General features: G+C 39.6%; 5 protein-coding genes across 12 annotated transcripts; 3 read left to right on the top strand and 2 right to left on the bottom strand.

Moving 5' to 3' along the window:
* Window positions 1-18,304: 18,304 nt before the first annotated feature.
* Window positions 18,305-25,662, top strand: LOC109983619 (actin-binding protein WASF3-like). Of its 4 annotated transcripts, none has more exons than XM_020633416.3 (9): window positions 18,305-18,488; window positions 20,294-20,455; window positions 21,944-22,078; window positions 22,195-22,348; window positions 22,442-22,559; window positions 22,660-22,844; window positions 23,541-23,741; window positions 23,848-24,146; window positions 24,256-25,662. In XM_020633416.3, the coding sequence occupies exons 2-9, from the start codon at window positions 20,323-20,325 to the stop codon at window positions 24,411-24,413; spliced, it is 1,383 nt and encodes a 460-aa protein (XP_020489072.1). In that variant the 5' UTR covers window positions 18,305-18,488; window positions 20,294-20,322; the 3' UTR covers window positions 24,414-25,662. The 4 variants fall into 4 exon arrangements, with proteins under 4 accessions (XP_020489072.1, XP_065819415.1, XP_065819416.1 ...); XM_065963343.1 differs by having other exon boundaries at window positions 20,291-20,455; XM_065963344.1 differs by having other exon boundaries at window positions 18,320-18,461; window positions 20,291-20,455.
* Window positions 25,663-25,867: 205 nt separating this feature from the next.
* LOC109983590 (V-type proton ATPase catalytic subunit A) lies at window positions 25,868-34,385 on the top strand. The gene is made up of 15 exons (XM_020633372.3): window positions 25,868-26,023; window positions 28,036-28,145; window positions 28,342-28,470; window positions 28,633-28,847; window positions 28,935-29,072; window positions 29,159-29,310; window positions 29,881-30,043; window positions 30,180-30,288; window positions 30,553-30,675; window positions 30,786-30,900; window positions 31,491-31,554; window positions 31,678-31,881; window positions 32,989-33,083; window positions 33,341-33,512; window positions 33,624-34,385. The coding sequence occupies exons 2-15, from the start codon at window positions 28,064-28,066 to the stop codon at window positions 33,714-33,716; spliced, it is 1,854 nt and encodes a 617-aa protein (XP_020489028.1). The 5' UTR covers window positions 25,868-26,023; window positions 28,036-28,063; the 3' UTR covers window positions 33,717-34,385.
* A 2,148-nt stretch (window positions 34,386-36,533) lies between these two features.
* zgc:153704 (Lipocalin-like) lies at window positions 36,534-49,946 on the top strand. Its single transcript, XM_065962751.1, has 10 exons — window positions 36,534-37,106; window positions 37,663-37,790; window positions 39,119-39,754; window positions 40,690-40,857; window positions 41,627-41,863; window positions 48,897-49,037; window positions 49,136-49,209; window positions 49,313-49,426; window positions 49,505-49,606; window positions 49,714-49,946. The coding sequence occupies exons 2-10, from the start codon at window positions 37,672-37,674 to the stop codon at window positions 49,731-49,733; spliced, it is 1,611 nt and encodes a 536-aa protein (XP_065818823.1). The 5' UTR covers window positions 36,534-37,106; window positions 37,663-37,671; the 3' UTR covers window positions 49,734-49,946.
* Window positions 49,947-50,811: 865 nt separating this feature from the next.
* Window positions 50,812-60,662, bottom strand: LOC109983560 (zinc finger Y-chromosomal protein 1). 5 transcript variants are annotated; one of them, XM_020633332.3, is made up of 7 exons: window positions 60,281-60,662; window positions 57,090-57,216; window positions 56,590-56,904; window positions 55,133-55,282; window positions 54,637-54,765; window positions 54,133-54,276; window positions 50,812-53,646 (listed from the first exon to the last, which is right to left on the bottom strand). In XM_020633332.3, the coding sequence occupies exons 2-7, from the start codon at window positions 57,154-57,156 to the stop codon at window positions 52,346-52,348; spliced, it is 2,106 nt and encodes a 701-aa protein (XP_020488988.1). In that variant the 5' UTR covers window positions 57,157-57,216; window positions 60,281-60,662; the 3' UTR covers window positions 50,812-52,345. The 5 variants fall into 5 exon arrangements, with proteins under 5 accessions (XP_020488988.1, XP_020488989.1, XP_065818821.1 ...); XM_020633333.3 differs by having other exon boundaries at window positions 57,090-57,186; XM_065962749.1 differs by lacking the exon at window positions 60,281-60,662 and adding an exon at window positions 60,224-60,250.
* Window positions 60,663-62,113: 1,451 nt separating this feature from the next.
* LOC109983566 (diamine acetyltransferase 1) lies at window positions 62,114-63,658 on the bottom strand. The gene is made up of 6 exons (XM_020633341.3): window positions 63,427-63,658; window positions 63,222-63,273; window positions 63,041-63,121; window positions 62,834-62,935; window positions 62,668-62,708; window positions 62,114-62,567 (listed from the first exon to the last, which is right to left on the bottom strand). The coding sequence occupies exons 1-6, from the start codon at window positions 63,490-63,492 to the stop codon at window positions 62,400-62,402; spliced, it is 510 nt and encodes a 169-aa protein (XP_020488997.1). The 5' UTR covers window positions 63,493-63,658; the 3' UTR covers window positions 62,114-62,399.
* Between the last annotated feature and the right edge of the window lie 1,590 nt (window positions 63,659-65,248).

The raw sequence follows: 65,248 nt of genomic DNA, 5'->3' as shown, positions 1-65,248 counted from the left end.
TAATTAAACCCTCTTTCAGATCATTTTCTTGCTCAAGTGGCCTCAGTGCAGCACCCATTAGGCAGAAAGCTCTGTTATCTGAATTTCCAAATGTAGCTCAACATTTATTAAAGTGAAATTCATCCAGTAATTGCCCGCCTCGGTATGCCCCATGTCTCCCTCTTACCTCCAGGGCCACCTGCTCAGAGACACCTCCAACTATTTACCGGCATGACGCAGGGTAATTAGACCCCGCTGACCCCGGCCACTAAGAGCCCGGTAATTGCGTTAATAAAAAAAATTAACAGCAGCAGCATGAGGATCATTATGTAAAAATACTCGGTAATGAAGCATTAGCGTTGATTTTATTTGGATTAAAAACAGCTATAGGTATTTAAAGGTGACAGTGTCTGCTAAAACAATATCTTTTCATTAAATCCCTGTGTAACTGAGGAGCAGGTGATGGGAGATTTCAGCACAAATATCTAAGACTGCCACAAAACTCGACCATGTCTGGCACTGTTACATGAGAAAGTGATGGAAAGGCCAAACCAATCAGGTCGTGCCTACTAACACAATGAAGTTAAATAAGACTGCACTTTGCTTTCTTCTTAAATATGTTTAAGTAAACCAGCTCCTTGACTTCCAGTTTTTTTCTATGGTGCCTTTAAGGGATGCACCGGTGTATCGGTTGAACTGCGATGTCGTCTCATACTTGCCCTGTTGACAGAAATCAAACCAACAGAAAGCACCGATGTCAGTAGCCGATGTGTATCTGTGGTGTTGCATCAATTTAATGTTTGCGAGCTAGCATACCTAACTGCTGATTCAGAAGATGTTTTTTATTTGGGAAGAGGAAGTCACCAGTTGGTCAAACTCTGATCGACATGAATGTCAGCTATAGATAGAAAGATCAGCGACATGCAGGTTGTAAGTCATGTTCCTGGACATTTCATGAGGAGTTACTACAAGCAGAAGTTTAAATACTTCTAATCACACGGCTCGTTTGAATAAATGACACGAGGAAAGACAGAGAAGTAATTAAAAACATCTGTATTGGCAATTAGCTAAATTGTTGTTTAAAACATAAATATCAGCCCTGATCTCCAGAGTCAGTGCATCTCTTGTACTTTTGAAGTCATCAGTGGACCAAGTGTTTTGTCCAATAACCAACTGCTCATCATCTCTCTGTTAAGGTTTCATAGACTCATTCTTTTATTGGTTTCTTAATAAATCAAACAAAATTATTAGATGGTAACCATCAGTGAATGACGAGATGTTGACGGGCTAACGTTGATCTTTGATAACTAAAACTCTGATATTGTTTTCGTAAACGAGATAAGACTAAAACGATGATGGTGACATTCAAACCCCTCCCCCCATGATTCTTTCCTCACTGTGAGTCTCGTCATAATATTAGTAACTTTGTAATGCTTTATAAAGATGTAGGCTATAAAAAAGCTGTTTGATAGGTCAAGCTGTCGCTCCTCTGTGCTATATCGTATCACAGAGCTGGTCGTAAAAGTACTCTTCCCACACTGTGAAAAAACCCACTACAAGTAAAAGTCCTTCATTCAACATATGGGTATTGTCATCAGTATGATGTAAGATACCAAACGTATGGATAGGGTAGTAATATGTTCTGTGTGAGTGTTTTATTATCTTATAGTGTATCTATTTTACAGCTGTAATAACATTATAATTACATTTTATTGTTTTAGTTGTTTGAGGTTTTTCCTGCGTTTCAGATAAGACAATCCTTTATTTATCCCACAATGGGGAAATTTACAGTTTGCGAGTTTCAATTTTTTTTTTTTTAATACAACCTGTTGTCTAGAAACTCATTTCTGATAATTGTGTGAGGCCAATTGAATTAATTCATAAAGAGAAAACCTTTTCACTAAAGGGATTGACTAAAATTGGACTCAAATGTTGAAGTTGTCATCGATTGAAACTAAAACTATAACAATGTGACTAACAAGCATTTTCATCAGAGGACTAAGACACGACCTAAAAAAGCTGCCAAAAGTAACTCTGTTAATCAGCAGTGTAAATAGGGCAGATTAAATATGTTGGGTGTTATTTATTAATACATTTCCTAGCTGCATGGGCTGCTACCTGATGTTTCTCTCCTGGTGATTTCACTGTAATCTGATGTACCATGATCTGTTAGATGGAAACGTTTATATGGCATGTTAACAGCGTTATGTTTTCACTGCTGCTTTAATAAAATAGTATGTTTATCACACTAAGTGAGAGGTTATTTGGATTGCTATATTATTCAATTTGATACACATTAAGATGCCGTCTTAATAAATGTTAAAGTCATTTTTTTCCCCCACTTCCAGGAAATAATCACTGCATTTCATTCCCTCTGAATACAGAGGCTTTTGCCGGAGAAACACAAGACTTCTGACACTTGTGAGAAACGATCTAGTCTGATCAGCAGCATTCTGTGACATTCTGTGTGCAATGACAAGTTCAGAGATAATCGTCTATATAGTGACACCCCATGGGCAAAAAGTGGAACTGCAGTTACCCAGTGACAATTATTATCACAGACGGAAAGCACAATCAGTGTCACAACATTTACACATGAACTCCTCACTGATGTGCTGTTTTGATCTGCAAGACCTTCTGCATGAATTATTACCCTCCTGACTGCCATTTAAATCGGAATGTGAATATCTTGGAGCGACAGAAAGCTGTGCAGTTTTCTAAAACCGACTGTACTGTGGCGTTTAATAGAGAATATATGGGGTCAACTTTCTCCGATTAATCCTTATAGGTTATAATGTGTCGTTTTATTGGCCCACACAGAAATCCCTCTCTGTGTGTGTCAGGTCACTAAGTTAAGTCTGCATGTCCTCCTGGTTAAATCCTGTTGTCTGCATGACCAGCTCAGGTCTCACAGAGGTTCAGCCCAGACATTTAATTCTTAATTCAATACCTATTTATAAATCAGACTTATAGATCAACACCTTCAGCTGTCTTTGTCATTTCATTTTCATAATATCAACACTTGTGCTTCATTAGCATTGAAGGTATTTGTGCACATAATTCATCACAATCCATTTAACATCAGTCCTGCAGACCTCCAAAGACCACCTGCAGTTTCTCACATCAAACTGAAAACCCCAACACTACATCATCCACGCTGCTCCGCTGGCTTCTTCTTTTTTTATTTCAGTGAGACCACAAAATCATAACCTATGAGCTGTTAAACACCAGAAAGCCATCATATATTCAACACTTTCTGTGAGCGTAAAGGTGCTGAATCCCTTGAATGCTCTAAAACACTGTTGTTGTACAATCAGGAACAATCATTCTCCTTTCTCTAATTCTAATTTATCAGAGAGGGAAACCCCTCAGACCACTTACAGGAGGAAACACAAACATCCATTCAAAAGTCGTCACATCGGTTGCCTGTTTTTATAACTTTTTTAACTTTTTTTTTTTTTTACAATATTCAAATTGCTTTCAAAGCACTTTGTAGTCTTTCTATCTGAACGGTTACATGTCATATTAATATATTAAATATGACCAGGAGAGCAGGATGAAAACTTTTCATCAGATCGCTTTTAGAGACTCCTGAGTCTGGCAATAAAGATGATGATGATATATCTGTTAACATGAATTTAGAGCAAACCTCATAAGCTAGTTTTTTTTGAGAATGTAAGGCTGTAAGTAAGATATACGACGTGTTTTTTTGCTCTTTTTTACCATTCTGCATGAAGGGAGCTTTACAGACAACTCTTGATTTTTTAGTGTTCTGTTTGTCACAAGAAAAATCAAAAAAGACACACAGACATCCCTCAGTGGGTGCTGGATCCAAAAAACATGAAAAGATGAGGAAAGCAAAACAAGATCCGCACACCAAGAAGCTCCCGTTTGAAGGATTTATTAAAGTGACGTTTCCAGCCAACATGCTCTTCCTCAGACTTCACCTGGACACAGCAGCTTTCACCATGTCATGTTAGTTTATTTAGTGTTTGGAGATAGATGGAAAACATGTGAGGTAACCAATCCTACAACATGTTATTGAAGATCTGATTCTAAAACCTCATCAGACCTTATATTGATCCATATAATCTTCTTTTGTTTTACCATTGAAACATTTTCTGAGCACATGGAAATCAGCCCTTTTTTTAAATCAAATTATGTGGACTTTTTTTTCTCGACATGGTTTTCTGCATTTCATGGGTCACTGTATCGTAAACTCTTTATTTAATCCCGCTTTCTGGCTGCAGCTGAAGTTGCAGACAAGATTAATGAGAAAGCAATGACAATTAGCTTCTCATATTGTCTGTTGTCAGTGTATCTCTTTTTATGTTTGTATTTGTTAAACAAAGGCGCTGCTCTCTGTTCACTTTCTTTGGTTAAATAGTTGAATAGAGTGCAGAGCCGCGGCCTGGCTCATTACCGACTGGCCCGTTAGTATTTACAGCATCACGTCAGGTTGACCTCACAGTATTCATAGCTTCACACCTCGCCACCAGCCATTCACTGTTAGAAAATAAACACAGGACCCCCCCCCCCCCCCCCCCCCCCCAAAAAAAAGACCCGTTCTCTCTGAAAAGATACCAAAGGTTTTATGGTTAAACACTACTTTTATGTTGCTTTTTCTGCAACAATGCAGGATGCTGCACAAGGAAGCAGAATCCAAACACTAATTAGGAAATGGGGAACATAAGCTTTCTCATGTTGAATGCTCTTTCGGGCATCTTTTTCTGTGCGATTGGTCAACCGTGCATAATCATCCACCTGCTACCTCTAAATGACGGACTTTTCCCTGCTCTCTCTTTCTTTCCAGGTTCGTTCGAAAAGAATTTTAGATGCGTTTCCAAAACGTGGACTTTGTGTCTAACTACGCAGAAAGCTGTGCCCAGCTGCTGGAGGGCAGAGTCGTGGGATTGTAGCCGTCAACAACAAAAAAAAAAAAAAAAAACGTGCTGGTGTAAAATCTTTCATGTTTGGGTTTAGCTTTGATGAGAAATTAAAAGTTAACAGATGGTGAGATCTAAACACATTGAGACAATTTCAAATTGATACAGTAAGTGGAAAAAATGCTGAACAACAGATTAGCATTTAAAGTAATCAATGTTTTCTACAAATTATGACATCAACAGATAACAGATGATCTGAAACTAGAGATAAACTCAATAACGCAACCTACAATGGATTATAATGTTTTATCTTTTTTATGGTTATAAGAACAAACAAAGGTCTGAGACAGACATCTCTAAAAGCTTCTGTTTGAAGAGCAGGTGATGGCGCTTCATTTAAAACAGTTGTTTAAACCACTCCACCTCTTGACACTTATGTTAAAGCCACAAAAGAAAGCAAAGATTAGACTTCCTTTTGTGCCAAGAGGCATTAAACAAATTAATCTTTTGTTGTTCATTTGACTGTGAAATCTCTGAAATCACTACTTTTAAAGACAGGGGCTTGTGATTCAACCTGCCTCGTGAAAAGTTTCCTGACATTTAAAAGCTCAGCAAAAGTGGCAAAATTCTACCCCAGAGTGTCGCCATCAACTTCATAAGATACAGTTCTAAAATGTTTGTATATCAAAACATCTAGCTTAGGCTAACAACAACAATAGCCTCGTCATTCAATCCTCTAAAAGGGCGTGTTTCTTTGAAGACCAGGCAGAGAGAAACAATTCTGTCAAGGCCCGCAGCCTCAGTGAAGGCCTACAAAGGCTGATTTCTGAAAGACGTGGAGTTGTGAGAAATAATAGAAAAGCAAATGTTGAGAAATGAGAGCTCAGAAGACGGGAACATTTGATAGAATCTGTGGGGATAGTATTAAATGCAGTTCCCAGGAGAGAAGCTGAAAACAAAGGGCAGCAGTGAGGGGTATCAGCTGAGGTCAAATTGTGTCAACCTGAGTTAGGTTCAGATGAGCGCACTGAAGTTGACCTGTGTACCAAGTGTAAGCCTGCACCGGCCTGTTTAAAAAGCCTGCTTTCATTCCAGCTCCTTGATGTCATTATATCTCCAGTGGGCCATGTGCCTATAGTTGACAGCCTCCTGGTAGGACAACTTTATTTTTTCACAGCCACCCATCAGTGAAAGCATTCGAGAAATTGGCCGCATTTGTGAAATGGCTTTTTGAAATCTGGTAACAAATTAGGCCATTCATAAATTGTGAACAATGACAAGAATTCAGTGTTTGGTCTATAACTTTCAATGGTCACATTCAGCCAAAGAGCAAAGGCACGAATGAGCGTCATCTGTGTATGGGAAGTGTTTGAAATATTTAAATGATAGATGCCAATTTGTAACAGTGATTAAGAATTGAACCTGTGTTAAGACATTGCAACTACGGATATAGCTGCTGAACATGGTTAAATAAAAGGGTCTTGATTTAGCGATTTATACATTTCAAATTCCTGTTTGCATTTCAACAGTTATCAGCATGTCCTTCTCACTGCAGCATGTTTTGTGTGTACTACTTCGGGTTGAATTTAGGCACATTATGGAAAGAAAATGCAGTGTGAAAAAATTGTTCAATATTGCAAAAACATTATGAAGTGTGACAAATAAACAAAAACAATGGGGGGGGGTGCCTTTAATTTGACAGGTCGGCTGAAGATGGACAGAGAATATTGAGAGAGAGAGAGAGAGATAGAGAGAAAGAGAGAGAGAGAGAGAGAGAGAGAGAGAGAGAAGAGAGAGAGAGAGAGAGAGAGAGAGTGGTGGACGACATGCACAAAATAGCGACAAAACCAGGAGTCAAATCTAGAACCAGTGCAACAAGGACTGTATCCTCTCTGCACGGAGCAGCCTGCTCTACCAACTGAGCTACACCAGCCCCACATAGACAACAGAGAGCATTTAGTCATAACTCTTTTATGATCATCTGCTGTTTTTCATCTGTGTAACATGTTTCTCCTGAATCAATAATAGAGCCAAAAAAGCTGTTTTTAAACACTAAATGTGTGTTTAAAAACACAAAGAAGAAGAAGGAACATGAGGAAGACAACGTTTTGGGAAGGCTTAACTTGTCCCACTGATGACACCCGCAGGGGAGAAGGTTTTCTGCAACAAGTGGCTCAGGACCTCCACTCAGAGCTTGGCTGACCTACACAACAACACACATAGTAATGTATTGTAGTGACTGAGATATCTCCACTGCTTCCTCCATCTCACCAAACACAAACTGTTACACCTCTATTAGAGAGGACAGCGGATAGAGTGGGGAAAAAGAACAGACTCGAACCTGGACCACCGCCTCACATGGGGATCAAACTTTAACGTTCAGCCACTGGCACCCCTTAAAATAACAAAATAAATATAATGAAGTTAAATTAAATATGTTTAATTAAGGGATGGTCTCTCTCAAGCGTTATTTTGAGTTTCTGGCACAGACAGCACTGTGAGCCAAAATCCTCAGGATCCTCAGGTAGACGTTTTTAGGTGGATTGTTAAACAAAATCCATTTCAATTAGGTGAGACCATAGACTGTTAAAGACCAGCAGGTGAATCTGTGTCATGCGGGATAGTATGATTCTGACGTCAGTGACCCAAATAAATATGGTGTATATATTTTGTATTTTAATGTTGTTTTTGTTTAATGTCATATTTCTGTATTTCTTCTCAATCTGTAATTGTTAATTGTTGTTTGAGTGATTTTTAAATGTTCTATTTTAATGTTTCTTTTTCCTGATGCTTCTGATGTTGTTAGTGAAGCACTTTGAATCGCCTTGTTGCTGAAATGTGCTGTATAAATAAACCAGTATGAGATTTGCAAACTTCTGTGGTGAAGCTGATTCATGCAGGAGAAATAAAGTAAAGAAGTAAAGATTTACATATTGACTGAAGCCTCCCTGTAAGGACCTTTTACAATAACCAACATGCAACACAATGACAAAGCAGCAACATAACAACTCAAGTGGACTTATATCTAACAATGAGTTCACAGAGAATCACGACGAGTTCTTCAGAGATTATTACAGAGGTGTACTCTAAAGACTATAAATAAGAATATTGAAGTCTTTTAACATTAAAGGTGATTTTATTGGCTGTTGATTTTATTGGTAAATGTTTCTCAACAAGAACTAGATTCACATTAAGCCATGAAGTGGTTGTGTTATAAAGAAACAGTCCCACTTGACAGTGATGCCACATTCATTTAATTAGATATCCACCTTGTGGTTAGAAAGAAGAACTGCACCTTTCATTGTTTACACCTGACATTTTATTTTTATTTCGATCACTTCTCCCCAAATTCAGACAAACTGAATTATAAAAATGTTTTTATATAGAATCTATGTTTCAGAGGCTTTTCGTTCATAATAGATTTGAGTTCATTAATCTAAATACCTGATTAAAAGAGGACGAGCAAGACTGTAATGAACATGAAGTCACTTGTTAACAGATCAGCATCACATCTTAGCTTTCACATCTTTTCTAATGTTGCTCTGTTTTGTTGATCTATCATTTATAGTGCTTTATCACTAAGTTATGAAATATCTCTCTCAATCATGTGAACAACTGAGGGCGTCACATGTTGATAAAGCACCCACGTAAAGATAGGGACTCCTGTTGAGTGGTTTAATGTTGCCTTCAGTCCCACAAGTGATCTGGTTAATATTTCCCTCATCAGAGAGGCAATGACTCGTATGGCCTTTATAACAAAAATACTCAAAACAGGATCATCAGGACAGAAAATGTCAACCGGTTTGAGTTAATTTGTTGATGCTTTTATTTTTAACAGTTTATAATTTAGACCTGACATTTATATCATTATAATTATTATTTTTGTCTTTGCTGCCGACAGCACTCCTGGATTTCTTCTGGAGAAAAGTACTTAATGTACAAGTCCTTTACTGGGGCTGCCCAGGTAATGGCAATGTCATTGTTGTTGAAATTAAACTGAGTCGCAAAAGTCTGAATCCATCACTATGGATCAAAAAACCTATTTCATGCTAAACAAACAATGCTTTCTCGTTCAGCATGTTTACATTTCACTGATTCCCCTCGGTGCGTTGGCCATCTTTTCACACAATTATGATGCAGTAAGGTAAAGCTCAAATTCAGAAGGGACATGTTGCAAACACAGGTATTGTGGAATACAAGAAGAAAACCAGATAGATTTGCCAGGCTGTCGTTGCGAATAAGAATGCGTTCTTAATGACCTGCCTGGTTAAATAAAGGTAAAAATAGATCTATCTAGATCAGGGATGATCAACCGGTGTCCCGTGGGCCGCATGCAGCCCCCCCTCCTCACTAAATATCCTGCAAGATTAAATATCATTAAGTTGTAAACAAGAAGAAAACTGTGGAAAATTTGACCACATTTGGGTTAGACTACTTAATCAATCACAGTGTTACCTGACATTCTCTTAAAGAGCCAGAGCCATTATTTTTGGCTGAGACTCGGGATGGCATATTGAACTTCTTTCCTCCGACAGTCCTCCTGGCCACTGAATGAAATATATTGATGCACTTAGTGATGTTATAACCATGGAAGAAATGATGATGCACAGCAAACACACTGGCAGGATCAGAATCTTCTGATTATTTCAGCTCTGTGTGCTAAACATCTAGTGAAGTTTGGCTGTTCATTTTTTGTATTTGTTCTTGCTGCAGGATCACATTGATATATCCTCTGCTGCTTGTGTAAGATGAACTGGACAGTCTGCATCAATATCTGTGGACATGTGCCACTACACACAATATTCACGATACAGTTACCTCTTAGTTTCATGTGTGTGAGTGGGTGTCTTTATAATTTTAGAGTCCTTCTGTGTCTGAGAACAAACAGAGGGTCAGAAGGTCAACAGTTTTTTATTTTTATTTTTTATATTCAGGTCTAATTACAGATTTTTTCCTCAACTGTTTATAGGTTCTTGCTTTAAATTACACATATATTTTTATCCCTGCACGGGTTATGTAGATTTCTTGTATAAATCTATTTTTAATTGCACAGTTTAAGTTTGATTCATCTAGGGGTATTCTTCAAATCTTTTTTTGGGTTAATGTATATGTATGGGGGGGGGGGGCGCGTCGGTTTTGTGGTTTAATTTGTAACAAATGTTTCATGTCATGTACGTCTTTGTAACCTGCTACTGGATGTTTTGAATTTCCCTCGGGATCAATAAAGTATCTATCTATCTGTCTATAAAGATTGAGGGTGCATGATTGGGAGCTGTGTGTTGGTTCCTGGTGCAGGGCTGAGATAAAGCAGGTGTGTGGGGTGGAAGCATTTAGCGTGTATTCCTCTTGCATCGCTAGATCAGTCCCATACCGACAAACAGTATATGTAAGGAGGGAAACAAAGGCCAGCCATCTCCCACCCCCTTTGTTCTACAAACAACTCAAATTAACTGTATCAGCAATTTCCTTATGAGGAGGATCGTTGTGCATCTCATCCCTGTGTGTGTTACAAGCAGAGACATGTACTTGGTGTAAGACAGGGCCCTATTTGTTTTAAGAATTCAAAGACAAACCTGTGTGTTTAGGGGGCCTTGAAACAAAACATCCCCATCCCTGTTCTAGATCAAGAGTTCTATTTTGCTGATTATAGTTCAAGATGACCAGTTGGAAGATAATCTTAAATAAAGTATCCAAAAATGTGGCCGCCCATTCCTTCCTCTTTATAAATCTATTAGGATTGAAGTGCCTGAAAGTTTCACGTGCCTCCTGAGATGTGCAGTGATGGTGGTAGACTTTGTTTTCTTTTAGGCTGAACTTTACACCCTCGCCTACTTTGCAGAGACATTGTCCTTTCTTCCTACCGCCCAACACACACGATGAGATTCCTTGGTGCACACAGTCACACAGGCTTTTAGACACTCATTAGCCTCCACTAATACAATAAGTGTCGCCTTCCATTACATGGTGCTGGGCTGGATATCAGGATTGGAAACCAACCAAATCTCCACACAAGAGGCATTACCCCCTCATGCACGGTATTGTTTTTCATCACAATGTCGGATTGTTTTTCTTTTCTTTTCATTTTATTTTTTTTGCTTTTTCATGCCTTAAAATAAAAAAATATGAACACTTCACAGAGAGTTTGGGCAAACTAAAAGTTATCAGTCATACCTTCTGAACTATCTCTGAAGGTGAAAGCAAAATGGCATATTCCTTCAACGTGTGGATCTTCATGTTAAATTTGGGCTTTTTTATCAGAGCAGCTGTTTAAAGGATCCACCACACCCCGCCCCCCTTCCAGTCTGTTGTCTCGCTTGTGAACAGCACATGCAGAGTTGTACAAAATCTTAATTAAGACTCCTAATTCTCCGTGCCATCGCCTGACTGAGGGCTGTGCGCTCACGTGAAGGGCTTGTGAAAACAGCATGAGGGTCTTTGGTGTTGGACAGGGACGGTCTCTTTCCCCGCTTTGACACATGAAACAAAACAGAACGATGTTAAACTAAGTCAAGTTAAAGTTTAATTGGACTTAAGTATTTGGCTTATGTGCAGTTATCATTGTTGTAATTGATTGGTTTGATCAGCAGCGAATAAGCTGTTTCTGAGCAGCACCTTTTTTCCTTTATAAAAACGTATATTTATTTTCAGGATTTTTGAAATTGCTTTGTTTCTTTTTGATTGGTGAGATTTAATTTCTATTAAAAAAAAAAGGTTGTTTTACTTCTAGAGTCCAGCTGAGTTTGTCAACATGTAAATTAATTTCCTCATCACAGAGAAGCTTCAGTGTGCTGTACGTAACCACACTGCACACATGTCAAAATGTGAACAAGTGTTTGCCACTGTAAAGGTGATTTCAGCTCTGTGTTTTGTACGTCTTTGGTGCTGAGTGCCGCTCCCTCTGAGCGGTGGCAGAGGGCATGTGGTCCTCTGTGTGCAGCAGATGCCCCGAAGACGACTTGCGACAGATGAGTCGAAAATGAGCGTGACATGTGTTAAACAGGCGAAGCCCCACCGCACTGACATTTGACAAGATGATGGGCGTAGGCGATCATTATTGTCTCCACTTAAGCAAGCAGTAAATATTCAGGGCTGACGTCTGTGAAAGCAAAAGCCGTAATACAAATCAGCCTGAACAGATTTTCTTTAATGGCAGACGTTTTTGAATAGATTGTGATCAGACTGAAACACAGCGAACTGGTAACACGAGATCCAGAGTTTAAATATGTTAATAGATGTCTGGATCCTTGTTATTGATTCTGAGACAATTCAAACAAAAATGACATTTCCTAAAAGGGTTTAAAAAGTAACATATTAGATTTAAGATTAAGTTTTGAGTCTGAATTTCTCTCTTAAGACACTGTACTTTCTTCAAACCCTAACAGACCTTCAACCTCGGTCCTTCCTGCTTGACAAAGGTGCCAATGGTGGCGAGTCAGGCATAAGGAGGAACATGCCAAGGAGGTGCCCCCCTCCTCCCCTTCCCTCCTCCAGAACCATTTGGACCACAGGGAATGGGTTAATCACATTAGAGGCCCAGAAGAGAGATGGGAAGTAGACAGTACCGTGACAGCCGGGGTAGCACTGGCACGACTAATCCCGTTAGGGCGAGGAAAAAGGGGGACGCCATCGCGCCTACAAGGCTGAGAAAGAAAAAAACATTTTCCCAGGAATGAGTTCACCTGTATGGTAACACAGAGAAGTTGGCCTGTTGATGCCTATTAGAAGAAACAATTGCACTTGGCACGTACAAATGTTTTTTTCATGCTGGGCACCACTTTGTTGTCAGTACTTTGAACAAAAAAAGAAAAAGAAACCAGCAGCAGACAGTGGCATTGCATGAGATCCTCTTTCATGCCATGGTGAAGCAGCCGCTTTCAACCCAGTGCTATCAGTCTCTCAAACAGTGAGAAGATGGGGAGGGGTGCTGTAAGAAGGATAGGGCTTACTTCATCTGCCATTGTAAGTGCACCCGAGTTCAACCTTAATGTAAACCTTTGCAGACAGGATATGAATAGGATGCTCTCTATAAAAATATATCCTGCTGGGTAATCCGGCAGATGGCCACAGCGGTGGACACTACAAGCGCCGCTGGCCACTGCAGGGGTAACAGGGGACGTCCGATCAGCAGCCACTCTTCTGCCTGAGAGATGTGGAATCAAGATTCTTAGCTCCCCTTAGCAACGCTGGGAAACAGAGCCGTCACTTTAAATCCATCAAGTTTCCACTTAATCTCGCCCACCACTTTTTTCTCTCCATTTTCTCCTTTTTTGTATCTTCCTCTTTTGTTGAGGGGATTAAGCCAAGTGGTAAAACAGTGATTTAATGATCTTTCCATGGCTATGTGCACCACTTAAACCATGAGACAAACAAGCTGAGGCATTCTAAGAGTCACCCCCTCTAAAGGCGGCTGCTCAGGAACTGTGAGGCTTTTGATACGGCATTAAGCTCTGGCTGATTATTTTTCCCACTGTCGTGTGGTGTGCTGCGCTCTGCTATGGGAAAATCTAAGGTTTTGTGTTTTGTAAAGGCCCATTGTAGAAAAGATGAGAAAAAAAAAGTAGGATAACTACTTGATGATAGCTCTGTAATGATTAGATATGGAGAATTATAGTGATTTGTTAATGCAGAAGAAAGACAGTACTGTCTGGTTATTTCTTTTTATTTATGAGGTAAGCTTCGATGACAAACAAGCACCCACATGATTCTTGAGATGCAGTTGATATAGCTCCTAAAAAAAGCTAGTTAGTGGATGAAAATGTCTGATTCCCAAACAACAAAAAAGTAACATTAAACAAAAATGTTATGAAGTTATTTTTAGTCTGATCTCTTACCTGATATTGCTGCTTGTTTGAGGAGAAGACAGGTACTCAACGTTCAACCCGAGCGTGCTCCACAACATCCTCCTCATTGGTTACGTAGCCGATCAGCATCTGGATCTGTCAAAGGAAGTTATGTTAAAACATGTTTATCTTTGTGTTTGCCTCATACTAATTTATCCTAAACATTTCTCTATGAACAAGTCGATGCATAACAAAGGAAGTTTGAGCCAGCTCCAGGCTCTGGTTCAGTACACCTAAAATGACATAAAGTTTTTACAGCTATAAGGACAGATATTTAACCCACAGACTGACAAATTATAAACTTGTCCTACCAACAATGACAGAAGATCTCTACTAACGAGTAGATCCATACTAAAAAGAAATAAACTTAAGCAACGTCACACGAGAGCGAGTGATGTTCTACTGAATATCAGCTGTAGCAATATGTTGTGATGTGGCCGTTAACACAGGCCGATAACACAGCAGTGCTGATATTGAGTACAACATCTCGACCTCGAGGGTGATATTGCTTGTATACAACAGTATAGAACTACCACCAGCATGGGGGAGGGGGGGCAGTATCATAGTGGTTAGTGTGTGTGCCCCATGTACGGAGGCTGTAGTCCTCAAGGCGGGCGGCCCGGGTTTGAATCCGACCTGTGGCTTCTTTTCTGCATTACATTCCCCACTCTCTCTCTCTCCCCCATTTCTGACTCTAACCACTTCCTGTCTCTAAAATAAAGGACCAAAAAGCCCAAAGATAGAAAAAAATCATTCAAATGACACATATCAACTGTAAATATTAGAATAGGTATTGTGCACTGAACTGCAGGAAGGAAGGAAAAAAGGAAGGAAGGAAGGAATGAATGTAGAAGTGTCCAAATCAAAGATATAAAGCAGACTAAGGAGTCATGATTTTTGTCCTTTGTAGTTTCAATCAAGCTCCTACAAAGCCTAAGCCTACATCTCCATCTTATACCATCAACATCATCCAATTAAAGAACATTTTCAGCGTCATTGATCCTGTTTACACCTGGATCAACATGTGATTTCAGTGATCTGATCACAAGTGGACAGCAATCTGTTTCTGTTTTATGTTATTATGCCCCTCTGGATTTTCACCATCCAGTCAGTATATTATCAATGACATATAAATCTTGATGCTTTTATCATATAACATGGTACACAGCTGCTCAACATCACACAGAATATGACCTTCATCACAACCTTCCAACCCTGAGTGTGACGTACGGTTGAACATGATGATTGTGTGTGGACTTTGAACTTCCAACGTTATTGATGATAAAAACAATACACATGTAAGACTATTTTTCTGACACACTCAGATGGTGTGGGATAAGATTATTATTCTGAACGTTTAGCTTTAAATTAAAGTTAAACAGCAAAACCTGACAGAGAAAAACTGAGGATTTATACAGTGATGCTCTTGACGAAGCTCAGTGTGGATGTAGGTGTGTGTATGGCACTCGCTCTCAGTGGATAATAACTGGTAAGGCATTGGCAGTGATCAATATGGAGTAGGACTAGAAAGCCATAATAGGAGGGCAAATATCAGAGGAGAGGCAGTCTGGGTGTCTGTGTGTAATGGATGATGGAGGTGTTAGTGTTAAGTGGTTAAGCCAGTGGTCTGCTACATTGTTTGAAATCAGCAGGGTCAATAATGGTGATAGTGGGGAGGGTAAGTACAGTATGTGGGTTAATACTTCTGAGCTGGCCAAGAGATTACGGCACTGTCTAAAATATGAAGACCCCTTAGTGACATACTCTCCAAAGCTATAAAGCAAACTGACACCATCAAGACTACATGTACCAAAAGACAATCGGGAAAAGAGGAGACCTTTCAAATCAAACATCGACAGGCCTCAGTGAAATAATAGCGGGGCCTTATTTAGAGTTTCTTAAATGTGACAGGTTCTAGATTTATTTCATACCTAGTCTGTTTCCAGTGGTCTCTATGAGTACTTGATTTTCAGCATTTGCTTTTGAAAGCCCTTCTACAATAGATATGGACTGTTGTTAACTAAATTCAGGATGCTTTGATTTGTTAAAGCATTGTTATGTCTTCTTTCCTCTTTTGTTTTCCTGCACAGTGACGCCTGATATCTATAGAGCATTATTAACTAATGCCAAACCAATCTTTAAAAAGGCATTCAATACATTACTTTGTTTTTATTGTCTTCCTATGAATAACTTTTCTTACTGGAACTATTCCGTTTTAGCAATGTACTTTTTTGTGTAATTGAAGGACTATGACACCGGTATAACAAAGCTTTGGAGATATAATCACGTGTAACACTGCTCTGCCGTTTCTTTCACTGTGATCTACTTGCCTGAAACTGCCCAAATGTACGATCAAAAAAGATGCAACTCAACCTCTAGATCTGATAGAAAGGCAATACATTGATAAATTACAATACTGGATGATAAATGTATTTACCTTCTTGAGAGAACTACATGAAATGACGGATTTACCCATCTTAATTTTCTGTCCCGTTTGAAGCTGGAGTGAGGGCCTGGTTGGCTTAGGTCAGTGTTAGAAATGGAAACTACACATAATGTCAGCCTGAGTCCATTTAAAGGAGAAAAACACTTCCTATAGTTTCAGCAAGACAGCAATTGAGCATCTTACCCAAATGTTGACCTAGTCTTTTAAACAGAGTTATGTCTCCTTTCATTAGAAGTAGCCCCAGGTCTCTTCTTTTGGACTTCTGTTCCATGGCAAAGTTTGTGAACTATAAAGATCAAAACATTGACTGTTTCAACAAAATCACTTCTTAAACATGTTCTTGATTTTGTTGCACACCTCTTTCGTGTTGTTTTGTTTTATTAACTTTCTTTCTCTCTCCTCCATCCCCCTGTGCCTTTTTCTTTTGCCTCATAAATTCACTTCTGAAAAGTATATGTGGCTTTCCTGTAAGAAATCCTTTCTTAAGAAAAAAAGGATTCAACTTGCAATTCAAACTGGTCAACAATGCAGATTAGTACATGTAGAGATAGTTGGATTTGACGATGTCTCTGTGGCACACACGCCCTTTTCCTGTTATTTCTATGAGTTATTAAGATTTAAGCCCCCATATCTGGGTTACACTAGTCCCTCCCGCCATCCAGATGATGCCATCTGTGAGAAAAGAGCAGTGTGTGTGTGTGTGTGTGTGTGTGTGTGTGTGTGTGTGTGCGTGTGTGTGTGGAGCTTTCAAATCCAATGCAGAGTCTCATTTCACTATTAATCCAGGTCATCTCCACTAAGATGTTGATAGGCGGGATGGGACTACCGCTGTTTATGTAGAGTGGATGGTGTAAAACTGACATTAGACAAAACTGAGAAAGCTATAGAAGGTAAAATAAAACAACACAGAAATGTTACAGACACAAAACATTATGAATATTCAAAGATGTGCAATTAAGAAACAGATTAGCCAGCCAGGAACAAAGTGTACTTTTGGACAGCTAAAGACAATTTTGCCAAAGTTAATGCTTTAAACATTTAATTTTAATGCTGAAGGTTGAGCTAACTAATCAACTAGTCCTAGTACCTTTTTTTTTTTTTTTTTAAATTACTCAATATTCACTATTTATTGCCTCAAAATCTTAGGATTTTCTTTATTTCTATTCAGTGTTATACAAGGAATCTAATACTTCAGTTCAAGACATTTGATTATAAAAATAAGTTATTTTAAGTCATCTTGGAATAGAAACAAAATTAAGTCTACTTTTGCATGCAATGGAAGAAATGTGTCTGACTTTCATGTGCAAATATATGTCATAAAGGGAAATATATATATATATATATATATATATATATATATATGCCATACAGAAGATAATTTAAACAAAATAGCACATTTCAAAAACCTTAAAACATGCTCATCATTACAGTTGCTAACATTAATATAAGAATAATCAGTCTATTATCATACTTAGTTGTCACAGTTAATGCTGCATATGCTTTTACCATTATTACTGAACTTCCAGATATAAATCTATCACATTCATTGTTGTTGTTGCTCAGTTTGTCCTTCTTCCTGCATCTACCTCTGTCCCACTTTATAAGCTCAACACCGTTTTGGCAGATGGTTGTTCATCACGAGTCTGTCTGTTAAAATAAAATTTGTCCTTGCCACTGTAACTTTGTTAAATGTTAGTGCTCATGTTTGGTCTTTGTAGATTATATAACAATGAGAGTAAGGTATTTTACCTGCTTTTTGTAAAGTGTCTTGAGATAATTTGTTATGGATTGGCACTATACAAATAAAGATTGATTGACTGAAAAAAACACATCAGAATATAGTCTCTCTTTTTTTTTTACTGTAATCAGCGTTATTTAATGCAGTAATTAGTGAGCATACTGTTATTTATTAATTGCAGATACATTTGTATTTCTTTCTCAGTACTAACAGTAAGTACTATCTGTCACATTAATATAAAATTCATAGAAGGCAGCTGATGACTTACAGTGCATAAAAATAGGACTAATACATCCTGAAATTAAAATTCTGGATGTCAATCAGCTGGCATTACGACTGTGATTGGATGACAGGAGTAAATCTGCTGACTAAATCCCCTCATGGCTCAAGCTGTGATTTGGACCAGAGGGATTTGTTGTCAGAGTGAACTCTGTTCTGCAGAGATGTCTACTACTGTCTCCGTCCAACACAGGACAGCAGCAGGCCAGAGAACAATATTTTAATGTGGATGATACAGCTCGGACTAAAACCGTCACTGCTCCGGCCCAACGTGCTGACGTGACCAACACGACGTACGTTGACCCAACGGAAATGTTCTGGTAGGATTAGAAACATTTGTTTAATACACCACCAGAGCCACGTTGTGTCTTTATCTTTATGTATTGTGTACGTGCATTGTTAAAGGTTACCTGCTGCAGAGTTATAACAACAAACATCTCAGTTACTGACAGCCACCATTGGCAGAGGGCCGACAAATGACGCTACCTTGTTACCTTTGCGGAGTGTTGCTGTTACGTCTCGCAGGGAATTATGGGAATTTCCCGCCAACGACTCCCGCGTAATAAGGTTTTTTGTTATTGTTTTTGTTTTTTAAATGAGGAAACGCCTTATCCGGTTATTTACTGCAAATTAATGACTGACTCAAACGGCATTCATTGTATTTGTAGCTGAACTTATTCTGTCTGTAATTTTTTTTTATTTCAAAAGTTTTATCTTCTGAATGGGAACAATTCAAATCTCCCTGTAGCCTACATTTTGTTAACTATTTTGTGATATTTTTTTTATTTAACTAGGTAATTAACCCATTGAAAAACAAGATCTCTATCACAAGGGAAGCAGCACATGTCATAATAAACATTACCATTTTAATGTTACTACTGGATTTGTATTTTAGCCCAATACTATCATTATCAGTTTGCAGGTTAGACACAATATGATAAGGTGTTGTAAGGTTATGGATAGGATTAGGAGGATTTAGTATTAGCTGAACAACAAGACAGTCAACTTGCCTGTGAGGAAATAGGAACTAATAAACATCACTGATTTATAGCCTACCTGTTATTTATGGTATCTTAAGAAGTGCATGGACCATAAACACAAAGAGTTGGCTTTAATGAAGAAGAGGCATCTCATGGTAAGAAGATAAATAATATACTTAAATTATCATTCTTAAGATTGGGTATCTTAAATTTGTCTTTTTGTCAAGTGACCTCATTAACTTGTGGTCAACTGCTGAAGCAGCCGGCTTTCTCAGAAACTGAAGAATTAAACTCCTGAAATTTCATTAAAAACTTTGCGTCACATCTGTTAAAAATGCAAGAATGTTGACATCATCCCGGTGTTACGTTTCCTATCTCCCATAATCACTGTCAAGCAGCTCCGTGTTCTTTCCCAACTTTCCCCCAGCTTGTTTTTCCATGTTGCACAGACTATGGAAATGATGGTGGTTATTGCCCCCTTGTTAATAGTTTCCGGACTCACTCCAGCCTGTAATTATTGGCAATCACTCAATCACTTGTTTCAAGTCAATGTCATAATGACTTGCTAAGTCACTTAAAAATTGGCAAATTTGCTGTCTTCACACCTCTTTGATCACAATAACCTCACTGAATAAAGCAGCTGTGCCGCATGTTAAATCCATTTAAAAAATGCCCATTACCATAAGCATACAAAAGGTTTAACACTTTGACAGATGGTGGTAAATCGTGACAATAAACACAAAGTGTCCCACCATTCAACACAGAAAATGAAACAAAATCATGAATAGTTTAATTTTTGATTTTGATGCTTTCTCGTCTTTTGAACAATCTTTTTGGACATATGTAATAAAAGCAAAACATGAAAGGCATATTAATTTTTACATTTTGAATTCAGCTCCAATTATATTATATAAACCATTTTCCAACACTTTTCTATTATCAATATCTATTTATCACACACTTTACAATTCTAAACTTAAATAGTATATACCTGTATTCTTTACTGAACGCATAAATCATGACACTCTTCAATGTTTGATTACTATTGATGTTGTCTTTTACATGTTGATTTAAGAGCTCATATTTCTACTGTGCAGGTTGAAGTATTCACTGAGCTGACAGGGCTGTCTTCTCTTCCCCAGCAGGTGCTGAGTGTGAGATGTAAAACGAGGTCATGCCTTTGGTAAAGAGGAACATTGAGCCTCGCCACCTGTGCCACAGTGCAGTGCCTGATGGGATTGGCAACGAGCTTGAATGTGTGACCAATAACACGCTGTCCACCATCATCCGTCAGCTCAGTAGTCTGAGTAAGATCCCGGTGTTATTATCTTTATTCAACATTTGTTGAGACCGATAACATGGTGAACTTTGTTTTTATCATAAAATCTCTATAAAGTGTATCAGATCGTATATTTAACCCTTTGTTTGCAGAAATGAATCTGTCTGATCCCAATCTATCTGTAAAGTGTAGCCACAAAACTCATTAGTTTAAATTGTATTTGTTTTAGTAAAATCAACCTTAATTAGCTTTAAAGTTCAATAAAAGTCATGAGAAGTTGTATGTAGACAGTTTTGGAAACCATTAATGCAATTCTTGATTTTTCCAACTTACCTTTGGATTTTTTGAACATGTAATTTTGTTTGCAGAAGGTATGACCTTAGTACAACAGAAGATCAGCACAGCCTTGTGGACTCTTGCATGTTTTGATCATGACATGAAGCCTCACATCAACGACTGTTCATACTTACATTTTCTAATTCCCTTAACCACTGGTTTTCAGAAATAAGGAATCCTATATCCCAGTGAAACCTGTTTATTAGGCTCCAAACAAGACCAAATAAAACATGTTTTTTTACGTTAAAGCAAAGCAATTATCACCTTACTGTTTACGTTTTTACCAAATCTGCAAGGACTAACATCTACCCACTGGACCCACTACGAGCCAAAATGTACAGAAGATGATTGATTAGATGGTTTTGATGATTTTCAGCTCTGTCGTTGTGTTTCTGTTTCGGAGGCTTTTACAATTTGTGCATAAAAAATATGAGACAGCAAGGGATAATGTAGAGGGAAAGAATATGTTAGGAAGCAAATTTACTCCAGGACATCTGGTGAATGAGTACTCTGATTAGTGTGAGTGTGTGTGTAGGTGTGTGTGTGTGTGTGTGTGTGTGTGTGTGTGTGTGTGTGTGTGTGTATTTAGTGAAGATACACAAGCTTAGAGCTTACCGTAAAGCTTTGTTTCGCAGGCAGATAAGAAGCAGAGTCAGTGGGCGGAGACTCAAACAGTTAGTCTAATGATAGCTCCCACATTAAGGGGATCTGAGCTTTTTGGCGTGTGTCAGTCATGCTCTTATGTGCAGAGAAGAAACACTTAATGCAAGCTTTTGTTCCAGAGAAATATAATGGACTCAGAAAAACACACAAACTGTGTTTTATTTAAGAGCTGGAGAGTGTAAGAGCTTTACACAGAACATGCTGTATTTCAACAAAGTTCATAAAACTGAACATCACAATGTGAAGCTGCTTCTAATTAAAAAAAAAAAAAAAAACATGAAATTAATGATTTAAATACAAAACTGTTAGCTAAACTCTACTTTCACATTAAACACAAGACAGAAGTAAAAGAGATAAATATATGTCTTTGGTGTATTAAAAATCAAATTCTTTCTTTGTCCATTTAATTTTTTTTTTGTTGTGCACCATGATGCACTTCTTTCTTCAAGTCAGAGATTGATAAGAGTTCTTGATTTAAAAAAAAAATGCTCCTCCATTTTCTTTGCTCTGGTTGCAGGTACACATGCAGAAAATGTTTTCGGGGAGCTTTTTAACGAGGCTAACACCTTTTATGGGCGTGCCAACTCCCTGCAGGACCGTATCGACCGCTTGGCCGTCAAGGTCACCCAGCTGGACTCCAGCGTGGAGGAAGGTTAGTCCACTGGAAGCCATCTGCCTGTTGATTAAATATCTTATTTTCTACCCTGTCATTCATTCTCAGATGCTTTTTATTCACCTTAAAAAAGCCTCTGTCTTTCTGTTTTGTAGTCTCGCTTCAGGACATAAACATGAGGAAGGCATTCAAAAGCTCCACTGTTCACGACCAGCAGGTTTTGTCAAAGGGCAGCACGCCCAGCTCGGTGGCTGAGATGCACAACCGCAGCGACAGGCCTCCTCCCCTCGATGCCCTCACTGCCTACAGGTACTTTATGGCTTTAAAAAACGACTACTTCCCAACATGTTACAGCATATGTTACAGCATATATTGGATTGGGAAAATTGTTTTTCAACACAGGGAGGATTCTACAAATGCGATGAACTTCTACTCCGACCCATCGTACTTCTTTGAACTGTGGAAGGAGAAAATGCTCCAGGACACCGCGGAGAAGCGGAAAGAAAGGCGGAGGCAAAGGGTAAGAGGGAGAGAACACTCTACCCCACTGCTTTATGTTTTTTTTTCACATTTTTGTTTGGCAGATAGGTTTTCATTTCCTTCTTTGGCCTTCAATTCAGGAGCAGAAGCGATGTGTGGAGAGCAGCACCCTTCAGCGCGAGGTGAAGAAGGTGAGAAAGGCGAGAAACCGCAGACACGAGTGGAACATGATGGCCTTCGATAAAGAGCTTCGTCCAGATCACCGCCATCCACAAACCCTGCGCCGAGGGGCTTCGTCTGAGGGCTCGCTCTCACCTGATGGCAGGTTAGTAGTGCATCTTTTGAAAGAAAGAAAGAAAGAAGGGATACAACCAGGGTTCAAAATGTTAGTAGTAACACACACATCATGAAAGTGCAGGGCAGATAAAACAAAGCATCAGCATTTAAAATGTCTTAAATGTAGAATGGATCAATCCTGCTTTTATTATTCATGTAGTAAGTGTGCAGGCTTGTCTCCTTCATCATCTTCATTGAATTTGAACATTCAAAACTGCACGGCTTTGTGGAGACGTTTGCAGTGATAACTGTTGTACTCTTTTTGACACTCTGTTTGAAATCCTTTGGATGGCTGCTTAATAACTATTTCTTCAAATACTAATATATGGAAAATCTGTTAAAACTGCACATTTAAAAGATCTCCAGGGCAGTCTTTTTATATGAAATTCCTAAATGTCTCTATTGCTACATGTTCTGTCAGTCAATATTATTCTTGAAAAAACACCTAAAAGACAAAACAAAGTATGATGTATCTAGATTTCTGTACATTATGTTTAACATTAAAGACAAAGATCAGGTGGAGTTAATCCTAAAAGAGGATTTTGGTAGGGGGGTTCAATCTTGAGAGTCAAATTGAAATTTGTCTCCCGTATATAAAGCTTCTGTTAGGATTATTTTAACAAACAAATCCACCATCTGGATATCATCTGAATGAGAAGCGTTTTGCCATCCATTGTTTATCCAGGCCTGACCTCCCAGACTACCCCATCCCTCCTGTGCCTGCCCACGCTGCTTGTAATTATGCCAAGTCACATAATAAGCCATCCTCGTCACCACCTGTGGAGCATGAATACCACAGCATTGATGTCAACTACAAGAGAGTGACCTACGACACTGCAGAGCCCCTCACTCTGAACGGCTCATCACATCCACCTGCAGACTTCCAGTATGTTTGTTTCTTTTTTTTTTTTTTGCATCATCAGAGGAAGAATTAAATGATGTTTTTTTCTTCTACAAAATAATATTTTTTCTTTCTTTTTAATGTCATCCAGCTCGCATCCTCCACCTCCTACCTCAGGCCCACCCATCCCCTCAGCACAGACAGCCTTTGGTTTCCCTCCGGTTGCACTTTCACCAACACCACATAATGGAGTTTCACATATAGGCCCAGGCTACCCGCTCCCACCTGTACCTCCTCCAGGAATACACATGATGCCTCCTCCTCCGGGTCCTCCTCCTCTCCCTCCCCCAGCTGCACCCTCACACCTTGCAGGATGCAGCGAAGGAGGAAGAGGGGAGACAAAACCCGTGAGAGATGCGAGGAGCGACTTGTTGTCCGCCATTCGTATAGGTGAGTCGTGGTATTTGTACAGTTTATTTGGAAATGCTTTCTGAAGTATATTCTGTGACTGACAGTTGTACCATATTATTTCTCATTTCACTGTGTGTGTCGTTATCAGGCATCCAGCTGAAGAAAGTCCAAGAGCAGCAGGAGCAGCAGAACAAGCGCGAGCCGGTGGGGAACGACGTGGCCACCATCCTATCCCGTCGCATTGCGGTGGAGTACAGTGACTCAGAAGAGGACTCGGAGCTGGATGAAAACGACTGGTCAGACTGACCAGACAAAAAAGCACAGCATCTGATTCAAAATTGACTTCAGTGGATTTTCAGTGCATATAAAGCAAAATCACTCTCTTTGGCTCCACCTGGTGTGCTGTACATACAAATCCACTGTGGGCAGAGTATCCATAACCTCCTCCTTAATGATTCAAACTGCAATCGATGCAGTGTAAGCTTCAAGTTTTCTAACTTTCATAACCTGCCGCTCGATATGTTCCCATATAATGTCTCCTTATAACTGACACCATTGATCACACCTTACCCCCAAATGTCACCCCAGGCCTAAGACATTTTGAAATACCCCAGTAGAAAAGCTCAGGTATAAATAATAAAGTGATTGGCTAAACTCCATGTAGCTGCTTTAGTTTCAGACTCCTGGTGTTGTGTATCATGTGACACATGGCTTAGACTCTAATAGAGTCATCATTATAGTTTTTGGAAAGATCTGGGAGGTTTCCAATTTTATCAAATCATAATGCCTGCATACCTTTTGTTTATAAGACGATGCAGCAATATAAAAAAAAAGCTATGAAGTTATTCACTTTTTTCTTTTAATGAAATAAATTGCACATCCCTTATAATATGTTGCATTAAACATAGTCACCTTTGCATTATGTCTTTGATAAAGAACTCCTTGTGAAATTGTGTAACTGCTACCTCAATTTGTGTTCATTCTCAATCGGTTCGTGCAATAGGGTATCATGATCAGGATGAAAAAGTTTTGCTCTGCAATTAAATTATTTGTTGTGTTGTGTCTTTTAAAAAAGTGGACCTATCATTAAATCTTTTCATTATCAGACAGAAAATCGTGTCTTTTTTTTCTCTTCAATTTCTTCTTATTCCTCATCCTTATCTTCTTCCTTTTTTTGTTTCAGGTTGTGTATGTAACTGAACTCTAGTGCAGATTTGCAGAAGCTTTTCACTGTGAATCCAGACAATTGGATGTTGTTGTTTTTTTTGTACATGTCAGGCTCTGACAGCCTCTGACAGTTTTATTTTTGAAATATTGTAATAATCACACTGTATGCTGATCAGCCCACTTATTAAACTGATTGCACCAATGTGCAAAACTGAGAGATACAGGACGTCTTGTATACCAGCTGCTATAAGGTTTTACAATGCACAAAAATAACTTTGCACTTTTTTTATTTAATTTTTTATTTAATTTCAACTTATTAAGTATGGAAGCTATCTGATGAAATGTGTGGTGTTATGTCTGTCTTGAAGCTGTTGTGGCACTGTAATTTCCTGTAAATGATTATTAAAGGATCTATCTATCTATCTAAAAAAAAAAGCATTTAAAGTTGTAAACATGGAAATGAACTTCTCACGTACGTCCAGCAGAGGTCAGTAACGCGCCTGGCTGACGTTTGTAAACTGGCGGAAGTTTTCAGCGCTTTGGAAACTGTTTCGCACCGGACGCCATCTTGGCTCCACCGATAATCAAAGCGAGTTAGAACCGTAGACTACGGGGGGGGATCGTTTGAGCCACAATGGAGATGTTTACTTCCCGTGACAGTCCGGTGCCTGGCAGGTGATTAGCACAGCGAAGCTCCTCCTCAGCACGTCTACGTAAGAGAAACCTGCAGAACTGCTTCTCAAGAAAAGGTAATATGTGTTGAATTTATAACAGTTTGAGATTTTAATCCTGCTGAGTTAGCGTTAGCGTTAGCTTTACCTGCAGGTGTTGATGACGTAAGCAGCCAGTGTCCGCTAGCTCCTGACCTGCACTCGTACAAATCAGCTTTGCTACGTGTGTGTGTGTAGTGACACACACACACACACACACTGTGCTACCATCTGTCTAGCGAGTATATCCTCACCGATGAATTGCGGTCACACATTTGTGACCTTATCTTTTTACCCCAGTGAGGTTAAATCCATGTAATGGTGAAGCAGCCTCTGCGCAGAGTCGGCTTGTTTACCTGACTGACATTCATTTCACAGAGAGCATCGTGATGTTTCTCGGTTGTGTCGTATTTCAATTTATGCTGCAAAAAGCCCTAAAAAAGTGCGAACATTTTGCGTCACAGAATCAGCTGTAACTGTAAATCTTGGTTTACTGTCAGCCAACATGAAGTAGTACACTGTGTGTCTGTGTTGCGTCATGGCGTTGGTTTGTTTGCTGAGTGTACTCAGCATTACAATTCACTTAGCAGACTCTTTTATCCAGAGGGACGTACATCAGAGAGTAAGAACAACACAAGCAAGGATCTATGAAAAAAAAGGGAACAATGTCAGTAAGAGCAAACGATCAGCTGTGAGTCTGATTGGACACACAGGTGCTGACAGGAAGTGACCAGAGGCAAAGCACAACATTGAGGGCAAGAGCTCTAATCAGTATAGAAACCATCTTATAAGTCATCATTATCAAACAAAAACCTTAGTCACAACCATCATCATCATCAATGATATCGAAACCATCATCCTTAGGTTAGTAGGTGTTCATGAAAGAGCTGGGTCTTTAGCTTTTTCTTAAAGGTGCAGAGGGTCTCTGCAGATCGAATGGAGTTTGGAAGTTCATTCCACCACCGGGGGGCGACAGAGGAGAAGAGTCTAGTCAGAGACTTAGGACCCTGTTGTGAAGGTTGGATCAGACGCCTTTCATTGGCAGAGCGTAGTGGGTGGGAGGGAGTGTAGACCTGGGCCGTATCCGAATTGCCAAGTACATACTCAATCTGTCAGTAGACAGTACCTACTATCCGTGCTGTATACGGTTTAGTACCCACTATTCAGTAAGCGCGCACAGTAGGCAGATATTTGTTCCTACTTCTTCTGATTCATTCAGTATGGAAGTGACGTTATTTACGTTTCCTGAACCGGCCGCATTCACCCGTTTTTTGGGGGGGGGGTTTTGTTTAGCTTTATTCAAGAAGAGTAATGCTCATATACAGTCAGGTAAACAAAAAAACAATATCACAATATAAATCAAGTAAAAGGCAGATTAAATAACTAAATAACATACAGTACATAAAGGAAAGTACAAATGAAAGACAGTAATATACAGAATATAAAATAAACCAATAAAGACTCATTTAAATAGTGAAATCATTATTTAAATAGAGGGGGAAAGGTTTTATAATAATGCAGATATTTGTTATATTGTCTGTTGTTAATTTAAAGTAGTGATTTCAGTTAAGATGAAAAATTGATTCAATAAATCCACGCTCGTTTGTTTTGATTTGGAGGCGGACGTGAAGTGAGGATTTACGTTTAATTTCGCACAGCATTGTGGGTGGTAAAACACAATTCATTTCCTGAAAGCACGCATCCGATCCATACTGCATAAAACCCGGAAGTTAGTATCCATACTGAAATGTTCAGTATACTGAGGTGGACCCAAAAAAAGCATACTGAATGACCACGAAAGTTCATTATACTGAAACTCCATACTGAATAGTACGTACTGCATACTGAACTGTGGCTATTCGAAAAGGGCCCAGGATCAGAGAGTTAAAGTAAGGAGGAGCCGTTTTTTTGTCGCTGTTTTGTAAGCAAGCAGCAGAGTTTTAAATTTGATGCGAGCAGTAACTGGGAGCCAGTGTAAGGAGATGAACAGCGGAGTGACATGTGCATTAATGACCTGGAAGTAACTGTGTCTTTAATATTTTCCTTTTCAGATATTTTTGAAGCACACAAACTATCAAGATGGACACGTCAAAACTTCCGAAGATCCGGGATGAGGACCGAGAAGGAGAGTTTGGATATGTTCACGGGGTTTCTGGACCAGGTATGATTCATATCCCTTCTTCTGTCTTTATATTATTGAAATGTATTTGCAGCATTGCCCTAACGATGACCTCGTGGTTAAAGGGCAACGTTAAAACAAGCAAACAAACAAAGCATTAGTTAGATTATGTGAATGTGTTGAGATTTTCAGAACAATCCTTGACTAACAATTTTCTTCAATTTTGTCCCGTCGACAGTGGTGACAGCGACTGCAATGGCAGGAGCGGCCATGTACGAGCTGGTTCGCGTGGGTCACAGTGAACTGGTGGGAGAAATCATCCGTTTGGAGGGAGACATGGCAACTATCCAGGTCTACGAGGAGACATGTATCCTTTCAGTGGCAGTGTTGTAAAACATGTAGCAGAACATGTTAAGATCTTCCATAAACCTAAACTTACACAATGAATGTAACAAAAGACACATTTAAAGCTTAATTGAATTTCTTTGCAGCATTCTTTGTTTTCCCTTAACTAGTTATTTTTTTACAGCTGGTGTGTCCGTCGGTGACCCTGTTCTTAGGACTGGAAAACCGCTCTCTGTAGAGCTAGGACCGGGGATCATGGGCTCCATCTTTGATGGTATCCAGCGTCCTCTGAAGGACATCAATGACCTCACTCAAAGTATCTACATCCCCAGAGGAGTAAACATCGGTGCTCTTAACAGAGACAGCAAGTGGGAGTTTAACCCGGTCCAGAGTCTGCGGGTAAGAAATGTACAATCTCAGAGTGGTGTCGTCTTTTAGAATCTCTCCAGCGGGACTGTTCAGACTAATTTCACCTTATTTCTTCAGGTTGGGAGTCATGTGACAGGTGGAGACATCTATGGCATGGTGTTTGAAAACTCCCTAATCAAGCACAAGCTGATGCTTCCTCCTCGCAACAGAGGCACTGTCACCTACGTCGCCCCGCCGGGAAACTATGACATCTCTGTGAGTGTTGCTCGGGAAGCTGAACGCTCTTTTTCGTCTGATCAACTTTTCTCTGTGAAACTGATTTCTGATCTTCGTGCGTTCAGGATATTGTTTTGGAGCTGGAGTTTGAAGGTGTGAAGGAGAAGTTCACCATGGTGCAGGTGTGGCCGGTACGACAGATCCGCCCTGTCACAGAGAAGCTACCTGCTAATCACCCACTGCTGACTGGTCAGAGAGTTCTGGACGCTCTTTTCCCGTGAGTCGTCCTTTCAGCAGAACTTTTTGGCACTCATTTTCCTGCACACCTAAAAACACTAAACAGTTGTTTTCCAGCTGTGTTGGCAGGACATCTTTATTCAGTCATGTATCTCCTCAACAAACTAAGCCATTTCTCGCTGTTAGCTGTTAGCTGTAGGGTACATACTGTATGTTATGCAAGTCTTCTATATATGTTTGTTTTTGCACTAATTTAATTCTAACATAGCGTGTGCTGGTCTTGCTTGTGGTCGCCAGTCCTCGATACATCTGTGATATTACCCTACCTGTATTACTTTTTTATTTGCCTTTAACAGTGTCACAGTTACTTTGTTTGGTTCTTCAGGTAGATTTGGTTTTAAAATCTTTAACCTGCAGTACTTGAACAAGTCTAAATTCTCTCTCTCATCTTTGAAAGCTTAATATTTTGTCTTTTATTGTGCTTCTGAAGGCATTCTTACTCGGGCTTGTACCCCTTTTATTGAGCGAGTCTTGAGGTGGTGACGGTTCACTCTGTGCTGTGTGAAAATAATCTGCAAATGAAACTGGTACACTCTTTCTTTCTGTGTAGCTGTGTGCAGGGTGGCACCACCGCTATTCCAGGAGCCTTTGGTTGTGGAAAGACCGTGATCTCGCAGTCTTTGTCCAAGTACTCCAACAGTGATGTCATTGTTTATGTCGGCTGTGGAGAGCGTGGAAATGAGATGTCTGAGGTGCTGAGAGATTTCCCTGAGGTAAATGTCTCATTTATCATCTCTGAGATTGGCTGTGGACTTTCCTGAGTCACAGGCCCTTTTCTATCTTCAGATGTTTCAACATGGAGAGAAATATGAATGAAAGTGAATTAAATATTTGTCTCTTGACCGACAGCTTACCATGGAGGTTGATGGTAAGGTGGAGAGCATCATGAAGAGAACAGCTCTGGTTGCCAACACATCCAACATGCCTGTGGCTGCCAGAGAGGCCTCAATTTATACAGGTACTAACTACAAAACCATATAGACAACAGTCTACTGGTTTTTCTTGAAGATACAACTTTAAACTGAAAAATAAGTTAAATTCAGTGAACTTTCCTTTTCGTGTTGCTTTACAAATGTTAAAACCAATTTAGATGCCCTGAAATGCCATTCTGAATGGTATTGAAGTAGTAAACATGAAGCTTTGTTCTTCTGTATGAAATAACTTCAAAGTCCTTAAACTTCGCATAAATGCTTCATTAAATTGAACAAAATCACCTCTGCAGGGATCACACTGTCCGAGTACTTCAGAGATATGGGCTATAATGTGAGCATGATGGCCGACTCGACATCTCGATGGGCCGAGGCTCTGCGAGAAATCTCTGGAAGATTGGCTGAAATGCCTGCTGGTAAGATAAAGATGCCATTTATCTGAGATGTGTGTGTTCTTTATTATGAGCAACAATGTTGTAAAAGTGCGACATGAGCCAGTCAACGCTGTGTATGTCTTTGTGTGCAGACAGTGGATATCCTGCTTACCTGGGTGCTAGGCTCGCCTCTTTCTATGAGCGTGCTGGACGAGTGAAGTGTCTGGGAAATCCAGAGAGGGAGGGCAGTGTCAGCATCGTTGGAGCGTGAGTTATTCACAATGCCACCCCGGTCTTTAAACATTTAACTTTCATTTTGGTGCAGGTTTATTTTTGTCAGTAAGTGAACATTTAACACCAATGAATGTTTAACAGTAAACTACAGAATTAGGGAGGAGTTCTTCAGGCGATCATTTTTGACCTCTGGTCGACACGTTGTGATTGTGATGAATTTAAACTTTTTGTGGCATTTGAGCAAGTATGTCTTTCCTCAATCTGCTGTTTTTGCACGGCCCTGCACCTATGTGATATACTGTCGGATAACTACCTCCTTTTTAAAAAAAAAAAGTAAACTACACCCACATCAGAATTTCTCGTAGCTACACAGCATGTTGAACTGATGAAGCTGCATTTGGTGGAGAAAAATTCTTTCACTACCCGTTACAGGTTGTAACTTTTGGTTCTATGTGGTTGTTTGAGATTTAGGCAAAACCGGGAGTCTTGAAAAAGTCTTTAAAAGCTTATGATAAGCTTTTAAATTCCTCTGTAACAGCCTCTCCCCCCCCCCCAAAAAAAACCTAGGCATGAAAGTTTAGTTTTTAATAATCAGGCTCTCTGAATGCTGTAATCCCTCTTAGTGTGTCGCCCCCTGGTGGAGATTTCTCAGACCCTGTCACATCAGCCACTTTGGGAATTGTCCAGGTAAATACATGGCTGTGGCTCTCCAGCTCTTCATTCAAACATTTTTCATAATTTCCCCTTGTAGGTTAAGTTTCTGTTTTACACACCATACCTAGGTTGTGTCATATCCTTTCTTCTTTTTAGGTGTTCTGGGGATTGGACAAAAAGCTGGCTCAGAGGAAGCACTTCCCTTCTGTAAACTGGCTGATTAGTTACAGCAAGTACACACGAGCTTTGGATGAATATTATGACAAACATTTCCCAGAGTTTGTTCCTCTCCGTACAAAAGCCAAAGAGATCCTGCAGGAGGAGGAGGACCTGGCGGAAATCGTGCAGCTGGTTGGCAAGGTGAGGCCAGATAAGTCTAAATAAACTGATATGACAAAACCATGGCCCCAAAAATGACTTGAAGCTCAGCCGGCTGTTCAAAGGACTGCAGTTAATAACAAAGCGTCTTTATGAGCGATAAACACAAATGAGACCATCGGCATGAACACTGATTATTTCTATTTTATTTGTGATGTCTAAAACCTCTGCCGACAGGTAGTGATGTCTAATCACTTTATCGAAGCAGCCTTTTTCTTATATTTTCCAGACATTTGAGTGTTAAAAAACCAGCACGATATTTGTTTTTAAAAACAATACTTACAAATGTACTGGAACAAAGTCAGTGAATAGATCAGAGCTACTGCTTTGTCCACAGTGGGGTGCCAAAGTCTAAATAAACTTCCTCCAAAGAGCTCTAATACTTCAGATGATCAGTCTTTACAGGTTACATGTTCAAACAAAGTATCTCTCCTGTTAACATACAATAATGCTGCATCCTGTTTGCAACCTGCACCCATCCCATTGATAATGTTCCATCTGTCAGACCTCCATGAGGTGAAGTTAACTGTTAACAGGTGTATGAGGCTCAGTCGCTTTGAAGGATGTTTTTTTATTGATTTTTTTTAAGAAATGCTTTGGGCCATATTTTGCCTTTATTATATATGACAGCTGAAGAGAGACAGAAAATGTTGGGAGGAGAGAGAGAGCGGGGCAGCAAAGTGCCAAGGTCGGGTTCAAACCCCTGGTCACTGTAACGAGGACTATAGCCTCTGTACATGGGGCATGCAACAAAACCACTAGGCTACCAGCGCCCAAAATGTTTATGTTTTTATAAAATGCAAAAGGTCTAAGGTTAGAAAAAAAAGTGAATACCTAAGTTAGTATTACTTCTAGAAAAACTTTGGCAACATACAGCTAATGACTTGCTTCATACGTTTCATTCCATATTCTAACAGCAGGTTAATTAATGCATATGATGCATCTAATTTGACTTGAAAGAGGCTCCTCCTCTAAGAGGTATAGGACTGATTATTGACATTGTAAGCATCTTCACCCAGCATTATTTTTTCAGGTTAACAGGTCTGACAAAGTAAAGTGAACTGAACCTCTTTTTTATTTTGTTCACAGGCTTCTCTCGCTGAGACCGATAAGATCACTCTAGAAGTTGCGAAGCTCATTAAGGATGACTTCCTGCAGCAGAACGGCTACACCCCATACGACAGGTGAGGAAAGAACAACTTATTAAACATAAAACGCATATCTTCATCCATTTAGAAGGTCTTCCATCTTCTCTATTTCAATTAATTTTGGTAAAATTGTCAAATCTGCTGACACCAAGATTTCAAGGAGCTGTAGCCATAGCTACAGTGATGTCATTAATGACATCATGTGGGCAGTAAGTTAGGGATACAGTTTCTCCCTGTTTGATGATTACAGAACCTCTGAGCTTCACACATACTTCTTCTTTCCCTGCACACAGGTTCTGCCCTTTCTACAAAACTGTTGGCATCCTCTCAAACATGATCGCTTTTTATGACATGGCCCGACACGCGGTGGAGACCACAGCACAGAGTGACAACAAAATCACCTGGGCCATGATCAGGGAGCACATGGGAGAGACCTTGTACAAAATCAGCTCCATGAAGTTCAAGGTACACGACTGCTCCTCGTTTTTTGTGTCAAACACTTGAGTGCTTTTTTTATTTGGTCAGCAGTTTGAATGAATAATCGATTCTCTGTCTTCTGTCCGATGGCTTCCTCAGGACCCTGTGAAAGATGGAGAAGCTAAGATCAAAGCAGAGTTCGCCCAGCTGCACGAGGACATGCAGAACTCCTTCAGGACCCTGGAGGAATGAGCGTCCTTACCTCTCAGTCCCTCTTCCAACAATCCCAGTGCAGTGCAACATAGTGCAGATTAAATGGCCCGTGTTCTGAATGTCTGCCTCAGTCATGTGAACTCATTTTATTCTTGTGTTTACGTACCTCTAAACATTCCATTTCCTGCACAAAATAGAAATGATTTTTGACTCATCTAGGTCAAAAACAAAATACTGGAATCCCCGAAGACACCCTCATATTTATAGTGTTTTTCTTTTAATGTAGCAACACCTTCAATCAGCCCATTGTAAAGTACTTACTTGATCACTACATCATCATGTTGTGGTTAAATCCAGTGGGCCCCAATCATGTGCTGTACCTGCACTTAACAAGAAGCTGCAACAAAGAGTGGAGGAGCTGTTTTCTTTTGCCCCGATGTGACAGTGAACATACCAGATTATTTATCAAGTGGGAACATGTCCGTGTAAATTGACAGATGTACAGTTGCTGCATATCAGGGGGTTCAAGGAGTTCTTCCACCTCGTACCTCTTCAGTGTGATAGTCATGTTGTGAACTATATATACTTGATGTTATGTGTAAAAATGTGAATGAATGTTGGCTGTTAGGGTTGTGTTGTAACAGATGTTTCACTATTCTATCAATGTGTGTTACTGTCTCCTGAAATAAATGTAAAGAAATGACTAAAGGAGTGTTGTTTGAATGTCTGAGCCTCTGCCCAGCGATCAAATCAACGTCAAATCAAACTCATTTAGCAGATAGAGAGTGGAAGAACAAAGGGCCTAACCTGAAAAATATCATTTATATTGTCAGTAATGTGTCACACCATGATGTGTGTTTTTTTTCATTTTGAAGTTGCTTTGCTACTCATCTGTAGTCTTTGTCCTTCTTCCAAAAGCTTCAAACTCGACTTGATTGATTGAGCTTAAAAGGAAAAAAGGGAAGTAGGATTACTATTTTTTAAATCTTACACCCTTTACAAACAGTCTAGTTACAACAAGAGTCCTTATGTGAAAGACTCTAACCTCTAGGTGGTGCACACATTGCACATTAAACACTTCCTTGAAGCCATATTTGAGGCACAGATCAAATGAAATTGCCCTTGCCACACAAGTTTTGCCATGTTACTAGTTACTAGTACTACAAGTTATTGTTTAATATATTGAGACATTTTCAGCATGACACATTTGGTGTCTGTAATTTCCCTAAACTGTTAACCAAGCACATGAGAAGATATAAACAGCAGCCTGCTGATTTCTTCTTGATTTGAAGACGAAGTTCAAATTTTGTTTTGAACTTTGAAGTTTTAATTTTTTACATTATGTTTAAAACAAAAGACCCTTGTTTTTAAGAGTTTTGAAGCAGGTGGACCCACCACAAACTCCATGAAAAGTCATGACCCCAAACTTCTGATATTTTTCAACCAATCAGATTTATTTAATTACAGATTGTGCAGTTTGGACTTCAGATGATACAAAACACGTGACAGAATTTAAGAAATGGAACAAAAACATGTTTAAAAAGTTATCTATTGATTTCTTTTTATCAGACAAACATTTACAGAAAACGAAGGCGAGACCCTCCTTTGGGTCCCGACCCACCAGTTGAACACTATAACCATGTGGGTTATTTCAAATATGAAATAACCCACATGGTTATTGTTATTGTATTATTTTATTTCATCTATAAAAGAATAAACTGACAACTTCCTGTCTAATCTGCAAAGACAACTCTATTCTTTAAAATCCCCAACATTTCAGTCGTCTTTATTCTCTGTCTGATTCAAATCCATCATCTGTTGTAGTTTGCTGCTGTGTGATCTCCACCGTGCATTCTTGGTTCGGCCTGCCGTCTACGACTTCCAGCTTTAATTCCTTCAAAGTAGATTAGAGCCGTTATCTCGGGTTCCGGGCTCCATCAGGACTAATGGAAGCATAACCCACAGGCTCAGTGCTGCACCTATTTCTCTGCATTGATTCAGACTCACACTGGTGTGGACGTTAAGAGGTTTCAGTGGTCTCTGAATATACCAGCCTATAGCTTAAAATGCACCTGCCTCTGCTTTGTAATGGCTCAATCAACTCGATCACTGGTGTCCACCAATATAAGCACAGAAACATTTTCTTTGAAGGTGATCTTTTGTGTAGACACTACAGTTTACTTGTCGTATGGTCCACTTTAAAGACAATAGAAGTATGAAATATTAACAATTATCGACAATTTGGACTTCAGTATCAGCAGACAGAGAAGTCTTGCTAAGGCAGCATGACTCTGACTATTTCATAAACATCGGTGGTATTTGCCACCTGCTCATCTTCAAGACGCCAGTGCTCTTTCCCAGCAGTCTGTGCAAGAGCTGCATTTTACCAATGCATGGACCCAGACACAGTCAAAGGCTCTGCACTCCCTATCATTTTCCCTTCCTTAATTTTTGGAATCCCAATTTAAGTAAACTGGTAGTCACTTTTTTCGTACTGTAAATGGTTGCAAATAAAGTCTCTGTTGAAGATCCTCTTTTTTATGTTCTTGGTTCAGTGTTTTTTAGTTCTGCAGGCCTTCATTTTCAGTATTAAATCAGGGTTGTCACATGTCATACAAACACTGTTATGCAGAAAAAAAGCACTCATATTAACAGAAACTCAAACACACATACACACACACACACACGCTGTCTTCCAGAGTTTTCTGTGAGTGAGCAGCCAGGCCTGGTTTCTAGCTAAAGGAAATGTGATCCCAGAGGGTGGGGCTGCCCATGTGGATCATTCCTCACTCTCTCATCTATGAGTGCCTGTCATTCTTCTCATCTGGTCCAGCTCAGCGTGGATTGTCAGGGCTTTTCGAAACACCCTTAACATAGACTGTCAGCTGTGAGAGAAGAGGCATGAAAGGCTCGTGGCTCTCTGGCTCCCTGAAACACTCGAGGTAGCTCCTAAATTTACCAAGCATGACAGGAGTAAAACTCAAAGTGGAAACTGATAGAAGCCATAAAGCAGATGTAGAAGTAGGCTAGACTGGGAGAACAACTTGTGAACTATTTTATGACATGTGAGCAGGATAGTCTTGGGAACAGTGATCTGCGGATGTAACTCAATATTGAACCACTTGTCAGCAGGAATCCAAGTTGTTTTGGGGCTCTTCCATCGGGGGAATCCAAGAAATGAAAACCATCTCGCTGCACTGATACAGTGTCATCGCAGCACCAGAGGAGTAGAGGCATGCCAATTTCCTTTTTCATCACAAATGACTGATGAGAAAGAAGAGTGGCTTTTTTTCATTTTGGGTCAACGTCTTCATCATTTTCTCTTCCTCGTTTGCTGAAGTTCAGTTTTGAACTTACAACTGGAAGAGGAGAATAACTTCAGACCCCACAAGTGTTGATGGTTTAGGTTTTTTTTTGTGGATACAAAAGGTAAGTTAAAAGAGAAAAAGATTGTCTCTGTTATTGTGATGACTGTACCCATTTGGCTAAATAGTTTAACATTGCTTGTGAATAATGGTATTCTTCACAAGACAGTGTAGGCAGATAAGAAGTCTTACGAAACAAACAGATTTAACTCTAATCAAATGATATATTTTGTCTCCAGATGGATGTTGTTGCTGTTAATCGTTATAACAACACAAGTAAAATGGCAGACTAGAATATCAACTCACAGTGAAGATTACTGAGGAATATCTTCGAGTGTTGAGGACTTTGGTTTTGCTGGCCCACATAGTTTCATCCCTGTGGAAAAGGTGGCCTTGTTTCAACAAATTACTCAAATCTCTCTGGGATTGAGAAGTCCTATTTTGTGAAAATGATCAGCTCAGATGTGACAAGTTAGAGGTCCAGGTTGAGTCAGTCTGATGTCTTTCAACCTGTTTAACGCTTTGTTATCCTCTTGTTGTTTAATATTCTACTGAGATTTAAGATGATGGCTTTTTTTTGTGTTGAAATGGTAGCTTGTAATCTTCTCGGTCATCTTTAGTCGGCCATAATGAATTGGGAGAAGTTAAAGCCTCCAGAACCGGATGATCCCATGTGCTGCTGTGAGTGTGATATCGACCCGTGCGGATGTTGCTGTGACTGTGAAGATCTGGATGAAGCCTTTAACAGGTATGAATGGCTTGAAGGAAAACAGTCGGACCGGCTGGTAAGCAGTAAAGTGAATGTAGATGTTTTATTAAGCAATAGTTCAGATCATCTTAAAGACATATCTAGCTAACAGTGTTTTTTTTAAATATACGGTTAACAAGAAAGAGCCAGTGTGGATTGGGGGCTGGATTATAAACCGGGCAAAGGGACTAACCACTCTAACCAGAGCCAAAGACCCTTAGGTGACCTCATGGCCGCATGATTGATTACATGCAATGTGTTTGATATCAGTGAAGGCAACACAAGTGCACAAAATAAATTGAATGAACAGGTGACAGCAGTTAGCTTCTAACACTTTCTGGATAAGAGATACCACTTAAAATCAAAATATGTAATTCTTTAGTTTTTTTTTTTTAAAGTTGTGGTTCAGTAAAGTGCAAAGATCTCAGGAAGTCACTGCTCCAATCCAAGGAGCTAGGCTAACAAGTTTCCTGCTATAGAGGGTCTCATGGGCACTTTGGAAATCAATATCCCTCAAACTGAGCTCACATTGAAGTTTAACTATGCTTCTTGTACTTTTGCATATTTTTGCACAAAGAGGACGCCATGCCTAGCTACTACCTAGTTAGCTAACTAACTGCTTCTCATAGGTAAATATATTAACTGAAAACGTATTCTTTATCCTTTTTTGCTCAGTTACTGTAACAGGATACAGTAAAGAAACAAGAAAGTAAAGAAATGAGCCTCGGCAGGATTCAAAACCCCGGGCCAATGTGAAGAGGACTAGAGCCTCTGTACATGGGGCGTGCGTCATGCAGCTAGGCTTTCCACCTGATATCAATCTCTTTGACTAACTTTCAGAAAGAAAGCAAACATGACAAAGTCTTAAGTTCTGACATCAATCCTGTTGTCTTGTCCTACTCTTTCACACTTATATTATTTCAGTTTTTGTTAAGCGGAGGCATTTCTGTCATTTATAAAAAATACTTTATCAATACACTTCAGAACTATTACTTGTGACTGTGCGTAGTAATACACACACAACGCATTGAGAGTTCGAGGCCTACACACGTAAAAATGTTTTGCCTCGGAGCTCACAAAGAAAAAAAGGGAAGTCTAAAATCTTCCTCATGATGCTATTTCAGCATCAGTGTGAATCATGAACTTAGAAATAGTAAAGCAAAAATCTAGCCCTGTAAGCAGTGCCCCTGATTTAAGATTTTGCAAATTATGATTACAATTATGTTTGCAGAAAAAAAGAACAAAACAATTAAATTTGCTACTAAAAACAAGCTGCACTAATGAAAAGAGCAGCCTCATTCATGACTTGATGCTCCCTGTTCCCGCAGGTGGCTGAAGGATAGACCGTCTAAAAGTGGATGTCAGTCTCCTGTACTTACAGCCCTGATTGACAAGCTAGAGATCTCCATGGTGCCGGCCTTGGTGCTTCTCCCTTTACTTCTGCGTTTGGCAGCGCTGCACTATCTGCTGGGTATCATCACCCTGACTGCTCTACCCGGCCTGGTGCTGTGGTATTACTATGCCACACACCGCAAGAAGAGACGCACCCTCTTCTTCCTCACGCTTGCACTCTACTCTCTGTTCTACATGTACTACCTCTTCATCACAGAGATATTACCACGTGGGGACGTCAGCCAGCTGCAGCTGTGTACTGCGACTTTGGGGATGATTCTCACCATCGCCTTTCTTATTCACACCAAGAGAGGGCCAGGATATGTGACAGCTTCTCTGCACGAAGCACAAAGTCGAGGTCAGGACGCGAATAAGGACTCCACACACCTTAATGGATTCATCCAATCAGCATCCTCTTCCTCGGGGAACACAGCACAGCTGCAGACAACAAAAGGGGTCCCAACAGCAAAATGGAACAAGTGTCCTGTGTGTAAAATAATGCGACCCCCCCGGGCCGGTCACTGTCGAACATGTGGATCTTGTGTCCAGCGTCTGGACCACCACTGTATCTGGTGGGTTGGTCCTTACTAGTCATGTAGGCCTACCAGTATAAGCATTTGGTGTTGCTTGTAAATAAATTCTAACCGGTTAAACTTTTCTGTATTTTGCATTCACAACAAGATAATGAAATATAGGTGAAAGGCACTCAGGAAGGGGCTAAAGTCTTAATTTAACAAGGTTTAGATTAAGCACTTCCATTAGAATAGATACTCATCTGCCATTTCAGAAGCACTTTTGTGCAGTACACAGTTCTGATAACAAGTAATGTTGTTGGTGTTAACAAACCTCAAGTGGCCTATTCATGGCCCGACACCAAAAGAGTTGACAAACTCACCAAACAAACAGCGAATTGGGCATGAATCAGTGATAAATATGAAAATAATATTACCATTTTTTTGTGTGTTAGGTTTTATTTTTTAGGAAGTGAGTTTAAAAAAATCATCTGCTCTATTTTCTGGTAACTCTCCAAATACTAGTCTGATATGAATTTGGTGTCTGGTGCACAAAGCATTCAAATCTGACATTTCATTAAAAGTGTCACAAAGTTTTCTTAATTAATAATTAATAATTTCTTAATAATCTTTTTTAAATAAAAAATAAATTATCAGTAAAAATACATTTAAATCCTGATTTAAACTAGACTTGTAAACTGGCATATCAGGGTAACAATCAAGTCAAATCCACATCACTGAAGTGCACCAGAAGGATTTGTGCATTACTAAATTAAACAGCTGGTTGAATCTGTGCTGTGTATTTAAGCCGAATAGACAATATCACCTATCTTTATTATTATGAAATTACATGACCAGAAATGATACAAAAGTCTAACAAATTTGATGAAGATAGCATCATTTAATGTACAATATAAAGGTAAATGTGATGCTGCTTTAGTTTTGTATGACTGTTGTGTTGTGTGTGTGTATTTTGTTTGCATGTGTTGCCACAGGATAAACAGCTGTGTTGGAGAGGCAAACCATCGCAGCTTCCTGTTGACCCTCTGTGTGTTTGTGTTGACCTCTCTGTATGGGATCAGTTTGGTGCTGTGCAGCCTCTGTCCTCGGCAGTATCTTCTGACGGCTCTCCTCTACTGCCCCGGGGTCTACAGCCAGTCCAGGTACAACACTCCTTTATGCTCAATAAGTTTTATCAAACGACATTAGGCGACAAGTTAAGATTGATGAAATGTTTTAATGAACAGAAATCGTGCATAACACTCTCTTGGTTGAAATAAACATTATAAATTCACATTTTTTTATTTTCAATATGAGTGTAATTTGAAAGCAATCAAAAGCCAAGAACAATTCTAAGGACCCAAATCTTGCACAAACATCTGATGTTATAGATCATGTTTTCTCCCCAGTACATTTACACGATAAACCTGTAGAGACAATTTATTGTAGTTGTGTATATTTTTTGTTGTTAATTTGAAGTTCACACAACAAGCATCTTAGCTTGTGTTAAAGTACAATATATTCATTTATTTATAGAATGAGGACACTGCACATTAATTGACATATTAGCAAATCCCATCCATGTTAATATGATGGATTTAGCACAAAAGCTCCATTTAATCCATAGTCCTAAAGCCGGTACTTAAACCTTATAAAAAGAACAACTAATTAATTCAGCTTATTTAAGGGTCTTTTTCTAGGTTTGTATTTGAACATTTCATTTTCCCCTGAATATAATTTTTCTAAAATTTAAGATTGTCTAACACTTGTTATAGGATCAACTTGAAGAGGAAAATAACATGCTGTATAGTTATGTGTATAAAAGTTATAGTTTTTGGGAGACTTGAAGACCAAACGTAATGTCTTGTCAATCTTTTTTTTCTCATTTTTAACATTTGACTATATTGCTGTTACTCTTCTTTGTATTTGCAGCACGGCACTCTGCTTCACTTGTGCGTGGTACAGCAGCATTGTCACCACTGGATTGCTTCACTTGTTGGTGGCACAAGTGCTGAACATCAGTTTCAATGTGACAGAGCGAGAGGCCCTGCTGGCTCTGAGGAACAAAACGGGCCAGAGCCGCCTGTGGGGACTTGTCATCGACCCAGGAGTGTATTCACGTGGATTTTGTCAGAACTGGGTTGAGTTCCTCACCATGACAGACGCCTCACTCTCTCTCCGCTCCAGCCTCACTGACTTGGTCTAGTTTCACTTTGTACAAAAAAAAATACAACAGTCTGCTAATACAGCATGTGTGATGATGATTCCATATCATACATTTCTAAACAATTATCAGCTCTTGAACTTCCATTGTTAGCTTCATTCCAGCCCCTACATTTGAAACAGGGCCATTAGAAAGTCCTAATATCTGCTTCAGAAACAACACAATGAGCATTTTTTACATTTGAAATTCTGTCAATTTTCTCTCTGAAATAGCCGAATGATTTAATGCAACAGTAATTGTCATGTTACTGTACTTGTGTTCTCCCCCTGCAGAAAGCTAGCAACATTTTTGCTGACTGAATTTGAAATATCCTTGACTGTATGCCAATTAAAAAGACATAATAAACATTTGAATAAAATCAGGAAATGTTTATGTCAATGACAAAGCCTACAAACACTTTGAGCCGGACACTTTGCTCTTAAGAAATTCCATCTGTTCACTGTACTTGTTTACATCAGGGCAGTACAGCCAGGAGTGAAAGTCCATAGCCGGGGCTAACACCAGTTTATGGCTACAGCCCAGGCAAGTGGCATGTGGCTGCATTGCAGTCTGAGCCCATCATTTGACCAGCATCGAGAGGACCGGCATGTAATAAAATTAATATTTTGTTTAACCAACAAGTACCTCTGGTGCCGACTAGCAAGGGTGTCAACCTTTAACCGTTAAGCTGGCTAGTCTGCACATACCTAATGGCATATGGATTAATAGGAAAGTAGAACAGTCAGCACACTCAGTGTCTTTTAACGTCTTCAAAATCTAGGTCAGGATGCTGATGAAGGCTCTTCGCTGAAACACATCCGGTGCTGGCCTGTACGCTGCAAGACTATCCACTTTAAAGGACATTTAAGCTGCTGACTTTTCTACTTTCTCACAAGTCTTTTTGTGGTTGTGCACCTGAGGAGATTTTATTGTTTGAGTGTGCTCCCTTTTCCAGATTGATGTCAGAACTAGAGTCTGGATTGATGTAAAATCCTGATATTGGATTGACGCCAGACCCTGACGTTGGATTGATGTCAAAATCAGAGATAGGGATATGCTGCCAGACCATTTTTTTTTTCAGCTTTACAGCATGATTCATAGGCTTGTAAGTTTTGAAGTAGAGCACGACATCTGACCCTGTGAGTCAGCAATGTGAGAACAGTCATTAGTTCTTGAAGCAGCTTTAGTCATCTTTCCTCTTACAACTGATGCAATCTTGTTTCTCCTGCATTTATTTCATATTATCTCTCCAGTGCTCTGTGATATTGATTTTCTATCTAATGGTTTTTGCCTCATTGTGCCAGTGGGTTCATTTTACACCGTCCAGACCTGCACTTTTCTAAGAGGCAGGGACTGTTTACAGATATAATCGATTTATATTAAGCTTTAGGCTACACTCCTCTCCACTGGTAATGCAGAGCGTGTTATATCTGAGTTCATCTATTTACTGTTATGTAGCATATTAAACATAGAAAACTTAATTGAACAGTATGAACTTCCCTGTAAGGACTCGACTCCAGTGTTTACTCAATATATTTCCCATTATTTCCCCATTATCAATACTCGTATTGCACATCAATCTGTTTAAACCAATGCTTTTCCTCCATTTCATTCACTTAATCAATTAACTCGTTTCCTCTTACTTTCATGGCAGTGGCTCTGCAGTCAGTCCTCAGGTGCCCCCCTCTGGCCAGTCTGTGAATTGTTCAAACCCTGCACCGAAGATGTTAATGTAAGATCTTTAACTAATGATGTTGTCAGGTGTGTATTTAACACAGGCACAGTCACACTTTAATACTCTGCAGTCTGATTTTAGAGCAATAAAGACTATTACTTAATATTTCTAATATTGTAATGGGGCTATGATGGCAAGTCTCCATGTTATGTCTTAACGTGTATCAGTTGCAAACAGATTATTTTATCTAATTTTCAACAGTTGTGATGTGATAAATGACTTCCCCTTTAATCTGCCAATAAACCTCTGTCTATTAGTAAGGGAATATTGTGAAAATCTGGGAATAAATTCCTTACCAACCAATTTCTACACCAATGTGTTTCTAAAGGTGTCTAGTCACACATAAAAAGATTTAAATTCAACTCCTGTAGGAAAATCTGTGAGAGCTGCTGAAACTTTGGGTACCTGGAACCTTATTGGTTGAAAATTAGAAATTTTTGATTTTTTTTACATGTGCCTCAAATAGCATATGAGGGGTCAAATTAGGGGTTAGTTGGGATGCTGAATCCATTGCAAACATTTATTTTGCACCAAAACCACTCCTTGGTAGAGACACGGCCACGCCCACTTTTCCAGCTCTTTTGAAAACCCTTTGTTTAGGTGAAAATCAGTGTTGGTTGTTGCATGTGAATTATAAAGTATCTTCATAGCTCTATTTATAAATGTATTAGTGATGGTAACTACCTTTTATTAACTGTTAAATGTTGGTTAACATTTGTAGCAAGAGAGTGAGTTTTGAGTGGCAGGTGCCAGATGTGCTCAAGCCATTCTGTGGATCATGGACAGAAAACAATAGATTCCACACATATCAAATAATATTCCCAGATTGGCCATATATCTGATCAAATTCCCTCACCATATGACAGGAATGTGTCCATCATCGAAACTCCAGCTTCCCTTCCATAGCTTTTTCTAAATGATGTTGCCCAACTCCATATTTTTAATTTCCTCAACATGACCTAAATAAATTCATAACTTACTGCTGTCGGATGTGTTTAATTAAAAGCTAACTATCATTATGCAAATTTTCATTTTCAAAAACTTTGTATGTCTTGCTCCTCTTGTGAAAGTACCAATAGAGAATTTTAGTCAATAGAGAACATCACTTTGACTACACGGACACATTGTGGAGGCGTATCAACAGTGTGCCTAATGGGGAAAAAATAGCATGTGAATAATTGAGATTTTTTGAGGATACATTCATTTCAGACCTTAATAAACTGTGATTAACTGGTTAAAGCTGACAACCCTTATTTTTTTTACTATTGCTGCTCAAGATAAGGCTCAATGGCTTTCCTCTAGTGCCATCTTCTGGTAAAATTGTTCTTCATAAATCAAAAAATGTCATGATTTTAAAACAGTAGATGCAACACAGTGAACACCCAAAGCTGTAAAATTCTCCTGACTGTTATTAAACAGGTCTTATTACTTAGACCAAACTACTTCACTTGCATTAATGTAAAACTATAAAACTGACCCGTTTCTTCTGTGAGGCTTGAGAAAAATATTTTCCACGATTTACATCTGAGAATAATGATAAACATTTCACACATTTATACTATTTTCCCATTTAGCCCTTTTTATGACCTGATCATAATGTTCCCATTACCTCGATTGTGTAATTTCACCCTTAAAAGAAGACACAAGACAGATGTCTCAGCCAAGCTCAGACTGAGACTGCTTTGAGCAATGAGCTGTTAACTAAATATTCAGTCATGTTTTCTACGAATGATTTACAGCATTAATAAGAGTCAAAGCTGTTACATTTGAAGTTTCAGTCGTTTTAAAAGGGGAGCAACACACATTCCACTTATTCTGGGTGCTGAGCCAAAACGATTCAGTCATGATTAATGCTGCATTCAAATGATATAATTCAGGATGTAACCAAGTGAGAGATGGTGGGGAAAAGCTGAGAAAACAATAATGACGATAATGACAAACATACACCAGTATACATATCAAAATAAAAGCTGTAATTCAGTGATTGAGGTTATTTACAAAGAGCTGCATGACAGTGTCTGCTGATATCTGTTTAAATACAAAATATATATAACAGTTATCTTACTCATACTTGTTGTGTATGCTTGCAATACAGTGAGATGTGACCACAACATAAGCACTGACTTATAGTCTTGTAATGATGTGTGAAAGCTAGACATTTCTCTTGCTTGCAGGGGTAAGTCACTATGTAGACTTGTGGAGCTGCAGTGTTTGTATTTGGCTATCTTTGTATCTTAGAATGACTTATCTGGTACAATATGACATAAAATATTATTTATCTCAGGGCAAAGAGGAACCTGTTTGAACTGTTAAAGTATGTAAGTCTGAGAACTCTTTGAACTGTGGCGTGTCTCTGCCTGCATTACACTAATTCATCTCGTCGTCAGAGTGGTACAGGTGTCCATTCTGCCAAAAGGCTCTGGGCTGGTATTCTGGCTGTGTAAATACGGGTTGTATGAAATACTTTTTGCATGCAAAAGGAAGAAAGTTGAACCTAAAGTTCTGTTGGTGCAAATCTCCCGTCTAATTTTACAAGTTCATCTACAGTAAATGGGTTTCCTTGTTGTCCTAATTTATCTTCCTTTTCTGTTTCCGAAAGTCAAACACTTCCGATTATCCTTTCGGATTTTTGATTGTGTTTCTCTTGAGTCTTTTCTTCTGATGTTCTCTGAGATATATTGAATTGTCTTGTTGCGTGTAGATGGATTTGCTCATTTATTTTTTCATGGAGGGAGATTTCCTTTCGGCTGCAATGATTATTACAACATTAATTCTTGAGCAACTATTTCATGTGTTGAGATAAAAATCTCTGAGAGAATGAAATCAAACCTAACCAAACAGTTGTGGTAAGCATGGTCTCTTTACAATCCTATAGTTGAGGAAACATATATTGGAAATGGTTAAATGGAAAGCTACACGTTTGTTGACTAGCTGGTGAAACACACAGCAGTTTTTGGGTCAGCTTTAAAACTGACTTTAAAGATTTATTCTATTTTTGGGCTTGACTGAACTGTCAAGATAGGACAGTGGATAGAGTCGGAAACCAGGGAGAGAGAGATTGGGGAATAACATGCAGGAAAGGAGCCACAGGTCGGACCCAAAGCTGGGCTGCTCGGTGTGCGTCCTAACCACTACGCTCACGGCACCCCTTAAACAAACTTTGAAAGCATTTCTTACTTTGAAAGCGCTTTTGTCTGCCTGCACACAGATTAAGTTAAAATGAATATTAGATAATGGATCATTATCATCTTTAGTGATCCCTATAATCTTAAAATGTATCTAAATGAATAGAAAGTGTTGCAAGACTTAAACCCAGATGATCTAAAGTAGTCAATTCACCATGTGCCAATCTCCATGAGCGTTTGTGTTGTGTCCGTGTTTTACTGCTAAAACTGCTGACACGTGCGTTTGATTCTGAGCTCTCTGCCACAGAAAGAACTGGAGGGCAACAGCTGTTTTGTTTACCACCTTTAGTTACCTTGTTTGTACCAGCTCATGCCCCTAAACAAAGAGCTGTGTAATGAAACTGCATTACCAAAGCTAAATCACAGAAGTTTGACAGACAGGATATAAAACCTCTGCCTATTTGTTTTTTTCAGGTCATTTCATGACTTAGCACGTTTCTCCCTGTCGGTCAGAGAATCGATTTCAAAATACTGCCACTTGTTTATAAAGCATTGAATGTTTTAGTGACCTCGTCTGGGACAGGTTCTCCTTTCTGTCCCCATTGTCCCAGACTCCCAGAAAACTGCACGTCTGCTGAAACTCTTAGTTCTTTTGAATCAAGGTTGTTGACTGTTTACAGCTGCCTTTCATTAAACAATTTTAATGGGGGTGCTGATGACCTAGGGGTTAGGAGGCACCCCATGTACAGAGGCTATCATCCTCCAAGCGGGCGGCCCGGGTTCAAGCCTGACCTGTGCCTCCTTTCCTTCTTGTCAGTCCCCACTCACTCTCTCTCTCTCCCTGGTTTCCTACTCTATCCACTGTCCTGTCAAATTTAGGCAAACGGCCCCAAAAACAAATCTTGAAATAAAGATAAAAAACAATTTTAAGAAATTTATTTTAGTACATTTTTTAACTATATAACTGCACTGCAACTTTCACTGCATTATTATATAACTCTTATTATAGCAAAGCTTCTGTTTAAGTTGTTTCTTTTCCTTCTCTTTGATTTTTAAGGTTTTTGTTTTAATGATTTTGAATTGTCCTGATGACGCTTTTGATATCTTTTGTGAAGCACTTTGAATTGCCTTGTTGCTGAAATGTTCTGCATCAATAAACGTGCCCTGCCTTGCCGTTTTCTGTCTATTCAACTCTCACATGGTCGATTGAATTCAGTCCTGGCAGGGCTAAAAGAGTACCTCGTGGCTGTGAAACTTTACTTGTGTTCCTCTGAAGCTTCACTTGTTCGAACCCATCCCAGCTCCAGCGTTAGTATGAGCGTGTGTTTTTGTGTGTGCGTGTGTGTGTGTGTGGGTGAGCTCGTGTGTGTGTGTGTGATGGCTGGGAGGGAACATAAAAAAGGCCCAGACCTCATCCCCCTCTCCCTATATAAAGGGTTGGCAGGGGGGATTTCAACAACAAATCTCTGGATTTTAGGCACCACTTTTCCTCATCATCTGGTTTTTCCTTCTCCTCTGTCACCATGACTTTACTTCTGAAGGCACTGGGGGCTGTGCTGTGCATCTTCACGGTTTCTTCTGAAGTTATACCTCAGGCGGACTTCAACCCACAGGGGGTAAGACACAAAGCCGGGAAACTATCTTCAAATGTTACATGCCTGCATTGATTGTATTTCATTCCTCTCAACAGGTGAGTGAGCTGCTGCTAGAGATCGTGTAAAATGAAGGGTGTAACTGAACTTCTAAGCAAAATTATTTTCTGCCATGCAAAAAAATGTACGGGTGCTTGAATGAGTAGGACAAGAAGTATTGGATTTTGAGTAATGTTGTAAACTTTTTTACTCATATTGCCAATATAAAAACATGCATTTGAACAGATGTGTTCTTGCAGTAGATGAGGTAACATTTATGGAAGAAAATGAAGAAGGGATGAGGAATAAAATGTTCTGAAGCCACCTTCAGATTCACATATGTGTAAAGCAGAACTTATTTGCTAACTTAAACATGTTGGTTACATTTGAAAACCCATTGTAACACATTGATAGTAGGGACTCAGTTGACGTTTTGTGTTGTGTTCAAGGATTTGGGGGTTGAATAATTATTCCCCTCTGCTGTGGTTGCCTTGTGTGTATGTGTACAGATGGCAGGGAAGTGGTACCTGGTTGGATTTGCCACCAATGCTGAATGGTTCGTCAACCGCAAAGCCAGCATGAAGATGGGCACAACCATGATCACCCCGACTGCAGACGGGGACCTGGACATTTCATACGCCAGTCTCAAGTGAGTGTGGAGGACAGCAGGGAAAATAAAAACACATCAGAAATGGTACGGTTTATCATGTTGAATATAAATAAATATATATGATTTTTTATCTGCAGCTCTGATGGTTCTTGCTGGAGAATGAACAACTTGGCCAAAAAGGCTGACATGCCTGGAAAGTTCACATACTCAAGTGAGGCTGGGTTCACCCACACACTCGTACATAATAGTAAACACACAAGGGCAATGCATGCAATATTCACAATGACCCCCCCCCCCCCACTTTCCTTCATCAGGCTGGGGGAATCAGAATGACATGCGCGTGGTTGAGGTGAAATATGACCAGTACGCCCTGACTCACACCATAAAGACCAAGGCTGGTGATAACGCTGTTGTCAACAAACTCTACGGTAACTGCATCATCATTCTGCCTTGTACCGTCTGAATCTACTCTTTTCGTAACCTTTTCATGCCATGTGGTTTCACAGGTCGTGGAGCGGACCTCGGCGCTGATCTGCTGGAGAAGTTCAGGCAGTTTTCGTTGGAGAATGGAATCCTGCCGGAAAATATTGCTATACTTCCCAAAAATGGTACTTTCATTACTATGAATGAATATGCTATATAAAAAAACCAAACTTTTATTCAGATTGATCTCATGTACTAAAAACCTTAATCTTTTTTTTTTTTTACTTTTTAGGGGAGTGCTCAGCTGCCTAGTTGTTCCCTGATCACCGTGTGTCACAGATATTGTTTAAAGATTTGAGTGCTTGTTGTGAATATTCTTTTTTTTGTTTTTTGCTCTTTCAGTTGTTAAAATAGCTCCCAATGCCACCAAACACAATGTAAAGCCAAGTTTCAACATACAACATTTTGATTTAATTAAACCTTACTGTGTTGTTTTGAGACTGATAAAATAATTTGTTTCCAATATCGATGTGTCTGATCCGTTTGTTTCCCCATCACTTTAGTCTAAGTGTAAAGCTCTTGTAAGGAGTTTTAACTGATGTTACAACTCACGCCTCTATACGACTTCCTAAAGCCCACCAAACTATCACAGAGAAGACTGATTCTTCTATATTATTTAAATGCCCCCTGCTGCAGGAGAGGTTAACAGCACGCTGCTGAAATAATCTTGTTTACATTCTTTACATATGATTCATTATGAGTTGCATATTTGAGGTTAGACATTTAAAATTAAGACGGATGAGAGATTTGATCAGAAAATGGACAAGATCAGCAAAGAGATATCGCCCTGCTTTTTGTACAGGGGGCGCCAAAGTCAACACAAACCACAGGACTTTCAATGCTGCACTACAGTTGCCCCACAGATGTCTATTCACACAATTGAGAAGGTTTTTCCTGAGTGGGTCTACATTTAATCTGTCTCCCAAATCTAACACATTTAGCAAATTGTGTTACACTACACCCCTCAATTACAGATGGTGGTGATGCATCAATAATCCACAAAAGGTAGTAAAGAAAAACTGCTAACTGAGAAAACTGCAGCTTTAACTTTTTGGGAAAAAAGGAATATTGAGACTTTTTAAACAGGAAGGAAACAGGTTTGTCACTTTTCTCAGATCTTTTCAGGAGTAATACCAAGATTTTAGAGAATCACAAACTTTTACTATTCAAGAGTTTAACAGCCTTTGGGTATCAAACTCTGCATACAGATTATTTTTGCACCGTGAGGTCACACATACCTATGAGCAGACATGAAGAAAATAATTTTACAGCGTGTATGCACACGTGCGGGAGGTTTAACGGATTAGAGAAAAAAAAAAAGACACATGGCTAAAATACTTTGCTTTTATTACCTTTTTTAACAAATACGCTGAAGTACATCCATAACAACACAGTTCAGATTTCAGTTTATCAAGTGTTTACATCTACACGCTTTGTACAGATTTGTATACAAAACAATAATTTACGTCCCATAGAAGTCTAGTTACACTTAACTATACAACAACTTGTAAATGAATAAATATAAAAACAGAAATGATCACAGGTGATAACAAAAAAAATGTAAAAAGCCTTAGTACAAGTACACCACCAGCACCTGTCTTCTGAAGTTGTATCTAAAAAGATATACATTTTCCCTTTCTACTGGTAAAAGTACATCTGTGAGGGGAGACAAAGAGTTCAGTCCATAGTTGTTGAACAGCAGCACCAGGTATACTGAATGATTCCTCTTTAAAACAGACAGGTACATTCGTACACTGATGGGTTCTTTTCTTTTAAATTTCATTACGGTTGTTTTTAATCATTAATAATGTTGCAATCACATTTTCCTCGTCACAAACACGCCTTTTTTTTCCTCGAATGAATGACAATTTACTCCTCAGGTAGCATTAATTGGTTTTGAATACCGTCTAGTCAGGGCTTCATCTCTACTGCTTCAGGCACCAGTTCTGAACAGATACAGTACATTTACTGACGGGAAACTGATATATCAGACGGGTGTTTGATGATCAAGCTATCAGGTAATGATCTCGATAAAAGGTGCACATACTGTATGAGCTTGTGTTGACTACCATGACATATCCACCACTACTTTACTGTGTATTATGTGTTACGTTCATGACCATAGACCCCCCCCGGTGTACAAAGATAAGAATGATTGTTTTCTCTGCGTGCTGTACACAGCCGACCACGTGTTTGTGTAAACACATCAAAGCACTATGATACAGAGAGGTGGGGTCTGAGCACCGGGAAGCACAACAGATGCTTTGTTTTTCACTCACTCTTCATTTACACATGCACACAATCCTTCCCTAGTCTCTCTCACTCTCACACACACACGCACGCACAACTTGAGTACTGCATTCATCATGATTTTTACCAGGATGGTAAGTGCTACTGCAAACAGGTTGCTAATCCATACTGCTGTGTTTAGTATTTTTTTTTATGACGCAAGTGTTTTGCAAATTACACTCAAGTTTTGGGACAAATAATTAGGACCATTGTGTTTGACAACTGATTGCTGCCTGCAAACTTAAAGAGGTTTATCTACAAAGAGACACCTGAACAATCTGCCATGCACACTGTCACCAGTAAGGGACATGCAGTTCAAAGTGCAAGTCTACGGAGGGGTTTTTGTTGCTAACTCTTGACGGTGTTTATGTTATGTACATGTGTTTACATTTCTGAACAAACATTAGGCGGAGGATAGACAAAAGAGCAAAAACAACAGAAAGGACTAAGTGCAGCACGCACACACACCACATTATTTCAATGCGATGGCGTCAGGCTGAGGGTGCAGTGATTGGGGTGTGATGGTTGCTTTAACATTGTTCGTTGTTGTGGCACAGTATTTGGCTCGGTCAGAGTCACTCTGCCTGCACCACGTCTTTGTGGTGACGCATGATATGCTGGTTCTTCTCCGAGGGTCGTCGGAAGCCTTTCGAACAGATCTCGCAGCGGTGCGGATAGTCTTTTGTGTGAATGGAAATCACGTGTCGCTTGAAACCTGAAGCGTCCCCGGTGCTGTAGTCACAGTACTGGCACTGGTAGATTCTCCTCTCTTTCTGTCCTTTACCAATAACTACAGTCACGCTGCTCGCTAAGCTGGCTGCACTGACTCTGCCAGGCGGGCCCGCGCTGCTGGACCCGCTCGGTGCAGACTTTTTAGGTGTAGCAACAGGAGAGTGCACCTCTGTCCTCTTGGCCTCACTCTTTTCAGGAGAGGCCTGTTGCTCTTTTGTGTGGACAGACAAGATATGACGACTGAGGACAAAAGGGTCGGCGATCTTAAAGTTGCAATGCCGGCACTGGTGGAGTTTCTTGGTGCGGTGGGAGACCGAGTGCTTCTTCAGCTCGGATGGCCGGTGGAAGCCTTTACCACAGATGGCACATTTGTGTGGATAGTCCTTGGTGTGAACAGAAATGATATGGCGTTTCAGGTCACTGGAGTTGGAGCTTTTGTGATCACAGTGGGCACAATGGTGGGTCTTATTCTCCTCGTGTGTCAGTCCATGCTGCATTAACTCCTCCTCCTCCGCAAAGGTCTGGAAGCAGCGCTCACATTTGTATGGCATCTCTTTGCTATGCTTAGTCTTGATGTGCGTCTTGAGGTTGGAGGAATCGGCCGACTTGTAGTCGCAGTACAGGCAGGAGTAAGGCTTCTCGCCAGTGTGTGTGCGCATGTGTTTCTTCAACTCTGAAGGGTGACGGAAGCCTTTTCCACACTCAACACAAATGTGGGGGAAGCTTTTGCTGTGGACGGCCAACAAGTGCCGATTGAGCAGTCCTTGCTCAGCCGTTTCATAGTCACAGAACTTGCATTTATGCATCTTGGTAGGCGTTGGAGGCGGCTGGTTCTTGGGCTCTCTGTGGTGATGCTGCAGTCTGTGTGAGAACAGCGCCGCCTGCTGGTGGAATTCCTTGCCACACATTTCACACTCGAAAGGGGCTTTGCTGCTGAGAGCGTGCACCTCCATGTGGTTGTGCAGGCTGGCCTTCTTGTTGGTGGTGAAGTCACAGTCGGTACACTGGTACTTTTTCCGCGTCAGAACTTCCTGGTGATGATTCTTGGTGTGGCGTTTCAGGAAACCTCGTGACTTGAACTTCTTGCCACACAGCATGCAGGGGTAAACTGTCAAAGGCTGACCATAGGGACCGATGATGATGGCTGAAGAGAAAGAATTGCAAAAGGGGGACAAAGATCAATACATAGTTACTGTCCTTTAAGTTGTGTGTGTCGTCATTGTCTCCCTTTTTGTGTGTAATTCTGAATTACACACTCATTTCAAAGGGAACTATGACTTTGAAAGTGCCTCTCAACAACTGAGCCTACAACACTTTACTCACAGTCGTCAGAATTAGAGTCAGAGCAAGCCTTTTTCCTGGCAGATGACACAACAGTTTGGGAAAGTTTATAACACTCCTGACTTACTAAAGCCGTTTTCTGCAGGTTTGAAATCCATACAAGTTGGCTTTATCAAAAATTCTTTCATGGTTTTGAGCATAGTGAATTTAAAAAAGATTAATTTCAGGCTGAATCTCTGTTCGCTTTCCCCACACAGGGTATAAACCCTTTCTTCATTGTGCGATAAATGAAAGAGAAACCAGCTCACGAAGCCAACCTCCATATAAGTGAACTCTGTGTTGCTCTTACCTGTCTGTACCTGGCGCGGCTCCGAACGTCTTCTGCTCTTGTTGTGTTGTCGATTGATTTCATCAACCCCGTCGGATTCATCAATATGCAGTAAAGCGCTGGCTGCACCGTTTCTGTTCTCGCAACCCTCGCTGTCCTCCACACCTGTGAGATAGTAACCAGCCTTTAAAGCTAAATAAACACAATTAAAATAAACAGCATCTGTGAAGCATAGGCCAAGACACTAAGATACTTCGCTGAATCACAAGCTTCCAGTGTTTATAAACCAACTGAATAGACAGAGGCGCTGACCACAAGTAGCAGCCCAGGCCACAGGCATGAAGATCTTGCTTATAGTCACATACCAGAGGTTGTGAGTTATGGCTTTATATCTCTCTCCACCAATTACAATACCCCATCAGTCACCTTTGACCCACCTGCAGATGAGCCAAACATGTCCAAAACCAAAAATGAGTTAATACTCCAAGACGGGTTTCCCCACTTGTTAGATCAAAAATGTCTCACCGTGGTTTCCTTGATGGTGATGAGAATCTCCTACAGACATGTAAACCATCTTCTCTCTCAGCGTTTGGCCAGAAGACTCTGTTAACGCCATGCTCTCAGTGTCTCCATCGCTGATGTCAACGGACTCTCCTGCAACATAAAAACACCCATTTAAATACTTCATTATTTTGACAAATCTGACCTCACCAAATTGTGATGAATATTGCCTTTAATTTGTTTCTGTCTTTCTGTATGATTCAACAAGTTTAAACTTCAAAAACAAGTTTGAACTACAATGACCTGTAGCTCAAAGTGACAGTGCTTGCTTTAACTCTTAACTCCAGGAAAAAAGAAAATCAACAACCTTGTAACATCACCTATTTTAGTTGAAAAGTAAGTAAGTAACTAATGTATGACAGCCAGAAAACTGACAGAACATCTTTACAAAGATTACTGCCCACAGCAAGAGAACATATTTGACACATGAATAGGAGGTTAAAGCCTAACTTCTACTCACCCATGTCATCCTCCCCAGAATCAGCCTTGAAGATGTACACCTTTATCACCTCCTGTCCGTCCTCATCCTTCTCCACCTCCTGGTCCTCCACAGCTCCCTCCACTGTCACCTCTGTCCCATCCTCAGACACCATTTTCCCGGCCTCGTCCACTAGTGAAGGGAAAACATGTTATATTTAATTGGAGAATTTAGTGTCTGTCCCCATGAGCTGGTGACAGTGTAAATCTAAATACTACAGCGCCATTGTCGGCTACTTGTAGTAATTATATGGAGAGGGGCCAGTGAATTATAATTTTACATTTGCTTTGGTTGAAAATAGCTCACAGTCTTTGTTGCTGTGCAGAGTGTGTAAGCAGTAACAACCTTCATTACTTTGGACTAAAAGTGTAACAAGGTTCTACAATTAAAAAAAAAACATCAAAAATCCACAGACCTTGCTCACTAAACAGATGTAATCAGATAATAAAATAAACCTTTTAATTAACCGCTGAAGAAATTATTATTTTGGATGCCTTCACCACATTTACATTCAGTTGTCAGGTGACAACTTTTGCAGCGGCCACCGCCTAATTCGTACCACCACCAGCCCTCGTCTGACAGACTTCTTTTCTGGAGGTCACAGCTTATTAAGTATACAGCACCTGGTGAATTAGTCATTTCTAACTGCAGCTATGACTGTACGCTGATGAAGTGGTAGTGTGAAGTATATTTTCACCTAGCTCGAATACTTATCTGTTGGTCACATTAAAAATATCATTCAATCATTCTTTGATTTCCTTTTTGGAAAATGCGGTGAACTGCAGAATTAACAGAATTTCCGTTTATTCTGCAGTTCAGCTCGCAAAAACATGAATGACCTGGATGATTTCAGTTGGACTTCAGTTGTGGAGATCAGGACAGGGGAGACAGACCATGGACGCATGAGCTGAATCAGAAAGTTTGCTTCACCAACTACTTTTTTTTTTATAGTTTCTTTGTGAATCACTTTGAGCTGCATGTTTTTAAAGATCAACGGTGAGATATAAATAACGTTGAGTTTAGCTGGGTGTGCTTCATGAAGACACAAATACATTTACACAAGGGCTGTGACGTATGTTTGGGTCTGTAATAAATAAATCTTGTTTTCTTACATCTGAAAATAAGTTTTGGAGACCTGGGATTCTAAGCAGCACAGAGCTCTTCATTGTAATGCTTTTTTTGTTACACATTTTCCTTTTTTCCCTCTAAAGCTTCTTTCATTAGACCAATACTCTTGACCATGTGGCTATTTTTAACATTTTAAATCTACTGTGAAAACTAAAGTACACCTCTTCAAACCACTTTCAAAGATCAGGTTTAGCAACTTGAGTGTGATTTGAATGCCTGCTCATTTAGAAACAATTAGTCCTATATGTTGCTTTTCAGAACAACACTATCTCATCTGAATCCAACCCGAGCAAGAATGGCAGTAAACTTACAGGAAATCATCAAATAATCTCCACAGCCATCTTGGTCATCATCCTGCTGCTCTGAGTCCATTCCATCTTCAGGGATGTCTCCCATGGCAACGCCTTCCTCCTCACCCTCCAGGGACATTACGCATGTCTCCACAGCGACATCTTCGTCCTCGTCACAGTGCACATACTCAGAGACCACATCCTCCACAGCATCCTGGATGACAAGCTCATCTGGGGCAAACCTGTGAACCGCCATGCCTTCCCCCTCCCCTTCAGACACCAACACAGTCTCTTGAAGCTCCACAACAAACTCCTGCCCGCCAGCACCACCCTCATCTGGAAAAAGTGGGATCACTCATTTGATCATCAATGGAAACAGTTTGTTTTATGTGCATTCGGACAACATTTAACCTACGTCAATCAAACATATCTGGCTATCTAAGGAATCAGAGTTAAAAAATATCCACTATAACCATGTCTATCAGAAAACCACAAATATGAATAAAAGCTTGGCTAATTACCCGATCCGTGCAATATTATTTTAGGCTCTTCTGAATGTATGGCAAGCCTGGTGACATCCTCATCCATTGTCCTCGCACTGCATTTGTTCCTGGAGAGCTGGAAGCAAATGGTAGAGTTTTGAAAATCCTAAGAGACCAAAACATTTGAAAGCAAAAAGTCACTCAAATTAATATATTTCCTTTTTGGTTGATTTCTTCTCAATAATCAAAGCACATTAAACAAGTTTGTTAGTACATACTTCACACATTACAGTAATTGCATTTAAGAGTTTTAACCTCTCCTTGGAGGCTGGCCCAATGTGCAGCAGGACAAAAAAAGTCAAATTTCTCAAATGTACAGACCGCATTAAGGTGGAATGATATGCTGTACTGATATGTAAAGTTGTATTTCTTATTGTGCTTTGTGTGCAGGATGCGTTAAATCTCAAGCAACAGAATATAAACCAACTCAAGATTCATGTGCATTCACTGTTTGAAATTACATAGAGTTAACAAAATCCGATGATGCGTCCATAGATCATGATTTAAAGACGTGTTTTAAGAATAAAGCCAAATACCCAGCTGTGCCCTTTGAAAGATACAATAAGATTTTTGCCCACTACTTGTTGAAGCAAAAGTATGGCGTGTTGTTAATTTGACATTGTAATGTAGCTCACATGATGGAGGGACTGCTGGCCTGGTGTTGCTCAACTACTACAGAATGAAGCCTTGTTTATACTTCTGCATAGAATCTACACTGTACTTCAACTTTATCATTATGCTGAAGGGAATTCAATCTGCAATCCTAATTGTGCACTGATGTGTCTGCGTAGCTCCGCAATACTCAACTGACAAACACTTGTCAGTAGTCTGATTTCTGTGCTTGTTATCGCCAGTTTTAGGGTTCCGCCACATTCTCGGCCAGTTTGTGTACAAGAAACCATGGCGACTGAATCCCAGCGTATTGTGTTGAAGTGAGAGCTGATAAATATTGAGCAGCAGCTGATTATACTGGCTTGTATAGCGTTGTTCCTTCTGCAGAATTTTGAAAACTGCAGCAATACCGGAAATGTTGTCTATGATGCTACCCAGCGGTCCAATCACACGGCTTGCATTTGCATCATTACGACAAGCAGTTAAATATTCGAGGATCCATTTAACATCAGGATACGAACGTAGGTTTCTCCGTATGAACATGGCTACACAAACCTACAGTGAATTCGACGAAGAAGAATAAACCATTCTTCAGCGTAACACCAACGGCTAATACACACATCCATCCATAAATGACTACCGTCCACTCCTTTTGCAGTAAAATGTGGGTTTCTTTTGGGCCATTCTGCACTTCACTTAGAAATGAAAACTGTCAAGAACCAAGGCTGACGTTGTAAGAAAAACTGTTAAAGCATTCTTTGCTGTACTTACTTAAAACAAAAAGGAGCCCTAGTGGAGCAACTCAAACACAAAAAAGCATATATAATAATAAAATGCTTTGACAAACAAGAACAAAGCAAACTAAACCAAACACAGAAGAACATTAACAACAGCAAGAACATAACAAATGCAAAATACTAAAAATAATTAAATACAATTCAACAGAAAAGAACCCAAAGTGCACAATACCCAACAGACATATATAACCCGACCATCACAAGAACCATGATAAGAACCATCATAAGAACCCAACACGAGCTGAGACCAAGAGGAACCAAAGATTTAAAAATATGTAAGAAACTAAAAGAGCTGAAAAAATAAAAAGATAACAGCAATAAGAAGGTAAGAGCAGTAAAATAAATAGAAACAAGTGGTTAAAGGATCAAAAAAAAAACTATTATGTTAATAAAAGTATGAAAATATGAAACATAAATAGACAAAGATAAGAAATTACCAAGTTAAAACACAAGAGGAGTTAAGATAAGAGCATAAATAAAAGAACAGTAAGAAGTAAAAGAAGATAAAAAGAAGAAAACAAGTGTGTAAAAGTCTGTTTTAAGAGGGGATTTAAAAGAACTGAGGGGAATAAGTAGTGACAAGTAGATGCATTTCTGCAGGTGCAGCTTGAGTCTGCGGCAAAAGGACAGTAAGTGAAATGACCGATGTGATGATCGCTTCACCTGCATCATTACTCCACAGCCACCACTAAACACTAACCACACATGTTATCATCATCACCCTCTATCGTGGAGATAAACATTGCGACAAGAACTGGGGTTTCTGTCACACCAACACGCACACTGCTGGGCTGCTGCAGAGATGTAAACAGTGGAGTGGACGATGTGGCCAGGGTGCCATTTAATTTCCACTACATGTCCCGTCCCATCCCCCCCCCCCACCCCAACCACCACCTCCCCCTCTCCCTCTCCCCCTCCCTACCTCGTCCAGGTGAAAAAAAACAAAGGCATGACAAAAAGGTGTGTTGGAAGATGTGGCGCATGATAATGCTTTAAGATGCCACCAACACGTCAAACATGAGCTGCACGATCAGACTTTGACTTAGCTCCTCATTCATGCAGGACTGAGAGCCTCAAAATAAACCCTGATGAGGCGGTCATGTCTCCAAATGACCACTGGGTTTAAAACTGACTTAAAACCTTAATAAAAATAAAAAATAAAAAAAAATAAAAACAAGTCCGACTTTCACGGCCATTAAAAAGACACAGCAAATGCAGCAATAAGAAAGCTCTATTACCTAAATGGAAAGATTACGTAAGCTCCCACACTTGGGCTTCAGTTAGCAGGAGGAGGCTACACACATTCTCTATGATCGTTTTTCCATCATCCGCCATTTTGTTAGCTCCGTCTCTGCACGAATGCTAACACCAACGCCATCCTTTTATTACTCTTTCGCCGGTGAGAAATGTTAATTTTGCAAGTTGATTAAGAAAAACTTGCGCGTCATCTGCTTGAATCGATCGCAATATCAAGTCGCGTAAGGCCTAATCGCGACTAATTACGCGTCTTTTCGGTAGGCTGGCGTGCTAACCGGATAGGCCGGAGACATCCTCCCCCCCCACCCACCCCACAATTACGGCCTCCGTTTAAGGGCCCTGAAAAGAAAAAGAAAAGGCCCAACCCCACTGCGGCCTCTCAGGAGAGAATAAAGAAATAAATTAAACACCACATGCATGCAAAAACAAAGACAAACCGGGGCGTACAGATGCAGACATAGCCTCGCAAACGCGCGTCCCAACTGCGAAAATGTGTCCGCGTACCAGATTCACGCTGCAGGGTTGGCCTCCGTGCGCTCTTCGGCTTCCCAGGCCGCCCGGTTCCCCCAGTCTCGGGCTGGATTCAGTCGGGAATTTTGTGTTATTTGGGCGGGCCGCGGAGGAGCGGAGAAGGAGGGGTTAGGGGTTGTTTCTGGAGCTCTGCTGAAAGCAAAGCGAGGACGTCTGGAGCCAGATCTTGTCATGCTACAGCCCCCCGCTCCTCCAAGCTCCGAGGCCGCCGTCAGCACGACACGTCACAGCCCGAGAGCAGCAGGAAAATGCGGAAGGGTTGTGGTGGAAATCACACCGGCAGGCACCAAACAGGCCATAATCTACAAGAGGCACCGCGGTGCAAAACGCGGTGTGTCAAAAACGTGCACTGTTAGTGTTCAGTTTAATTAGTTTATGCCCCCCTCCCCCCCCCCAAAGGCTGCTGTGATAGCCAGTGATGGTCTTTGTCCTTCTTCAGTTTTCTCCAAACATCAGCAGTAGTAAAGGTTTTAAAAAATATATATATATTTACACTATGACCTCCATACAGAAATCCCCTAACATCCTTCAAACCACTTAACTGGCAACTGAAACAAGCACAAAGTGTCAATGTCATGCTCATTACACATTTACATGTTTAATTAAACAGTTTAAACTATTTTGAATTAAAAGAGTTGTTCCTGCAGGAAAACTTTTTTTTTTTTTTTTTTTTTTTGACTAAAAGTCACGTGGAAATGTCTCCAGTAAAGGCAATGATAAAGGTAGTGTGGTAGCTTTATTACACTGGCCTTTACAGCCAATTTACCATCATTTTGAAAAAAGTTGGAAGAATAAGGTAAACAAAAAAACAACAACAACAGACAAATGCTGGTTGTATATATTCACATTCTTAGTTTTTACATTTTTAGTACTTATTTACTTTGTATTTAATATTATATTATGTTTAGATTTGTTTTTTACTCATATTGTGTGTTGGATAACGCCACAATTTCCCAGTTTGGGATCAATAAAGTAATTCTATTCTATTCTATATCCCTTATTTCCCACCAGCTGTAGCTGTGGTACAGTTTGGACCTAGTGTCTCCAAATATTTTAATGCCCTCATACTTTTGACTTTTAATATTTATCAGGTTGTTAAAATTCAATATTTTTATTTATGCTACAAATAATTCATAAATTTTACACACATTACAGGACGCACGTTTGTTAAATAGTTTCAGTTAAAATGCTATTTACATACTAATTGGCTGTATCAGTTATTATGATCATATACAAAAGCCACACTCTCAGAGACCATGCTTTGTATGATATTTTAAGTTATATCTACTATCACACTTTTAATTTAATAAAAGCATCATTTTTTTTTTTTTTTTTTTTTAAGATTTATTTTTGGATATTGCCTTTATTTAGATAGGACTGCATGGGGATAGAGTAGGGAATCGGGAGAGAGAGTAAGAACATGTAAGAAAAGGAGCCACAGGTCATACTTGAACCTGGGCCGCCTGCCTGGAATAAGCCTCCCCTACATGTGGGATGACCTGACCACATCGGTCATCAGCGCCCCTGAAGCCCCATTTTCAATACACCACTTTTGAGTTATTTTCATGTTTGATCTTACTTCTTTTCTAAGCTCAAATGAAAACTTAGCACAGGCACATACAGACTAATACTAAAATCAAGAATTAATTCCCTCTAAGTCCTCTATTAGTTCTTGGTATTATTATAATGGCAGATTTAAAAACATTTTTTACCCCATGGTGATTAGGTGTGTGTTGATTGTGTCCAATACTTGGTGATCAGGTTTCCAATAACGGGTTTCAAGATCAAAAACAGGTCAAAATAAAATCCAATACATCAAATCAGGTTTATTTTTCTTATTAGACTTTTTTCATTTTTTTTGAAGATGTTTAACCACATGAGGTAAAAATGATTCAGATGAAAGACAAAACAGCAGTAGAGCTATATTGTAATTCCTTTAATTTGTGTTTATCTTGATTAGCCAAAGTCTTTCTAAACATCAAATGAACTAAAAGAAGAAACCATTCATTATTAGGGTTGATTACCATATCCAATCAGTGGCAAAACAGAACTATCATGTAACGATCACTGACAGTACAACAAGCAGGAAACTCTATTTGGAGGTCATTTTCAGTAAATCCTCTTTTTCAATCTCATAGAGACGCCAGCCCTCCTCGGAGGAAAGATCTGCTGCTCCTCGCCGCTTGTAAAACTCAATGGACTTTGTGTTGTTCTCTGCCACGATGAAGTGCATGCCGCTACAGCGAGTCTTCACTGCAGTCTAGGGAAGGAAAAAACAAACAAAACATTCAATTCAAGGACTCAAGGGGTATTGAAAAATGTTCAAGTGAAGTTTAGAGAAAGATTAATGGAAAACGTACCTCACTCAAGACCTTCAGGATTTGGGAACCAATGCCGAGACCTGGTCAAAGATCAAATGATCAAAAACAGTTGGTTTATGAGAAGTTGGGTGAAAATGGACCACAAACCTTTTTTTTCTGTAATTAAGTAATCTTTATTGCCATCATATACCAAGGACTAACTCACCTCGAAACTCCTGCATGACAAAGAAGTCTTCAAGATAGAGCAGCTTTCCAATCCAAGGGTCATAAGTGAAGTAGTACATGGCGAAGGCAATCACAGTGTTACCTGGAAGAAAACGCCACCAGTTAAAGGTCAGAGTTAGAGGGTAAACTGATTTACAGAAATGCGGCCCTTGAACGTAAAAAAGTTTTGTGAAAGAGAAAGTTATACCCTCTGAGCTCTGCTCTTTGGGGACTTCAGCAACCAGGCAGTGGTAGAACGGATGATCCCCAAAGCCGTCTTCAAGTAAATCTACAAGTGGGACATCGACTTTATAAGAATGTATGCATTATGATAACTTGTTTCTTTATAACCAGGTAAATATGGATGAAATGTAAAGTATGTTAAGCACCTTTTTCTGTCAACAGCACCTTCTCCTCCATCTCTTCAAATTTAGCAAGTTCCTTCAAGACAAAGCCAAAGATACAAGAAAGCCAATGAATCATGATACCAATATAGACAGTTCAGCACAACAACAGCAACAACAAAATGTTCACCAATGGTAAATTATTTTTTTGTACAAGTCACCAAAACTTTTTTTTTAACCCTTGGCCTACCTTTATGAGTCGCAGGATATCCGGCACATCGTTGGGTTTGGCTTTCCGTAATATAAAATTGGCCATTTTCTTTTTTTACCCTTTTTACCTTTGCTTACTAATCCTCTGAATGTGAATAAAAGCAAAATGTGTTTCGTCATTCGCTCCTCAGGAGTTCATCCCCCGACTATGAACGTAGAAAACCAGTAAAAAAAGACTTTGCATCGGACGTCTCGTACAGAATGGTGCAGCAGCTTCAGGAGCTTCCCTTTTATATGTCTCTGGAGGAGCCTTGCATATTCAAAGTTCCATAAATGGTCACACGGCTCTTTGCATCCTGTTTCTTCCTCTCTCTCTCTCTCTCCTGATCACACCTTATCTTTGTGTGGATCACTGTACCTCATTTGAATGTTGTTGAAAAGATAAACATTAACCAGACCTGGAAAAGAACTCAGTGTTTTTCAGAGGTTAGTAATGATTAACCAGCATTTGAACTCATGAGTGTTTTTTTTATCACTGATGTTTTTCTGATATTTTCTTTACTATATTTTGATTTCCTCTATGTTTGAAACATGCTATTCTGAAAGCTGCTATGTCTTAAAAATCTACACAGCTACTAACATTAGTTGTAATTGAAGAGGTCACACTTGTGTCTGCTTTGCTCAAATGCAGAAACAATCAAACCCCTGTTTGCAATGCTTAAATCAGACAAATACAACTTTTATCAACCTTTAAATGACCTCAGAAGTAGTTATTGGTTTGTAAGTTAGTAGTAAGTAAATAAACTTGATCTGTATACCACTTTTCACAGACAAAGGTAAGTGCTTTACATCAACAATGCACAACATACAGAAATAAAAACTGAAACAAAAGGTTGGCTGATAGACAGACATTATAAAACCCTGAGGTACAATGAGACAGATCATTCACAGGAAGTAGACTGGGTGAACTTGATTACTCATAGGCCCGTCTAATCATAGACATAGTTACTTGGTCGTACCTCAATTAAAAGTGAACAAGTAATATGAGATGGAGTGAGCAGGTGATGGATCAACTCCTGTAAGTCTGTGATGTGACGACATGTTCTGGTGTAATGATTAAAAGCTTTTTTCTGACAACTGTTTGAGAGTTGGTCAAATGGCCTTGCACAGAGCTAGAAGGAAAGACACAAACTGGTGACAGTCATGGACACACTGTTGCTTAACTGTTTGTTTGTCAAATGACAGCATGTCTTTAAGGAACTCTAAATAGAGGTAGTTTCTAGTTTCACTCGCTAAACAGGCTTGATGCAGATCGGTTTTGCTGACGTTCCTCGAAGCAAATTTTGGACAAACAAAACACAAACCTGACTCATGACTTTCATGACATTCTGGGTGTACTTCTGCTGTGTTTGCAGGGCCAAATAAGGAAATTGTTTTTTTAAAGTGTGGCAATTGAGTTCATTTACTTGAGTATTTCTTCAACTTTATACCAATACTATTATTTCTCAAGCAATTATTGTACTCTTAACTTGTGAATTTGTAGTTAACAACCAGCTTTGGATATCATTTTTGAAAAATTGATGTTTTAATCAAAGTATTTTTGTATCTTAAAATATAGTGATAATTCTTTATAGTAACTTTTTCTGAATGAAGAATCAAGTAATCCTGTTTTGGTTTAAAAAAAAAAGATCTTCTTTTTTGGGTAAATAAACAACTTGGCCAACACTTTGGTCATGTTTACACAGTCTATGGTGTTAACATGTGTCCTGAGTCAGCTTATCACATCCTAGCAAGCTTTTTCTTGGGTTGATGTTTTGATAGGCTAATGATTGAGGTTTTGTTTTCATTTGTAGAGCAGCCAA

This window comes from Labrus bergylta, chromosome 14 (genome assembly GCF_963930695.1).
Source record: "Labrus bergylta chromosome 14, fLabBer1.1, whole genome shotgun sequence".
Taxonomy (NCBI): domain Eukaryota; kingdom Metazoa; phylum Chordata; class Actinopteri; order Labriformes; family Labridae; genus Labrus; species Labrus bergylta.
Note: the sequence above shows the minus strand (reverse complement) of the source record. Positions and strands in the feature narration are given on the sequence as shown.

Bases quoted from the DNA above. Each gene is read 5' to 3' on its own strand.
- LOC109983619 (XM_020633416.3), top strand. From the start codon at position 20,323: ATGCCTTTGGTAAAGAGGAACATTGAGCCTCGCCACCTGTGCCACAGT. The intron at 22,560-22,659 runs GTAAGAGGGAGA...CCTTCAATTCAG, and splicing joins AAGAAAGGCGGAGGCAAAGG to GAGCAGAAGCGATGTGTGGA. The intron at 22,845-23,540 runs GTTAGTAGTGCA...TTGTTTATCCAG, and splicing joins TCGCTCTCACCTGATGGCAG to GCCTGACCTCCCAGACTACC.
- LOC109983590 (XM_020633372.3), top strand. From the start codon at position 28,064: ATGGACACGTCAAAACTTCCGAAGATCCGGGATGAGGACCGAGAAGGA. The intron at 29,073-29,158 runs GTGAGTGTTGCT...TCGTGCGTTCAG, and splicing joins CGGGAAACTATGACATCTCT to GATATTGTTTTGGAGCTGGA. The intron at 30,044-30,179 runs GTAAATGTCTCA...CTTGACCGACAG, and splicing joins TGCTGAGAGATTTCCCTGAG to CTTACCATGGAGGTTGATGG.
- zgc:153704 (XM_065962751.1), top strand. From the start codon at position 37,672: ATGAATTGGGAGAAGTTAAAGCCTCCAGAACCGGATGATCCCATGTGC. The intron at 37,791-39,118 runs GTATGAATGGCT...CTGTTCCCGCAG, and splicing joins CTGGATGAAGCCTTTAACAG to GTGGCTGAAGGATAGACCGT. The intron at 41,864-48,896 runs ACTCTCTCTCCG...TGTATGTGTACA, and splicing joins CTCACCATGACAGACGCCTC to GATGGCAGGGAAGTGGTACC.
- LOC109983560 (XM_065962749.1), bottom strand. The intron at 54,766-55,132 runs GTGAGTAGAAGT...TTTATGTTGCAG, and splicing joins TTCTGGGGAGGATGACATGG to GAGAGTCCGTTGACATCAGC. The intron at 53,647-54,132 runs GTAAGAGCAACA...CTTTCTCTTCAG, and splicing joins GCCGCGCCAGGTACAGACAG to CCATCATCATCGGTCCCTAT.
- LOC109983566 (XM_020633341.3), bottom strand. From the start codon at position 63,492: ATGGCCAATTTTATATTACGGAAAGCCAAACCCAACGATGTGCCGGAT. The intron at 63,274-63,426 runs GTAGGCCAAGGG...TTTGTCTTGAAG, and splicing joins ATATCCTGCGACTCATAAAG to GAACTTGCTAAATTTGAAGA. The intron at 62,709-62,833 runs GTGAGTTAGTCC...ATCTTTGACCAG, and splicing joins TGTCATGCAGGAGTTTCGAG to GTCTCGGCATTGGTTCCCAA.